This window comes from Macrotis lagotis, chromosome 1 (genome assembly GCF_037893015.1).
Source record: "Macrotis lagotis isolate mMagLag1 chromosome 1, bilby.v1.9.chrom.fasta, whole genome shotgun sequence".
Classification (NCBI taxonomy): domain Eukaryota; kingdom Metazoa; phylum Chordata; class Mammalia; order Peramelemorphia; family Peramelidae; genus Macrotis; species Macrotis lagotis.
In genome coordinates, this window is record NC_133658.1 from 820,673,726 (window position 1) to 820,741,258 (window position 67,533).

The following is a 67,533-nucleotide window of genomic DNA, read 5'->3' on the forward strand; positions in this document are numbered from 1 at the left end:
GAATCCAAAGGTTCTTGATCATTTAATTACCTTTCATTTAATATAAATTTTGACTTTCACAGGTACCATTCTCTTTATAAGGCTAATTGACCAAAGGGGACTGACTCTAGTGGATCTCACAGGCACAGAAACATTGCTGAGTCCTGGGAGTCTATTCCTATCTAACAACAATAAGACTTGTCAACTTTTGCTGGGTTCTTATTAGCAGTCAAACAACACCTCTCATAATCAAATCTTTAATGTATTGTCATATAAAATATTCAACTCAGAAAGCTAATTTAAAGTTGATTCAATAAGTTAGTATCCTTACTAAAATTCTAATCACTATTAGTCAACTGATTATTCAAATATTTTTATTGTAATCTATTCATTATGCTTCCATAAGGAATAGTGATAATAATCAAGTATACATACACTGGAGGCGACTAGGTGGAGCAGTGCATAAACCACTGGTCCTGGAGTCAGTAGTATCTGAGTTCAAATCTGGCCTCAAACACTTAATAATTATCTGGCTGTGTGGTCTTGGGCAAGCCACTTAACCCCATTTGCCTTGCAAAAATCTTGAAAAAAAACAAAATATATATATATATATTCTGAGTCCAAAATGTTTAACCAAACACCTAGTAATAGCATGAAAATAAACAATCTATATGTTAACCCATACTATCTATAAGTTAACTACATAAAATATATGGAATATAGAAATATATAAAGTTTAGGAATACCTGTAATGGGCCTTAAGCCTTCATTGCCACTTGCTTACTGCAAGAACTGATACAAGATATCTCCATCCTGTTTTGCTCAAATTCATATGTAAAATTTGTATAAGTGATAGCATGGTACAGAAAGTCCCCCTCCTCAGGATGACAGTATGGTATGGAAAGTGCCTTTCTGGCTCTGGTGCATAAGGGTCCTACTGCCCATTAATTCTTGGAACAGATCTATGACCATACCATCTTCCCTTGCTCAATCCTATGACTAGACAAGCTAGCTGAACCATCTTCAAGTAGGATTAGTATATTATGACTACCTAGGCAGCATAAATACTTTAACTTTGCCTAACTCATGACACTCCTGGCATTTGTTTCTGCTTCTTCTAGCATATTCTAGGGGATGCATCATATGACAACCAATAAAATTGCACCAAGTTGAAAAGGTCTATAAAAGTAGGGTCCTGGAATGCATCAGCATCTCAGATCACAAGAGGGTCTGTGCTACATTTCATTTGGAAGAACCTGGTCTCTTTAATAGTTTTTGATGTGGAGCTCTCACTTAGTTTCTCTTTTGATTGCTTGAGTGGAAATTTCCTCTCCTCCCCACCACCATGTCCACAAGCCTGTTACTATTGTTTTCCAATGGATGATAATCACGCCACAGGTAGAATGGATGGATGAAAGCAATTCCCTCCAATGGCTATCAAGGCAGCTGAAGCAGGAGTATAAAAGCACTTGGAGGTTGGCAAAGATGCCAAGGTTATCCACTGTATCTAGAGCCATCACCAATTGTCTTGACCCTATTTTGACACTGACTTCTGATACCTTTGGAAGAGAGGGAGAGGATCATGACTTGGTGTAACATTGACTCACTTGAATCCAATTTACACATGAATCAAAAGACATCATCCCTAGCATTTTACCATTTTTATCTCAGACCTGTAACAACAGGCAAGTAACAAAGCAGCAAGTGTGTGGATACCCTGGAAGCTGTAGTCACAACACAGAATATATATGGCCCACGTCATAGTCTTATCTCCTCAGTGCAAGCAGCAGTGGGATTCTGAAGTCCCCTGAGTGTCTGAGCAGCCTTTTTAGGTTTATACTACAGTTACAGATATAGATACAGATGAGAGTAAGGGGATAGAAAAGGTATTCTAAAAATTGTCTGCTTAATCAACCCTAGTCTGATTACCACAGCAGTCAAGAATCCATCCTGTGCTCAAAACACAAAGAAAGTACAAAAGCTTCCTCAAGTACATGATATGTTTGCACACTCATAGACTCAAGTCCAATAGAACTGAGAATTGAGTAGTTCTTGTTGCAAGAGATGTCAGCAGGTATTATATAAATAGCAACTCAAATGGACTACTATTTGCCCAGGCATCCACAGGACTTTTCAATCCTACTTGTGCTTCCAGTGCAGAGACAACTCTATTACTTGGGCCACATTTGTTCAGGACTATGACTACAGTTACCAGAGTATTCACACTTATTTCTTTCTTCACTTGACTGGCAAAGCTGGCAAATGAAAGATGGCTTACTGACTTTGAAGCCGAATATATATTTTTCTGAAGTAACTGACAGGGAGTAACACTGTGAAACTGGGGTAGGGTTTTTGATCAAAACTAACCTAATCAACACATTTATATACCTGCCAAAAGGAATGAATTATAGGTGTCTGACAATGGGATTGAAACTGGCATTTAAATGACACACTACCATCATCATCAGTGTCTAGACGCACACCAAGACAAATCCTAATGAGGTCAAAGAAAATTTTCTGAAAACCTGGAGATCCTTATCCTCAATGTAACAAAAGAAGACTAACATAATTCTGAGTGACTTTAACGCTAGAGTAGGCTCAGACTACCGGACTTCACAGGGATCCTTGACAAGACAGAAATTAGAAGCCACAATAATAATGGTTACTTATCACTGAAGACTTGTGCACCTGGTGACCTCATCACAAACACTGTCATTTCCTTATTAAATGTAATAAGTTTTCCTGGATGTACCCTCACAGCAAATATCGACATCTAATACTCTGTGTAATTGTAAGAAGAGTCAGGCACAATGTAAGAATAAAAAAGGTGGTGAATTTGTTGCAGAGTGAAATCCTGACAACAGAATCATTTCCAAGCTGAGTATTCACATAAAACTCAAATGGCCACCCCAAAGCAAAGTGACTAACAGAAGAACTCATGTCAAGAGATTGGATGTTTCTCTGAGCAGGACCAGTTTGTGGCTAACTTGAAAGAAATATTGATCTACTACACAGTTGGTACAAGTACAGAACAAAAGGAGTGGGCAGCTTTCAGAGATTTAGTATACAGCATTGAATCTGCTCATCTGGTTCAGAACCCTCACAAACATCAAGACTGGTTTGATGACAATGTGAGGGAAATGAATGCATAAGCTGCTAAATGAAAAATAAGAACTCCAATAGGGTTTACCAGAAGAATACTTTATTCATTTTTAAGAAGGCAGCATTCAATTGCATTGAAAGAAAAGAAAACTTGAAGTTTAGAGAAATTCAGGATTCTTGGCTCAATAAAGAGGCAGATAAAATTCACTTTTATGTGGATAGCAACAAACCAAAATGCTTTTAAGATGTGCTTAAGGCTATTTATGGACCAAAATCATAGGCTGCATCTCAACTATACTGATGGAGCAGCATTGATTAGTGATAGGGCATGAGCTTAGAAAGATAGGCTGCATGCTTACATAATGTGCTTAACAGGTCATCATTAGAGAAGAAACCATTCGTCATTTTCCTCAAATTGAAGTGAATTCATCCCTAGCTGAAGCTCCAATTAAAGAAGAGGCTTAGAATGCCATTAGGCTCCTTTCATGTAGCAAAGCACAAGGTGCCAATTCTATTCCAATTGAAATTTATAAGGTGGGGGGGTGGTGCGGGATTCATTGCTCACACAAAAGTTGACTAAAGTTTTCCCGGTTATATGGCATGAAGAGCTTGTCCCAAGGAATTCAAGAACAATTCTATTGTCCATCTCTACAAAAGTAAAACTAACAAATTGATACCCCTGTGTATTTTTCTCTTAGTCATTGCTGATAAGATTCTTGCCAGAGATTTCCTTAATAGTCTAATCTTTCACCTCGATGATGATCACCTATTTGAGAGTCTGTGTAGCTTCAGAATAGTTAAAAAGGTTCATGTAGTCCAACAAGTCCAGGAAAAATTATAGGAGCAGGACAGAGTTCTGTATACAACATTTGTAGGTAAGCTCAAGACCTTGATATTGTCAGTCCTCAGGGCTTCTGAAAAATATACAAATTTGGATGCCCAGAGAAGTTCATTGGTGTTGTACATCAATTTCATGACAGCATGTGTGCCTAGCTTCTAGATAATGGATGATGCTTTCATAATTTCCCAGTCACCAATGGAATATCCCTGCTCCCATGATTTTTAACATGATATTTTCAGCCATGTTATTAAATGCCTTTACTGGGGAAGAACATGGTATCAAGGTCAGTTACCACAATGTCTGCATATTCTTCAACTTGAAAAGGCCAAGTCCAAAGTAGAGGGAGTGAATGTGCACGATCTTGTTTGCAGTTGATTTTTGCATTCAATGCAACCTCAGACATTGAGATACAACAAAGAATGAATCTATTCTCTGGTCTAACAATATCAAGAAATCACAAGAAATCCATCAACCAGTTCCACACCAACCATGAGTGGAACCATCAGCTACAGTAAATATTCTGAAGAAGTTCATTCACCTTAGCAGCACTTAAAATGAGTTGGGAGATACACCTTGATAATGACTGTGATACATGCATTGCCAGATCTAGTTCACTATTTGGGTGACTCAGAAAGAAAAGTGCGAGAGAAGAGTTATTTGACTAGCAAATTGTAGTTCTACAGAGTCATTGTGCTGACCTCATACCTATATGCCTGTGAAACCTGGAAGTCTATCAGCCCCATGCCATGAAATCTAATTGCTTTCAATTAAATTGTCTTAGGAAGATTCTGAAAATCACCTGGCAGGGTAAGGTAGAAGATCCTGAGGTGCTTACTCCATTCACACATTACCATGAAGAGCACAAATATGATGGACTGGCCAAAGTGATTGAATGCTAGATGTATTCTTGCAAAATATGATATTTTGTGGAGAACTTACACAGGGAATTCCTCATAGGAAATGTCAGAAGAAGGGAAATAGGGACATCCTGAAAGTCTCTCTTATGATCTTTGGAATTGATTATTAGGTTTATGAGACATTGGCACAGGATCATCCAGCATGACTTGTCCTCATCAGAGATGGTGCTTCGCTCTGCAAGCAAGACAGAATCGAAGCAGCTCAAAGAAAACATGAGATGCAGAACTTTACAGTCACTATGTCAGTTGTTCACATGGATTATTTGTGTCTGATCTGTGGCAGAGCATTCCAAGCTCATATTAGTGTGATCAACCACACTTGAATATGCTGTAAATTGATGCTAATATTATAATATCATTTGAGTATACTTCAAAAACCAAGGAAAACAACCTAATATAAGTACCTCAAAGCTGGAACATTATAAGATTCTCACCTTTGCCAACCATCAAAATGTACAACATAGACAGAAAGAAAAAAATGATATTTAAGACATTCTTGAAATTAGAATTGAACATGAGACTACAATTTGTGCTGCAACTCAGTAAATGGAGAAGAGATAAATATTTTCCCATCTCTAGCCTAGGGTTGTAAGATTGGGGGAAGGGGGTTGCGGGTTAGGGTTTGACCCATCTAATTTCCTTTTTCAAACCTCTTAGGAGTAGAAAATTTGTGGCAAAACTTTCTTATCTCAAAAAGTTATTAAAATTGAATGTAAGTTTGATTGCTGTTGTATTGATTGGATATTTATTATTCCTAACCTAGACTATAGCATAGGGGAGGGGGAAGAGAAGCCTGGAACAACAAGAGACAGTGAACAAATATGTACAGAAATTATTTAATTATCATTCTACATAATTGACATTGAGTCAATAATTTGAACAAAAGTATAACTTTATTTTCTCATTTCTCGCTCAGGTACAAACATCTTCAAGGGGTTCTATATAGCTATTTTCTCACAATATTAGTGAAGTAAACAGCAGGGGAAGATCTCCATTTCCAAGTCACAAGGTATTGTTCCACCAAATGTGTTTCTTGATATGGGCCCAAAAGCGAAGGCAATGGAGATGAAGGTCTTTGCCTTCTTAGAAATATAAGAGCAGAATATCAAAGTCTGAAATTATGCCTAAATGATGCAATGTACACAATACTGATTTTACACATTAGATTCAGGCCTTTTAGCTCCAAGTTTAAGCCTTCATGTATTAACAAGAAATTGTCTCATTTTCTTAATGGGTAAGTTGCAGTCTTTGTGGAGGAGAAAGACGGACATGAGAGATCAGACAATTCTTGCTCTGAATTTTTCATTCCATGACTGCCCAAGTATGAATAAGATAAACATAAGTATTTGACAAAATGCAAAGATAGAGATAACATATTTGCCTGACCATTCAGAAATACTCCAATTGATATTCCCTGGAATCTGTCTATACAGCATTTCTAATTGAGACAAAAAGAATTAGAAGTTGATTCATTCCTTTAAAATAACAGTCCAGAGAGTGGTGTATATTCTTGAAGTTACTTTTTCTAATACAATTCTCTCCTAACATAAAGTCGTCAATAAGAAGGCTCTCATTTTAATTGTGTCAGCTGGAAGATTCCCAGTTATTAAAGCAGCATATGTCATTCCTGAAGAGTGAGGAACAAATGTGATGGCACTCTTGTTTTCTTCAGAAAGAGTGTAGGAATTACAGGTCTGTGACAATCCAGATGCTACAAAAAAGAGAAAAAAATAATATCAGTCCAAAAGAATAGAATTACAGTGTCTTGATTGTCAGGGAAAACTTACATAGTCTATCTACTGATTTCTCCCTGTTCTGCAGGAAATCTGGGAGAAATAGTGTATACCATGCTATAGTTATGACAAGAGACATACTTTTCTCCCTGAGAAACAGACTTTTCTTTTAGGCATTTCCTACTCTAATACTCAAATAGACCTCCAGATCCTCGATCTGCCTGCCAGATATCTCCAGTCTAGGCAAAGAATGAAAAGTCTCCTTCTTGTTAAATAAAAATCATCATAGGGTTAAATAATTCAGGGAACAGTAGAGTAAACAAAGGATGCAATGGTCAAGTGCTCTATTTGTTTCAAAATACTTGCACAGACAAGGTCCCCAGCATTTACTTCCCATTAGTTACTTCCCACAGAGTAGAAAGCTTGCTAAATGTTTTTTCCACATTTGTCTACTTGTTGACCAGAGTAATGTTTTTTAAGGTTCTAGTGAATATTTCCTAAATAGCTGAAAGTTTATTAACATACACCTTACTAAATGATATCATCAGTTCCTAGGGCTTCAGTATCTGTCCATCAAATAAGCCCTTATCTCTTACCTAGTCATACACAGCTTCATAGACAACTACACAGACAGTAACCCCGTTGTACAACTGTACAAATCTCAAGTTTCTTGATTCTGATTTCACTTCCAAAAGATATAATAAAATCAGAGATTTACAAAGAATCTTATCAAATCTTCTACTCGACATTTCTCTGCCAGGGAGAGATGAGGGAATTCACCAATAAATGGAGATGAATTTTTAAAAGGCACACAGAAGGTGCCAAAAATAACGTAATTGTTTATACTTTCAACCCAGGAGGGTTTTTCCTCTGACCCTACTCTTTCTTGATGCCTAGGCCTTCCTCTTGATCTTGCATAATTTTTGAAGGAGGACCATGATGATTCCTTTCTAAAAATCTTCATTTTCCTGGGTAGCTAAGAAATTCCTTCTCAATATTATTTCCAATTTTCTTTCAGATTTTATGAAAGAATAAAACGGTATATATATATATATATATATATATATATATATATATATATATATATATATATACACACATATTCTATGCCAAGCATCAGGTCTAGCTATCCTATGCCCCCCCCCAGTTCACCACAGAAACAGATCTCTGTTCCTACTGCTCTTACTTCTGCTTCTGAGCAAAAAATGAACCCCAATGAATCTCCATGACTGCCCAGTTAGTTATAAACAGAGAGCATCAATAGGACAGAACTCTCAGTGAATCTCCTCAGTTTACTTCTTTCCCTCAATGGTTTTTGCATCCAATTTGAGTGTCAGCTTCCATCATGCAACTTTGAAGAGGATAACTATTGTAGTTTCTGGAAATTTTTAATAAAATGTTTCTATCTGAAATTAAGAGACCTTTACAAGGTAAGGACACAAGGACTTCAGAGTCTTCAAAGCAGACAGTCAAGACCTTACATGCAGTAAGTAGCTAGTTGAAACTGACAGACAGTGTTGTGAAGGAGACTCAAATAGGAATTCATAGCTAAAACGTTGATACTTACTATGGAAGAATTGTAGAAATTCAGCTGCCACAGTGAGATAAGAAATATCCATATGAGGAATGAAAGGTTCTAAATTTGCTTCTATATAAATCCTACAAACAAAAAGGAAATCAGTTATGGTTCTGTTGTGATCAAACATAGAAACTCATTCTTTTCTGATTCTATAGCCCCATGCTCCAAATTTCTGCAGATTTCTACAATAATCAGATAGGTACATACCTTTCAAATGTATCACTTACATCCTAGGGGGAAAAAAATAAAGTCAGTGAAGTTCATAGTCCATTAAGAAGCTCAAGAAGTTCCTTTTTCCCAACCTTGCTCTAGGGACATTCATTGGTCTTTTATTCTTTTCTTTCTCCTCCCACTCTCCCCGCCCTTTCCCTGGCTCCCTCTCCTCTCTCTTTCTTACTAATTCTCAAATTGGGAAAGTTAGATTTTGGACACAGATTTCTGAAATTTGGGGAAATTTTTGGGCAGACTTAGTGTTGTGCTACAAAAAGGCAGTTAAGCAAGATGTCTTCAGGACTCTACATTATTATCTCATTATTCAGTGAATATCTATCACAAGGAGAACAAAAAGAATTTTTTGATAATCATTTAAATCCTCATAAGAAAAGGGTTCTGCTACTGCTAATTCCATAGGACTCTGGATACATCTGGCATTTCAGGACTTAGCACATATTAGGCATTCAATAAATGTTTATTAATTGAATGATTTTAGTGACTAATTCTAGCCATAGTTGCTTACATATGTGATTAATCCAAATTGAAGGGTCAGGATTCCTGCTTAAGAACTCATTCTGCCTAACATCATTACACAGAGCTGTGTCCATTTTTCAAGGTCAAACCCTGTGGGCAAGCATCTTCTCACTCAGGAAGAACTGTTCTTCCCCCAGGAAACACAAGTCACATACAGCAGAAAACAAAAGCAGATCTCAAAAAGAACCTGAGAGGATCAGCTAGGAAGTCAAATGTAGCCTCAGAAACTATGTGACCCTGGGCAACTCATTTATCTCCAATTCCCCAAAAAATCTAAAAGAAGGACAATGAAAAATGATGTCATCAAGTTCCCCCTACAACTTGTCCTGACAAGGATCCACTAATCTTACCTGTAGCAGTTCCACATTTGATTTCTGATTCTTTTCCTCCAACTCGATGATTTTGTCCATTAAAAATCTACTTTTGCTACACATCATGGTCTCCCACTCCTTCTTTTGCTCCATTATGTCATGTTTCTGTAGAGCTTCCATCTCCTTCAGCCTCTGATAGAGTTTAATAAACTTCTCATTACCCGTCGCCATTATGAGGTCTTCAACTTTTGCTGTCTCAGTCTTATTCTTCAGGTATCGCCATATTTCCAATATTTTTGTCTCAAATGTTGTTCTGGATAAATCTTCATGGGGCTGTAAAGAAAGATGTTATCCCGATGGTGTACATAGGATTGCTTCATGCTGTTACTCCATCTCTGCCTGCTCAGAATGGTGCAAATGCACAATGAACTAAGAGTTTAGGATTCCAAACTCAACTGACTGTGTGAATGATTTTGGAGAGCTTTTCTGGCTTTTGTTTTCTATTTTAAAATAAATAATGATATATAGATATAGATATGTAATGATAGATAGGTAGATATATATATATATATATATATATATATACACATGTATATCATCTTTCCTTAAAAATAATACTGGTTCTATTTTGCTCCAAAAGATGCATTAGAGCTTATTTTCAGGGGATATCTTATTTTTCCAAGTATAAAAATCTGCATTTATTCATATTTTCATTTAGGTATTAATGTCAATATTATTTATTTATATTTAATTATACATTAATAATATTTTATAATCCATTGTGTCCATCCTCTGTAGCAATAGACATGTGAAATGCATCTATCTAACTGATATCTTAACTGGAGTTTATTTAGGGGCAGTGGGTTAGGCATCTGGAAACAGTCATACCAGCACTTATTTTCAGAGAAATAAGATAGATGCCAAAGGTTTTTCCAGTTCTAATTTTTGGAAGTTCTTAAAAGACCAAATTATCTTTCTTTAGCCTCTGAGTTTCCTATACTAAAAGAGCTATCTTCCACCCAGTGGAATTGAAAGGTTCCATCCACTATTGCAGTCTAGATGAGAGTTTCACTTCGATTTTTGTCCAAAATTGGCTTCTCAATTTTTAAGCAATCCCTAAATAAACATGAAAGTTTTCTATCATTTATCCTATTCTCTTCTTTGATTTCTCTTCCCCAAGTAAGTCAGCTTTCTTAAAATTTTTGAAATCATATGAATTTAAACTTAAATTGACTTTGGGAAGCTTTGTGCTTAGACTTGTTCAGGTCTTCCATCTTAATTTTCCTGTCATGGTCTCTATTTCTAGTTAGGTCCGATTAAACACTTCTTTGACAAGAATTTGAACCCTAAACAACCTGGTGCCAGACTACATTTATAGAGGCTTCCCTAATATTCAGGCTATCTCAGTAATCATCCAGTTTCTCTATCTCTTGGTCACATTAATCCTTAATGCCTACATTGACAATACTCTTCATGAAACATCTCCCCAGTGGACATTTAGGTATTCCTGACCTGCACAAATTGCAATGACCTTTTATTTTCACTATACATCCTATTAGTCTCTGGTTATTTATATCACATCTTTGAATTAGAAGTCAAATTTCAAGATCAAACACTGTCTTCTAAAAATATATGCTTTTTTTCACTTTAAATTTGGCTCAAGGGTCATATCTCTATAGATTGTAGAAGAAAACATGAAATCAAATTCCTTTGTCTTACGAGACAACCAAGTTAAGTTCTAGAAACAATCAGAGCCTTCAATGATACTCCTTCTTTATTAAATGCATTCATTTTGTATGAGGATTGCTGTACTTACAGTAGTTCAGTGACTTGAAATCCTAAATACTGATCCCTAACCTCATGTAAGAAAAATTAATTTGGGCCTCCAGTCTATTACAATCAGTACTAATAGGTTTGATATTCTGTATAAAGCATTGAGCGATAGAAAGGTTTCATACTGGATCTCAAAGTTTAATGTCATATTCACTAATTGCTTATTAAAAAGTCACCTGAGGTCCACTTGCATAAATGCAAGAATGTTGACAATTATACCTCCATCCTGTTTTGCTCAAAGTCGATGTCTCAACACATCATGGGTGGGATGCCTTGATGACATGAAAAGGCCCCCAACTTATTTTTGTATCTCTGAACTTCTCTCTCTTGTCCCACATGAGCAAGTGTCTATCTTATGACTACTTAGTCAGCGGTGATGCTCCACACTTCACCCAACTGGAGACTGCTTACTGATGATATGTCATTTTTGACTCTCAAGAATAAGGACCAACAAACAGTAACCTTTTATATTTTGCCTGCCTCTTTTGCAAATTTAGGAAAAAAGGTCTTTGAAGAAGGGATCACCTCAGATCATGAAGAAGATCTGAGATCCACTTCATTAGAGGTGACCATATTGTAAATTAGCAGATAGGCTAATTATCTACATTATAATTGGACATAATAAGAATTAGAGGTTTGGTAGCTGCTCCAGGGCAAATATTTATGTAAGGGTCAGTCTTTAATAAAGCGCCTTTGGTTCTGACCTCTGCCTTAATGTTAGTCTTGTTTGTTTTTGTAGGAAGGGAAATTTTGATGCCTGTATAAGGAGATCTAAAATTTGCATCTTCCTCAAAAGAAAAGATGATAATAACACAGCAACCTGGCTTAGTTGGTAAGGTAAACAAGAATGCTTTAGAAATGTGCTGCTAACTTTCCAGTCTTCTTAAATTTTCTTCAACTTGTTCATCTTATTGCCCTCTATGGACCCTGGGACCTAGTAACACTCATATTCTTCCTGCTTTTCAAACAAGATACTCCATACTCCATATATCCATATCCTTTATATATTTTCATTGACATTTTCCTTTGCCTGGAACTCTTTCTCTCCTCATTTTTGCCTTCTGTCTTGCTACTCTCGATCAAATTGCAGGAAAAAGTCTGAAATTTCTAAATATCCCCTTCATGTTTTACAAATGCCTTACAAATGCCCAGAATTGTTTATTGCAAATTTTTCCTTTATGCATCTAGTTCGTCCACAGTTGTTTTTAGATTATCTCTCCGACTAACCATGGGCTCCATAGGAGGAGGAGGAATTTCTTTGTCTTTCCTTGGATCCCTGTCATTTTGTAAAGGGTCCTTAGAATTACATAGTTGCTTGATAAATGTTCCTTGACTGAGTTTTACTAAGTCTGATAATGGTAGAAAGATTATCCAGGTCTTAGTTCCAAGGTCATACTTCCAATCAGGTCATGCAACTTAATAGGAAAAGGTTGTCATTTCTCAAACCTTATTTGGTGACTAAATTTTCTATCTGGTTAATTACCTTCTTCTCTCTCACATCAAGTGCTTACTTCTCTGCTTTGGTGAATGGAAGGGTTTGACCCTGAGGATCACAAATCAGAAAACTGAAGCCATGTGGTAGAGATAGAAACCAACTTTAGCTGTTTACCAGTTTAAAATACATTATTTCATTTCAAATTAGAAGACATTGGTTTGATCAATTTTCTATAGTCAGTAGTACCAAGAAGAAGAAGAGACATAATGTTTATGAACACTAGTTTCCTCATTTCTTAGTTATGATTAAAACTGAAAAGTGTGTTGAAAAATCCATCAGAGATTGTGTGTTCCATGAAGAAAACACTGGACTTTTTCTGAACCATACCAAATGCCTGGAATGCTCTCTCTCCTTGGCTGCACCTTTTGCCCTCCCTGACTTTCTTTAAATCCAACAAATACCTCATCTTTTCCTGAAAAACCTTCTCAACATTCTCCTAGTTCTCATACTTTGCCTCTGTTAATTAGTAAATATTTATCCTCTTTATAACTTGCTTTATATATGTTTCCAGTGTTTTCCAGCCCATTAAACTGTAAAGTCCTTGAGGGTAGAGACTATCTTTTGCTTCTTTTTCCAAGCAAACACTTAGGAAAGTGCCAGAAAAAATAGTCAGTGCTTAATAGAGATATTTTTTGGGTGATTAAATATTTGCAAGATACTATTTTAAGAGACAGAATGATATACTTACAGTCCAGAACACAGCCCATCCCAGGGGCCTCCGCTTCTCATGAAATTGAAGTTCTTGAATTTTTTTCACATGACAACTTAAGATGTCCCTATCTATCTGGATCCTTTTCTGTAGGGGGAACATAAATAAGAATTATCAGGAAGACTAAGGTCTAAAAAAGTACAAAGAGCCAAGAAAATCATGAACTCTAAAAGACCAAAAATAATTAAATTATCTATAGTAGAGATTTAAAAAAGTATCTATCTCATCCCCAAAGGATAGTAGTGTTCTCAGGAGACCATTCCAAGGGAAAGAGTAAAATAGAGGCAACCAAAATGGCCATGGAGAGGTCACTCTAAATGAGCACCCTAAACTACCTGGATGATTTCCACTGACCCTTTCATAACTTACCCTATAACTCACAGCAGCCACTGCAATGGGCCAGTGTATGTGATCCTGATGATCCTCTGATTTGGAGCAGGTCAGGCAGAGTAGCTGCTGTTCAATCTCACAGAACAGTTTCTGATCTTCCCGGTGGAGTTCACAAATGCCCTCTCCTTCAGCATGCATAGCAATGTCAGACTGAAGAGTTCTCAACTTGGAGAATTCCCAGCATGTAGGGCAACAGAAAGGTTTTTCCTTGAGACAAGACAAGCAAGCAGGATGTCCACATTCAATGATGACTGTTTTAGAGTGGAAACCCCAGCAGATAGCACAAAGACTGTCTTCCTCTTCTTCAATTTCATCTGCATACATCCTGAGGAGAAACAATGAGACAATGAGGAAATTTCTTCTACTGTCATTTTGTTTTTTACTTCAAAACAAAGACATTTTAGAAAATGGCATAAGCAAAGTAACAATCAATTTCCCCTATAAATCTGGGACAAGCTTTATGTAGAGGATCTTTACTGATACACACAGAAACTCTTTTAGAGTAGGTACTGCTTATCTGTCTTGTAGCTGGAATGGGAAAAATCAGTTTGAGGTTTGAGTCACCTAAAATCAACATCCAGTCTCCTTCCTTTATCATCTAATTTTGGCCAAGACCTGAGGGCCTGACCTTCAATCTGCTCTGGATTGCATTCTCTTTTGGTCAGGGCCATAGATGCTGGAAACACTAAGACCACACATGGGACCCCTCCTCAAAAGGCAAAATCTCCAGTGTGGGACTTGGGTCAATCCCAGGTCACCATCCCTCCCCATCTTCAGAGAGAATTTAAGGAGATTTGGGAAGAAGTTGACTCTCTTAGCTTTCTAGCCACATGGCCTTTTCTTACATCTCTACTTAACTTTTCTATTACTATCTTTTGTGTTATAACTTCTTTAATAAATCCCTTTTCTCTTTTATACCTGCATTCCCAAGTCTCAAAGTGTGATTCTTCACAGGTGATAATAAACTCAAGCAACAACATATCAACCAAGGCCTCTATTTTACTCAACTCTAAGCTAAAGTCAAACAGGAGAATGGAACTCCAAACTTCCTATTCCCAGGATTTACACTTTGATTTTGACCAAATAGTGCACAAGAAGTAGATACTCTAATTATCTGGAAGGAGGATTAGAGGAAATTAGGATGAGAGGTTTGGTAGTTTCTCCAGAGGAAATATCTAGTTAAAGTTTGAAGTAGGAATCCAACTCAGGTCCCTCCTTAATCCAGGGTTTGCTCTCTATTCACCAAAGCATGCATTTGGACTCAAAACTTTCTCTCTGGCTGACATTGGACACAAGTTACTTAATTCTCTTTGGACTCAGTTCCCCATATGTAAAGTGAAATAGTAGAATTAAGTGATCCCAGAAGTTCTAAGTCCTTGGACTTCTCCAATAAAAGAACTTTCCTCAGAAGGAAACCTACCTTTGGTATTGCCTCAGGAATTCAGCTTGAAGGAGCATCTTGGCTCAGAGAAGACTGCACCAACAAACTAACCTGGGGCTCAGCTTTTATTGCTTTGACAGGGACTCCTCCTCCTCCAAAGACCGTTTTCAAGGTGTGAAACACTAGACTCAGTTCTAAAAAGACCAGGGAATTCAGACCTCTCTGTACCTCATTTCAATGAAGGTGTGAACTCTTCAATCAATCAACTACCATTTCATAAAAGATTGCTGAGTGTTCATCTTTGTGTTAAAACTTGTGAATAAAAATTAAATAAAAAAATGGAATACTTCCCCTTAAGGAGTTCACATTCCAAGGACAGGGACAATATGAAAAATATATACATGTACTTATAAAATGTCTGAGGAACTGCCTTAACTGGGAGGGTAGAGTGGGAGAAAAACTATCAATGACCTTTGACAAAAGTTTCAATTGGAACTAAAAGCTTAGGTTTTAGAAAACAAGAAGTTTGATTTATTTGACCTACTAATCAAAACATTTCTCCTCAATACCTAGGAAGAATGGCCTTAAGACAATTCTTCAAACTTTAGTGTTCAAAATTATGATTTTTTTATTTGCAAGGCAAATGGGGTTAAGTGGCTTGCCCAAGGCCACACAGCTAGGTAATTATTAAGTGTCTGAGACTAGATTTGAAAAAATAATGATTGTTTTAAAAAAATATATTATTTCCCTATTTACATGTGAAAACACATTTATTCAACTTTTAACATTCATTCATGTTTAAAAATTCTAGAGTTCCAAATTTTCTTTCTTCCTCCCTAACCTCATCAATTTACTACAGGTTATACTTGTTCAATTTAGCAAAGCATATTACTGTATTAGTCATGCTGAATCTGAGTGTCAGCTGCAAGAGGGTCAATATGTTTGTCCTCAGGACCAAGGCACTACTGCAGGGATTCAGAAGGTATCAACAGCTATATAAATTTTGTTTGTCTTGCTATGATAACAGACCCCAATCAACCTATGAAGAATATTTTACCATATATTTAGAGCTGGCAAGGGATTTAGAGGACAATGAATCCAATTCCATCTCTTTACAAATGAGGAAACTGAGACCCAGATAGGAGAAAATGACTTTCTGAAGTTTACACAGGTACCATGAACAAAGAATATGTCTGTGGGTCCAAAAACGATGAAGCAGAGTGACCCTCTCCCACCTCCACATTCTCACATGTCTTCAGATGGAATGGTAGATGGGGGTCCTCCTGTACCACACCTCCAGAACCAGATGAACAGCTAGATATATGTGTGTGCCAAATTACGTGCCTGTACACAATCAGCTCAATATAATAAGCAGTTCTATGGATATGCCTTCAAGTAATCATGGTTCCATGGAAAGTAACAACCATTCTGTGCCATCCTCACAAAGTAGGCCTATACAGAATCAGATCACAAGGAGTCAAGGAGAGCCTATGTAAAACTATGACCCTAGACCAAATATGAACATGCAACCAAACCAAGGTCAAATGATGCACCAGCAGCCTCCTTCACAATAGTAAAATGCCAAAGGGAGGTGTTAAGCATTTTCCAGGACAATAGTCCCCAAGGGAAATGACAAGTTATGTTAACCAAGAGAATTAATCATATAACCAAGAATCAAAGACAGATTCTTCCTTGTGGGCCACCTCAGCAAGGTACACCACAGCAATATTTGTGCCATGAAGACTATTATAGGGACTAATACAGTCATGATGGTCAAGGTCCTCCAGGAGGCATGAACCAGCAATATTACCCTGATGGGAATTCTCAGTATGGTTAACAGCAAGATGCATATCAAGGATCACCTTCACATCAGGGTTATCCATCACCACAGCAGCAGTATACAGGTCAGAAGCCCTACCCAAGAGGGGCCTCAATATCCCAACTATTCATAGGGGGTTTTTCCCCTTGTCTAAATTTCTTACCCTCTTTTCTTTACCCATATTTAACTTTCTTAAAGGGGAGTAATATCTTTAGAAGGGGAACTTTTTTTCTTTTGCATTTGTCCCATTATCATATTGGTTAATATGAGACCAAAAAATGTTTAGGAAAATGTTTAAAGGTGAAATGCACACACATCTAAATATGTATAGATATGTGTATGCATGTTTATGTATGAGTACATATATATTATTATGAAATGCATTAAAGACTACAAATGTTGCATGATAATAGTGGCACCTTGTTCAATAGCATGATATCTAATAGTTATTTGGGAACTCTCTATATTTAATAATTTCAGCTAAGGTCAAAGATAATATACTGAATTGTGTAAGAATCCATGAACTCATAAGTTTTCAACAATTGTGCAGCTATAATTTAAGAACATAATTAGTCTAAAATTAAAACACTGTTTCTATTCGTTGCCTATGCCTTGGAAGTGAATATTCTTTATTACTGAATTTTTTCTTTTCCACTCCTAATACCATAGCATTTGAATGAGACAAAACATACTCAAATGGAGGAATTGAAATTCATTTATTTAAAAAGGAATTTTTTTTCCTTTTAAGTTGATCAGTAGGAAATGTGCATCAAGGTTTAAAAAGATAAAGCATGAATAGCATTATTGTGATTGAAGTGCTTGTAGGTTCTATGCCAATTTTCAACTCTTCCTGATTATTAAAGATTTGGAGATTGAAGGCAGAAGATTTAAAGTCATTGAAAAAGTGAAGGAAATTGCAGGCTTCTGGGATAATAAAACTGCTTGAGATTTTATTACGGCAAAATTTGTTACAAGAAACATTAGGCAAAATCAGTAAGGAAAGCAGTAAAGTACCCTGAGTACAGGCCAGGTGAAGTTTGAGGGAGAGAGAGAGAGACAGACAGACAGACAGACAGACAGACACAGAGACAGAGAAAGAGAAGGGCAGGCAGTCATGAATCTTGGCTTAATCAGGCCACATGGTAAGGCCCACATGCTCACATGGATTAAGGAAGAGCCAGAGAAAGACCCAAACTTCTGTATGAAAGAGGGGAAGAACCAAGAGAGTTCGAAGGAGTGGCACTTCCTGTTATGTACCACTCTCCTATGTCCATCATCAATAAGATAATTATGGTAATTAAGATAAAGTCAAAAGACACTTATTATTTGACATTAAGAAATTTGTTAATAAGTTATGCTATGCTTTTTTATCTCTGGATACTCTTCTGGGAAGGAATACTAATGGCACCCACCTTCCAAGGTCACTGTAAGAGGCATATGATTGAAAATACTTAACATAGTGATTGACAAAGGACAAATTTGATATGAATATTGTGTATTTATTATATCCTTAACTAGATGTAATTGCTTCATTTTGGATAATTTTATATGGGGAATTTAGATGCTATCAGTTTACAATGTCATTGGTAATAAATGAATGATTTTCTGTATAAAGAAGGAATGTTCAATTTTTTAGCTCTCCTGAAGTACCTGGTCCAACAACAAAAAAAAAAACCCTCTCTCATTCCTTTCTTAGTGAAAATAGGGATCCTGTCTGAAGTAGGTACAGGGGTAAGAGGCCTCTCAATTTCTCTATTTTATCTCCAGCAGCTATCACAAGACCTCCAGGAAAGTATTGCTGATATAGCCCAAAATCAGCTACAGATTTAAGATCCACTGGTTTCCCTAGGTGCTTTAACCTTATAAAACAGACCTAGACTTACTGACACTGCAGAAGGCAGGTCTTTTTTGTTCCTGGATGAAGAATGATGCTTTTATGTTGATCAATCTGCATTGGTCTGGGATATTGCTACAAAAACTGGTTGACAGAGCCGCATATATTAGGACGAAAATCAACCGACACTTGGTCCAGTTGGTTCCAGGCTTCCCAAATACTCCTTTGGCTCTTCCCCATATTTTGTTTTTAGGTTTTGGCAAGTCAAATGGGGTTAAGTTGCTTGCCCAAGGCCATACAGCTGGGTAATTATTATTAAGTGTCTGAGGCCAGATTTGAACCCAGGTATTCCTCACTCCAAGACTGCTACTTTATCCACTGTGCTACCTAGCCTCCCCCTCTTCCCCATATTAATCCAACTAATCATGGTCTTTCAGCACTCCTCTTAGGTCTTCCTTTGTTCAGGATATTTTCATCCTTCATCCATAAGACAATAAATAAAGCAACTTCACAGATTACCAAATTCATAATGCTACTTTGGGCCCAACAATTCCACTTTCTAAACTTTGCTGTAGTTGATGATGTTATCATACTCTTTCAACTAGAAGCAACTTCTGAAGCACCAACCTCTAACAGCAATTCCCCTTTGTAAAATTAAAACAAAAAGGCTGGAATGTTGGATTCAGATTTGAGTCCCACTATTGCCCAGTTGAACCTTGTTGAGTATGCTTTCCTAAGAAAACAAATCATAACTTCCATAAATATTCCAAAAAGCTCCCAGTCTCACCTTGGTGACCCCAACAAAACAAATTCTCCTTGGAGACCCCAAACAACTCTTAGTCCCTATACAAACCATATCACCCTGCCTCCTTATAAACTACAGAAAGGCATGCTTCCCCAATACCCACTGCTGAATTCTGCTCAAACCAAGCCTATTGTTAGTTCCCTCAATAGACAGATTTGCATTCATTTCCATCTTTATTGCTGTCTTCCTTGCACCATGGGTTCACCTTGTGACCTTTCACCAAGGAGGAAAATTTTTCTGTACCCCAATTATACTCATACCTTCAAGACCCCAAATTTGATAAGGGAAGCTCATAAATTAAAAAATGAATGGGATTTGAACAATTATGTTATTCAAATGCATGGACAAACAGAATCATAAATTGTTGTATGCAGATATAATTGGAAAGCATGGATGTTGAAGTTGTCAGAAGATTTATAAGAATTCATCTGAACCATGGATAGTTGTCCCTGACAGTACGGAAGATATTATGCTCCAAGTATAAGGAAATCATTTCTCTTGCACTGGACCAATTGCTCCTTTTGCTTATGCTCACTGTGCCACTGGTTAAAAATCATGGGAAGCTACTAAATGGGACACTCTTGTGTCACCAAGAGTTGGGCCTCAAATATTTTAAGGTAAAATTTCTCATATTGGCCCACAACAGTGTGACCTGGGTTAATTATAAAGCTAGTCTTCTTCCATTAACAGTATCTTACTCCTTAACTGATTTTATTTTCTGTGTAAATAAAAAGTAAGAATATAAAAACTGGAATATTTTTGGAAAATTCAGTGAAGTGTAACTTTATATTCACTAATCCTGATGTTAAAGAAGTTTCTTCTTTTGTATGTTCACAGACCAAAAACTTGCAAATCATAGTGTTTCCTTTGCATCTGTTACTTATAATGGGCCCAACTACACAAGTGTTACTGCAAGAATCTCTTAAACTGCCATAGGAGCTGGATACCCCTGAACTTTTTATCTGTTCCTTTGTCTTTTCTTCTCTCCCACCTTGGTGGCATGGGACTTGTAGAATAACCTATTTGATTGCACATGTGACTGTAAGTAACTATTCAATAAGACTGAGGTGAGAATAACCAGGAATGGGGGCATGGTGGTATCTCCAAAAGCAAAGTATTTGAGGAATTTGACAATCTGTCTGGTGAAAGGAGGAACTGGTTACAGGAATTTTCTGTACTCTGATTCTTAGTTGAGGTTTGACTGAGAAATTTATTGACTTATTAGGAACCTGTTAACTACCCTGAAAAATCTTGACCAAGATACCTCAGTGTACTACTGTGGCTATTTCAGGGTGGTAGGTTGTACATGGAGATGGACTCAGTGTCTCACAAGTCAGTAGGAAAACAAATGGCTCTAAGAATCTTAGTGGCTATATCTAGCAATCTTGATGTTCTTATAGAACCCATAAAGGAAATATTACTAATATACATAAACTCCAGAGGATTTTGAATGACACATAACACAGAGTCCCAAAGATTTATGTACCTCCAAATGGTACAGAATAGTGGGAACCTTCCTCCTCAGAATTTTGGATTGCTTCTCTCTTTCAGGGAGGAGAAATTCTTCGATTCTCAAGTAGGTCTTAACTTTTCTTTGTATTGCTTTTCTTTTTTTGAATAAGTATTAATTGCTGCTTTGCATGTGAGTTCAAGATATCTACCAGATGTGCATTCAAAGTTTATTGTTGATTATTTTCTTTTCTTTTCCCTTATCACTAAAGTCATTAATGGAATTTTCCTCAGTTTCTACTGTGAAGTACCTTCCCCTCATCAAGATAGAAGATAAATTAGCATCCTTGGAACCAGAATATATCTCAACTTGTGATGCTTGTGGTCATCTTGCTTATACTTTCCATTGCAAAAGTTTCCATTTGTAAAAGCACAAAGAGAACAGAGAAGGGATGATGCCCTCCTATGATGTACTAATATTTGGAGATGCTCTCTTGAAGAAATATCTACAGGTGAATACGCCAATTAAGAGAAAGCAAACCAGAAGCTCTGGTCCCTGGATGCCTTCTCAACTTTTTCAAGGCTTAAGGAAATCACAGGAAATCAGTGAGGCAACTGGCAAATTAACACTCCATTATCAGGGATTGTTGAGCTATTTAATACTTCTTTAGAGGGTCATTTAGATACATTATCATGGTGAGCCATGCTTCTTACAACAGAGATGGGTCAAACTTTAAGCTGCTGGTAAGAATTTAAACTTTCATTTTTCACAGACACTAAAGTTGATTTTTCTTTATTAACTTAGGTTTTTACACTTTCTACTTACTTGACTGTTTATTCTTAATCCATTATGACTTTTCATGGAGGAATATTGTTCCACTGTCTGTCTTGACATAAAATAATAATGTCCAAGATTTCATTTCAGACTGATTCCCTTTGCTGTACCTCCAGAGACTCCTTGTTGTGGCCAATGGCCTACTTTACCCATTCCTCCTTTTTTGTCCCATTCTGTTATGACACAGATTGCCTTTTTCCAAAGACATCAATGACAATTGTTTTACTGTTTTCTAAGAGTGTCTGTCTGGCATGTGGGAGCATTTCTGATAGTGGCTATAATTACAAAATCCTTACTTTTGCACCATAAAAGAAGAAAATTTAAAAGTTATAGAAAAAAATCCAATTTTCCCTTATACTTCCTTCAAGATTTCCTGTGTTGACAGAAAAAAATGTCACAGAGAATGAAGTTACAACTTCAGGGACATAAGCTAATTTAGGGAAGGTCTCTTCTCTTTGGCTTTTTTCTGTAAGTTCATGGCTGAAGGTCCTGACTGTGCAGCTACATTCCCCTATTCTAAGACAAGATTCTCCTGGTATTGTTTTACCCACTGCTCCCTCTACTCAGCCAACCATTTACCTGCATCTCAGAATATTGATATTAATTTATAAAACATTCTTTGACTCAGGGAATCATATACTTGCTTCAGGACCAAAGCAAGAGCTTCTATATCAACTGTGTTTCTTTTGTATTTGTGTGTGTGTGTGGTGGTTTTGCTTAGGCTTTATTACGTTACTGTGTATTGTGAAAGCTATGAGGAAATTCTTTAGGAATACCATCTTGAGATCATATGGTTCTATATGCCACTATCATAACAACTGATCCAAAATTTTGATACTCATTACAGCTATGCTGCATGTCACTGGATAAAATGCCACCTTGTCAGCATGCACCTTGAAAAGCACAAATTTATAATTGCTCCAGATTTTCAGGAAATCTGCAGGTAATAATAAACTTTACTACCTTTACTAGTTTCCCCCCACCCCACCCCACACACATACACCTTTAGGGCCAGTAAGCACCCCTCTCTCAGATACAGTAAGCACCCCTCTCTCAGATCACACTCTTCTCAAGTTATTCCTGACCCTCCCATTCCTCAATCTGCAGTCACTGGTGTTTTGAATCTTTTTTTTTTCTCAGCCTTCTACTTCATCTTTAATTGTATCACCTCTTTCACCACCAATAAGATTATGTGGCAGAAAAATCTGGTTCTCAGTCCTCATGCCTAATTTTTCCCACATTATTTTACAGTTTTCCCAGCAGTTTTCAAATAATGAGTCTTTATCCCAGAAGATAAGAGTCTTGTAGGTTTTAGCGGCATATATACTAATATTGGAATAACTCAGACCAGCATCTCATACTCTTTAACAAGATTAAGGTCTAAATTGGTACAGGATTTAGATATAAAGAGTGATAAATGGTCAAATGACATGAAGACATTAAAGCTACCTATTGTCATATAAAAATGTTCTAAATCATTATTGATTAGAGGAATGCAAATTTAAACAATTCCGAGGCAAAACCTCATACCTATCAGATTGGCTAAAATGGCAAAAAAGGAAAATGATCTTTTGATTTTTACTATCTAATACATGCAGGGTAGCCCTCTACATAATATGTAAGAACAGTAGTCTTGCCCCTCTGAGGAACAAGAATGGCTGTTGTCGCATCCTGTGTGAAAGACTATCCTGCATGCATTTTAAATGTAACAATCCAAAGACATTTTTGTCTCAGCAAAGATTTGGAAATTGAAGAGATGAATTGAGGAATACTAAATAAGTTATAGTATAAGAATGTCATAGAATATTATTGTTCCCTAAGAAATGAGTTAAGCAATGAAAGACTAACCTTAACAAATGCTGAGTGAAGTGAGCAGAACCAGGAGAACACTGACAGCAACATTGTGAGATGATTTACTATGATCAAATCAACCCCTCTCAGAAGTTCAGTGATAAAGGGAAATTCAGAGAAATCTATTAAGAAAGATGCTATCGAATTCCAGGAAGGCTGGAGGGATTTATATGAACTAATGCTGAGTGAGATAAGCAGAACCAGAAAAACACTGTACACCCTAACAGCAACATGGGGGTGATGATCAACCTTGATGGACTTGCTTGTTCCATCAGTGCAACAATCAGGTACAACTTGGGACTGTCTACAGTGTAGAATACCATTTATATCCAGAGAAAGAACTGAGGAGTTTGAACAAAGACCAAGGACTATTTAGTTTAATTTTGGGGGGAAAAAACTGATATCTTATTGTCCGATCTTGCTATCTCTTGTACTTTATGTTTCTTCCTTAAGGATATGATTTCTCTCTCATCTCATTCTATTTGGATCAATGTATACCATAGAAACAATGTAAAGATTAGCAAATTGCCTTGGGGGGGTGGCAGGGAGGGAAGTAAGATTAGGGAAAAAAATTGTAAAACTCAAAATAAATAAAATCTTTAAGTGGAATTAAAAAAAAAAGAAAGATGGCATCCACATCCAATGGGGACAAAAAAAAAACTATGGATTTTGAATACAGAGCAAAATATATTCACTTTTTAAAACATTTTTATGCTTTTTCCTTTCTCATGTTTTCCCCCTTAGTTCTAGTTCTTTCACAATTTGACTGATGTAGAAATACATTAAACTCAATTTTGAATGAATAACCTATATCAGATAATTTGCTACAATGGAGAAGGAGGTAGGAATGAAGGGCAGTGAAAAAATGTGGAATTCAAAAGCTGACAAAAGGATGAATATTGAAAACTTCATGCAATCAGAAAATAACTAAGGAAGAAAATAAAAAGAAATTATTCAGGGAGATGATGTAGAGAATTATGAATGTAGCAGAAACAAAAATTGTAATCTTAAATGCTGTTAAATCTTGTTAAATGGGTGCAGTTCCCCCTCCCGAGATGTAAACTGAACCCTTGTTGATTGTATCCTGCCTCCCCTTGATACTGTGGCTTGTATCTTGTTCCTAATTTCCCTCTTCATTTAACCTTGGTCTAGATACTGGCTTGACAGGCATTAACATGTTGAACTTGGGGTTCAAGCACCTCAGGACAGGAAAGACTACTATGTAGCTTGCCACTGGAAGATACCCGGCCCAAGATGTAAGACCACTCCCCAAGAGTCACCCTCTGTCCAACCTACCATACCATAGAAGGGTATTTAACCTTCAAGTCAGGTTAAGCCAAACTTCATGGCTGCTCTCTCTCTCTCTCTCTCTCTCTCTCTCTCTCTCTCTCTATATATATATATATATATATATATATATATATATATATATATCTATCTCTATCTCTCTCTCAGACTTCAGACTTCACCTACCATGTCCTCAGGGTGCTTACTGCTTTTCTTACTAATTTTGGCCAATGTACTTTGTAATACTATTTTGTCATAATAAGATCCTGAGCAGTTTTAACATCCCAGAGAACTACAAATTCCTTTGCCTTTTCAGTGACCTTAAATCTTCTGTCTTCAATCTCTAAATCTTTAATAATCAGCAATAGACCAACTCGAAACCAGAAGAAATTTTAGGACAAACAGGTTCAAGTTAAGGGAAGTTAAGGGACAGGAAGCAATTGGAATCCAATTATCCCCTAAGGGTGTTTGCCAGCAGCCATATCAAGGATGTAAGCCACCAGGAGAGGAGGAGCAATAAGGAAAAATGTAGGAGATAGGAGAAAGAGAAATTAGGTTGGGGGGTCATGCTCCTCCAGAGCAAAAGAAGAAAATCAAATCAGCTGAGGAGTGAGTGAGTTTTTAAAGGGGCAGGAAAATGGAATAATTAGATATGTGGTAATGGGGGCGGTAATTCAGTGAGGAAAGAAGAGGTAATTAAGGATCTGTGGATGACGGGTGGTCAATCCTTTCAAACTAATTCAGGGATCCATTGTTTTGTTGTAGGGGATTTGTTTTGTGCCTGAGGTGGGGGGCCAAGATTTACCTGGAGTCCTTCCCTGGGAGGCAATTGGCTTCACCTCATACCTAGGAAATTGGGATGTGGGAGGAGTCAGTGTTAATGTAAGGTATGTGATTAGTGCAGAAGGAACGAAGATATGAAAGGAATCCCTCAATTCCCAATTGTTCTTAGAACAGATACATAGCCATAACTTCTCCTCTTGGTCAACCATAGGAGTGGTCCAGCTATTCCACCTCCAAATGGGAGCAGTTCATCTATCTTATGACCACCTAGTCAGCATAAATATTTAAACCTTGCCTTTGTGACTGCTAGAATTTTTTCTTATTCTAGGGAAGGCTATCATATGTCAGCCAATGAAACTGTACCATGTTTGAGTTATCAAGGCCTATAAAAACTGGGATCTAGAAAGCATTGAAACTTAGGTCCCTTTAATAAAGTGTTTGGCTTGCTCAGTTTCTCTGTTGTTACTTTGGCAAATTTTTCACCAAACATAGGAGCAGCAGGAGTGAAACCTATATTGCCTCATACTCTAGAGTTCAAATCTGCCTCAGATGAATGACCCTAGACAAGTCACTCAACCTTGTTTGTCTCAGTTTCTTCATTTTTAAAATGAGATGAAGAAGGAACTGTAAACCATTTTCATATCTTTGCCAAAAAAAAAACTCCACAAGGAGTCATGTAGAGTCAGACATGAATGAATAACAATACCCCAAAGTCCCTTCTTTTTTACAATAGACCAGATTTTCTCTTAATGTTCAAGATTTTTTTACAAGACAATTTATTTGAGAGAAAGTAACTAGGAAATTGGTGCCAAGATTCCAATTCCAGTTCCTGTCTGACTGTGGCTAAATCACTTAAATCTGTCTTGGTTTCAGTTTACTCAACTAAAATGAAGTGGTGAAGTAGGGGAAATATTGGACAGAAAAATGTTTTATAGTTATTAATCTGTACCCTTTGTGCTAACCATATATCCCCCTTCCCCCAACCCATGGTTCTAGCTAAGAGACCAAAGAACCTGGCCTCTCCCAGCAAAAGAAACTTCCTAAATCATTGCCTTAGGCTGAAGGGATTACATATTCCTCATTACCTCATCTCTGCTCTTTGAATTACTGCCCCCTTCAATATATCTACCCTACCTCTACCACCGCCACGTTGGTCTTCCTTAAAAGTTCAGCTCACTCCTTAGTTGAGTTGCTCCTCTGCCTTTGGAGGTTGCCCGATTTGGGGGAGTCCTCCTTTGGAGGACAGCCTACTCTATGGGGAGTAATATCCCCCAAACTCCCCTCCCCCCTTTGCCCTTCTTTACTAATCTTGTCTATTATTTATACTGTTTTTCTGGAGGGAGCATGATTCCCTAAACTTCTTCCTATTTACCAAAATAATCTAACCTGTGAGCTTTTTGTAATCTATAATAATAATGAGTTGTTTTAATAATATTATTATTAATAATAATATATAATATTATAATATAATAATATAATAATAATCTATAATTTTTGTAATATAGTTAGAAATTGTGCAACTTTGAATTAAAGTCTAAGCCTTGAGACAACTAAGGGGGGGCAATAGTTAAAGCACCAGCCCTGGAGTCAGGAGTACCTGAGTTCAAATCCAGCCTCAGACACTTAATACTTGTTTGGTTGTGTGATCTTGAGCAAGTTACTTAATCTCACTCCCTTGCAAAAAACCAAAAAAGAAAAAAAAGCTGTCATTTCTTACCCTCCTAGGCCAGAATTGGGGAGTTCTTCAACTCAAAATGAACCTGAACTTTAAGCCCCTTTCTCTGAAACTTTATTTTTTGCTGTTCAGATGGGACAAATCAGTGCTCTCAGACTCCAGAAGGAATGCCCTCTTTTTTCTCTATGTTTATCTCTTCCACTGCCCTTATAGTAATTTTCAATTATCCTTCTCCTGACCCTGGGGATTTGTGTGAATTTTGTGAGAGATAGACCAGTAAAAGGTGGGTGGGATGCTGCTCCAGGAAATCATTCCCCCCACCCCCACCCCCACCCCCTCTGAGAGCAAGTAGTTTTTTTGCATGGGATGTCATTCTGTGGGATCTGCCTCCTCATTAGAGATAAGAGAACCTGATTTAGGACTATGGATTGTTCTTTTCGTGAAGGCTTATTTTGGGGAGTGGGAACTAGAACAAAATGGTAAAGTTTTATTCTGTGCTCCTCTAGGCTGTATTTCACCTATTTCTTCTGTTACTGTGTCTATTTTGTTGTGTCTCTGTCATGATTGTCAGATGGGCTCCCTCTGTTTGTGTAGTCTCCCTTTCCCCCCTCTGACCCAGGGGAATTAACTAGTTTGGCTGCTGTTTTGATCTCATCCCTTATTTGATCCGTGTTGTATATTCTCCCTTTTCCTCCTTCTGGTGTAAGAAATTTTGGATTTCAGGGCCCTGAAAAGGTTCAGGTTGTAATCCGCCATTTGAGAGAAATTCCCTAAACCCTTCAGTCATGTTAGAGATGGAGGTCAGATGGAGGTCAAAAAAAAAATTAGCCCTCTGACTAATTTCCCTATTGTGGTCCTTTGAAAATTAATGTTTCCTGAATGGCATGTCACTGGATGATCGTCAGTTGTGATTCTTACCTGAAATCTAACAAATAATTGGATGTTTTATCCTGCTGTATATGCATTAACTCAAAGAGCATTTTGATATAATCATATCCTAACTTTTTCCTCTTAATGGTAAATTCCCACAGTCAGAACAGGTAGTCAGTCAATAAGAGACAAAGATGCAAACACATTGTGCTCTTCTAGTGTTCCCCCCACATACTGAAAAGACATGGGCTGGAAAACTACTTTAAGATCTTAAATAAACTGATCCCATTACCAACTGGCTTAATCTTCATGGGAATTTTTATCCCAGGTTCCCTCTTCCTAGGGCTCCTGACTTTTCTCCTTACTGGCCCCTATCTGAACCTGGAAGCCAGACTTTAATCTTTCCAGATTACAAGTGATACAACACAATCTAGTGGCCCAAGGAGAATAGCACCCTTCACCAGAATCTGGGAGTCAGAGATCCTTGGATCCTGCCTCAGTTGATTCTCAGATTCATCTAACTCCCACCTCCAATGGACCTGCTAATCAGGGACAGCTCTACTTCCCCTTTTCAGGTTAGAAGTAGCTTCAGAAGAAAAGGGCTTTGCCCCAACTCCCTAATAAATTTGGTCCTAAATTGTTCGAGTGGGCCATGAAGTTGGGGAAATATTAAAAATAGGGGACACTGAGAGGGCAGCTAGGTGGTGCAGTGGATAGAGCACTGGCCCAGGAGTCAGTAGTACCTGAGTTCAAATCTGACCTCAGACACTTAATAATTACCTAGTCGTGTGGCCTTGGGCAAGCCACTTAAACCCATTGCCTTGCAAAAAAAAAAAAAAAAAATTGGGGACAATGGAAAAACTGTTGGATCCAGGCCCGAGTTTCATTCTTGTCCAATAGAGCCCCATTGATCGTCCTTTCCAAAGATCACAAATCCTAATCTCCATAGAAATTCCAAACAATGCTCAATCACATCTTGGTGTATGCTTGAGAGGAGATGAGATCTTCCTCTGTAGAAACACTACATACCTATATCTTCATACCAATTGGACAGGTATTTGCTCTCTGGTCTACCTCTCACTACCACATTGAGGTAGCTCCTAAGAACCAGTCCCTTCCTGTCACTCTCAAGGCACATATAAAGTATCAAAGACCCCTCCCCTTTCCCTTATTGCTTTCTTAGTGGACATAGGCATCCTTTTTGGAGTGAGGGTGGGGGTAGCAGGCACAACTTCTCTCTATTACTTTCTGTAGCTATCACCAGACCTTCAGGAAAATCTTAATGACATAGCCAAAAACCTCCTACAAATTCAAGATCAACTGAATTTCCTAGCTGCTGTAACCTTGCAAAACAGACCTAGACCTACTGACCATCAAAAAGGGAGACCTCTGCTCCTGGTTGAAGAATGTTATTTCTATCTTAATCAGGTGGAATTGATCTGGGATGCTGCTAAAAAAACTGATTAGAGGAAAAGTCAGCTGACACTTGGTCCAGTTGGTTTCAGTCTTCCCACATTTTTTCCTTGCCTCCTTCTCATATTAACTCCATTAATTGTGGTCTTTTGGAAACTAGATTATATTTAAAGTTCCCAGCCAGTTCTACATTTTGGTGTTTGATACTGCTGAGATGTTGCTAAGAAACTTACCTTTCTCCATAGCCCTTGGGGTCTGTCTCTCAAGAGATGAACTAGGGGTAGCATCTTCACCCAGAGCAAGAATATTTAGTTCCACTGGGTCTATATGAACTTTTCTATTTTCCAGGGACTTACCCACCTTCCTCATTGACTTATCACCAAAGAGTAAATCTCAAAACTATGTTTACTATAAAACACAAGTCACCTTGTCCTCATTAGTAATCAAAACCTTTTGTGCACTACCTCCCATATCTCTCAGCCCTCAGATTACCATTTACCTTTCAGATAAAAGAGGAATCAGAGTTCTCACACAGTAATCAATCAACCAATCAACAAGCATTTATTAAATGCTTACAGAGTACAGGGCTTTGTGTAAAGGCCTGGGGACACTAAGCAAGAAAAAAACAGGATCCCATCCATCTAGGAGCTCACATTCCAATGGGACACACATCCAGAAAACAGCTATATATTTTTGAAGTATTTTAGGGAAAATACTAGAAATTAGTCAGATATCAAAAATGTATCCAATGTTTCCTGGGTCATCTTCAGTAGTCTTAACTTTTGTCTTGACATTGGATTTTTATGACTCAGAAAGAGAATGAGGCTGAAATCTTTGTGCTACTCTGCCTCACTTAAGTCCAAGTCATAGGCAAGGCAAGTCATCCTCCCCTCCCCCACTAGGATGTCTTTGGTCCTCTTCAAAAACTAAGAATGGACAGCCAGGAGTCAGAGGAAGAGCTGGAAAGGACCTTGGATAGAAGGTAGAAGTTCAACTGAAAGCTTAGTTTCTATGAATCAAACAAAGGTATTAACAAATTTGACCTATTAATCAAAATAGCACCTACTAAGTGTAAACTTAGGTAAAATTGTGGAATTATGGCTGGAATTATGTAAGAGGTCTAGTCATCTTCAAAGAATTTTTTTAATCAAAAGATCCCTCACACTGCAAGTCCAGGTATCAGGCCACCAGTGTTACTGTAACCTGAGTTCAAGCTTTGGTTTTGCTTTTTTGCAAATTAAAACAACTCTTAAGTACTATCTCAGATTAACTAAGATAAGAAAAAAAGAAAATGATCTATGTTGGAAAGAATGTGGGAAAACTGGGGTACTAATGCATTGTTGGTGAGGTTGTAAACTGATCCAACCATTTTGGAGAGCAATTTGGAACCATGTCCAAAGGGCAATAAAACTGTGAATAACCTATGATCCAGCAATACCATTACTAGGTCTATATCCCAAAGAGAGCACAAAAAAAGGAGAAAGGACCAAATGTACAAAATTTTTTATAGCACTATAAAGTGACAAAATCATTGGAAATGGAGGGAATACCCATCAATTGGGGAGTGACTGAACAAGTTGAATGTGATGTAGTACTACTGTTCCATAAGAAATCATGAGTGATTGGTCTTTAGAAAAGCATGGAAAGATTTGCATGAAGAGATGTTTAATTAAGTGAGTAAAACCAGAACATTGTACACATTAACAGCAACACTGTGAGATGGAACAACTATGATGGATTCAGCTCCTATCAATAGTTCAATAATAAAGACAACCTGAGTGACCTGTTATGGAAAATGATATCCCTATCCAGAAAAAAAAAATCAAAACAAAACATTAAGGAAGCTGAATGTAGAGCAAAGCATACTATGTTCACTTTTTAAAAATTTTGTTTTTTCTTTCTCCTGGTTTTTTCCTGCTTAATTCTAATTCCTATGAGCAAAGTAGAATTGTAGTAACTAAAAGAAACATGAGACGCACAAATTGAGAAAATTCACCCCAAATGTTCACATGACCTCTGTCACCAACCTGTGTAAAGTGTTCCAAGCTCATATATTGGTTTAGTCAGTCATGATTGGATAAGACTGTAATTGTAACTTGACTCTAACATCATGTCATTTAAGTCCTCTTCAAGAACCAAGGACACAACCAAAACTAAGCACCCTGAAATATTATGAGATTTTTTGACTTATTTAGCTAGTAATATGTTCAGTATGCACTAAAAGAAAAGCATGGGATTTGCAATTCTTGAAAGCAGAATTGGACAAGCGAGAGAACAATTTTTGTTGCTTCTGGATGAATGAGATGAGATGGATATTGTCTCATCTCTAGCCTAAGACTATGAGATTGAGGGTGCGGATGGGTGGGACTTGATCCATTTTATTTCCTTCTTCAGAACTCTTTAGGAGCAGAATATAAGTGGCAAAATTTTCCCATCTCCAAAAGCTATTAAAACTGAAGATAAGATTGATTGCTCTTGCATTAGTTGAGATATTTGTGTTTTTTACTTATCTAAGCTACAGCACAGGGAAGGGGAACAAGGATAACATAAAGCAAGACAAAGAGAACAAATATGTGCAGAAATCATTTAATTTTTATTCTACATTGAACTAGTTGACATTGAATTAGTAAAATAAAAGTAGAATATTTTCTCATTTCTCTCCCAGATACATGCATCTCCAATGTTTTAATACAGCCATTTCCTCACAACAGCATTCTGAAGTGGGCAGTATAGGGATATGATCTCCATTTTCAAATCACAGAAATTAAATGACTTGCCCAGAAGTGTCTGGGTAGATCTGAATTCAAGCCTTCCTGAATCCAATCCTAAGGCCCTATTCACAGGACCATCTAGTGGATTTAACCCCCAACATTATACTGAAACAAAATAAAGTCAAAGCCTTGAAAACTGGAAACATTTATATTCAAAATGATTTCTCCAGGAAGATGAATTCTTAAAAATGGCCAGTAATCAGGTCAATCCTATTTTGACAAGAAGTTTTACTGCTGATAGTAAGTTTTGGGGTGGTGAAAATCAGGAATGGTTCCCAGGCTGGACTGAGTCATCCTTTTATATCAATTATAATACTCCAAAATCTCATTTAGTGAAGCAAATACTATGGATAAACATAATACTGATATTGAATCAGTTCTCATACATACTAAAAAATTAAATTATTAATCTCTATACCTTTCAAAAAAAATTTCCATGCTTTAAGGATTTAGAGTAGTAATTAACCTTTTGTCTGACCTAAAATTCTTTGACCATCTGGTGATATGAAGACCCCTTCAGAGTTTTATTTAGAAATTTAAGTGCTATTTTTTCCAACTTCACAGACCTTTTGTGAACTTTTATAGAGGAGAGAGAGGAATCTCTATAAACAAGATTCAAGAAATCTTGCTCTAGATTTTTCATTCTTGAATGACAAAATATGAATAGCACAAATATGAATATTTGAAAAAATGTTAAGTTTATGGGACAAAATATTTTCAGAACCTTCCAGAAATATTTCAATCTATGTTCATTGGCATTTGAATAGACCATATTTCTAATTAATGCAAATAGGATTAGAAGACAATTTATCCCTTAAAAATGATAGTCCAGATAGAGGTGCTTATTCTTGTAAATACTTTTCCTAAAAGAATTTTATCCTGAGATGAAGTCCTCAATAAGAATGCTCTCATTCTAACAGAGTGAACTTGATGATTGCCAGTAGTAAAAATGCCATATGTCTTTCCTGAGGAGCCAGGTACAAATGTGATAGTGCTCTTGTTTTCTTCAGAAAAGTTGCAGGAATTATAGATCTGTGATAATCCAGATGCTAAAGAGAAGAAAAAATAATATCAGTCCAAAACTATAGAATTATATAATGTCATACATGTCAAAGAGGACTTACTTGAGCTGTCTACTGATTTCTCCCTGGTCTGCCAAGAAATTTGGAATGAATAAAGGAAAAAATAGTCTGGATTTATTATGCAATAGTTACGAAAGGAGATGGTGTACTTTTCGAACTGGGAATCAGATTTGTCATTCAGGCATTTCCAATTTTTAATACACAAATAAGACCTCTAAATTCTATATATGCTCAAAGGTAAATGATTCCTTGATTTGGTTAGTCAAAAATTACTTTCCTGGACTTTGAGATACCCTGCCAGAATTCTCTTGCTATTCTGGTCTGGGGGGAAAAAATGAAGTCTCCTTCTTGCTAAATAAAAACCATTTGTAGGGCCAAATAATTGATACTTACTATGAAAGAGTTTTAGAAACTTAGCTGTCATATTGAGATAAGAAATATCCATATGAGGAATGAAAGGTTCAAAATTTCCTTCCATTTGAGTCCTACAAAAAAATAAAAAGGAAATCATTTGTCAACGCTAAAAGTCATGACTCTGTTGTGATCAAACATATGAACTCATTCATTTCCAATTCCAAAGCCTCATGTCCCAAATTTCTGCTGTTATCTATTACTAGTTAGGTACATACCTTTCAAATGAATTTCTCACATCCTATGGGGGGGGAAAATAAGATCAGTGAATCAGTGAAGTTCATAGACCATTAACAAGCTCCCTATCCCTCCCTGTCCTCCCCCCTACCCTGAGCTAGGGACTTTCATAGCTCTTTCATTCTTTTCTTTTTTTTCCCTCCCTCTCACCCCTCCCTCTCCCTGGCACCCTCTCCTCTCTCTTTCTTACTAAACCTCAACTTGGGAAAGCTAGATTTTGAACACAACTTTCTGAAATTTAAGGAGATCCTTGAGTAGCCCCAGTATTGTGCTACCTCAAGAAAGAGGTCTTCCCATTTTTAACTCATAATGTGATAAGACCCATTCAGGTAATATCTATCACAAGAAAAAAAAAGAAAAAATTATTGATAATTATTAAAAATCTCATAAGAAAGTAGTTCTTCAAATGCTAACTCCATGTGACTCTGAATACTTCCAGCATTTCAGCTCTTGACACATAATAATGTCTGTCCTTCATTTCTGAAGAAGACCACAACATCAGGGAGGTGATACCATGACAAGCATATGGACTGGATCTGAGTGAGGTGCTGCTGTAATAAGTCACTAGCCTCACTTTCTCCTCTAGAGTCCAGTGGCCAGATAAGAATCTGGACAATGGAGATGGCCCTGGATGTGAGATAATCCCAATAAGTGATTTTCCCAAGGTCACACAGTAAGTATCAGAGGCTAGACTGGAACTCCTGTCCTGATTCCAAGGCCAGTGCTCTATCTAACTGTCCTTGGCAAATAATAGACATTTAAATAAATGTGTAACTAAACCAAGTTGAAGAGTCAGGGTTTCTGCATATGAATTCATTCTGCCCAGCATCATCACAAAGAGCTGTCACCTTTGCTCTAGTGGGCAAACATAGCATCTCTCAGGAGTGACTCCTGTCCTTTCCTCAGGAAATGCAAGTCATTTACAGTAGAAAACAAGAGCAGATCTCAAAAAAAAAATTCTGGGAGGAGCTAGGTGGCACAATGCATAGAGCATCTGCCCTGACATCAACAGGACTTGAGTTCAAATATGACCTCAGAAACTCTGTGACCTTGGGCTAGTCATTTAACTCTAATTGCCTCCCCCCCCAAAAAAGTCTAAAAGAGGGATAATAAAGATGATATTAACAGTTTCCCCATACTGCTGACCCTGACAAAAATCTACTAAAATTTAGTACCTCCAGCAGGTCCAAATTCGATTTCTGATTCTTTTCCTCTAATTCCCTTAATCTATTAGCCAGAAATTTGTATTTTCTGGACATCATGGCCTCCCACTCCTTCTTTTGCTTCATTATGTCAAGTTCCTGTGCAGCTTCCATCTGCTTCAACCTCTGATAAAGTTTAATGAATTTCTTGTTGCCCATCGCCATAATGAATTCTTCTGCTTTTGCTGTTACTTTTGTCTTATTTCTCAAGTAGTGCAATATTTCCAGCATTTTTTCCTCAAAATCTTGTCTGGACATATCTTCATGGTCCTGTAAAGAAAGATAATATTTTGATGATGTACGTATACATGATGATGAACATGTACATGTTCATGGTCTTACCCCATCTCTGGCTGTTCAGTGTGGTGTAAATGCAAAGGATATTGGAATAAGAGGGATTAATGAGCATAGTATTCTAGTATCAATCAGCTGTGTGACTGACCTTGGATAGTTTTTCTGCTTTCACTTTTCTATTTTAAAATCAGAAATGATATAATATAGATGTGAATGGGCTTTTCCAGCTCTAACATTTTGGAGTTCCTAAGACAAACAAGATATCTTTCTCTTGTCTCTGTTTTTCTTATGCTAAAAGATCTATATTCCACCAAGTGTAATTGTAGGTTTCTACTTATCATTGCAGTCCATATGAGTCTCCTCTTGATATTTATTGTTTCCAAACTTGGTTTCTCAATTTCTAAACATACCCCTAAAACCTTCCAAACCCAGAAAGTTTTATATCATTTATCTTATACTTTTCTTTGATTACTCTTCTGCTTTCCAAATAATTTAGCTAACTTAAAATCAATGAAATTATGTGAGTTTGAAACTTAAATTTTGTTTTATTTTTTACAAATATATATTGACTTTAGGGATTTTTTCTGCTTAGAACTTTTCCAGTCATTATTACTGTCAAATTAGAAAAAAAAAGCATTATATTACTATATAATTTTACTATCTTATATTTTATTTTTCTTCCTTAAGAATATGATTTCTCTGTCATCACATTCAACTGAGATCAATGTATAACACAGAACCAATGTAAACACTAACAGAATGCCTTCGGGGGGGGAAGGAAGCAAGAATGGGGGGAAAAATTATAAAACTCAAAATAAATAAAAATCTTTCTTTAAAAAAAGAGAGGAAGAAAACAAAAAAAAAAACTTTTCCAGTCACCCCAATCTTCAATATTCTGTCATTGTCCCTATTTTGGTTAACTGATTAACATATCTTTGACAAAAATTTGAAGCCCTCTACAACCTGGTGCTAGCCTACATTTATAGAAGTTCTTTAATATTTAGTCTCTTTCTGTAATCAAATTTCCCTACCTCTTGTTCATATTGATCCTTAATGGCTGCATTGATACCACTCTTCATAAAACTTTATATCAGTCTTCCCAATCTTCACAAACCTCAGTCTATTTGTTAGTCTCTGGTTATTTATGCTACATCATTGAACAAAAAGTCAAGTGCCAAGTACTATGCCTTCTGCAAATTTACATTTATTTCCTCTAAAAGTTGACTCACAATGCTCTCCATTACATAGGTTGTTTAGTTGACAGCATTCTTCAGGCCATTTAGAAACAGTTTCAAAATCCTTTACCAGACAAACCAACTAAGTTGTGGAAACATTCTGAGCCTTCATTGTTATTCCTGCATTCCTTATTAAACACATTCTCTTTTTTTGGTAAAAAATGGGGTTAAGTGACTTGCCCAATGTCATACAGTTAGGTAATTCATAAGTGTCTGATGCAAATGTGAACAGATCCTACTGACTCCAGTGGCAGTGCTTTTTCTCTACCAGGCCACTTAGCTGCCCCTTTTCATTTTTTATAAATACTAGTTGTAGTAATATCTGACCAGAAATCCTAAACACCCTTCCTAACTTGCTTAGGTGTGAGAAATAATTCATTTGAACTTCTATTCTAATACAATCACTACTAACTGGTTTGATATTCTCCATAAATCTTTGAGGGATAGATAGGCTCTTATGGTGAACCTCAAATTTAATAAAATATTCACTACTTATTTACTAAGTTATGAGATCTACTTATGCCAAACACAAGAATACTGACAAAAATATCTCCATTCTGTTTAGTTCAAATTCTATGTCTTAACCTAGCAAGGATGGGATGGGATGCCTTAATGACATGGAAAATCCCCCTGCCCCAGTTTATTTTTGTACCCCTGGACTTCTCTGTCTAGTTAAACATGAGCAAGTACCAATCTTATGACCACTTGGTCGATGAAGATGTCCTGTGCTTCCCCCAGCTGGGGACTCCCTGCTGCTCATATGTCATTTTTAGCTCTCAAGAGCAAGGTCAATCCATTTTATTATGCTTTGGCTCTTTGGCATATTTGGGTATCAAAACCCATTAAAAAAAAGTCCTGGAAGAAGGAAGCATGTCAGATCATGAGGAAGATCTGAGATCCTCTTCATTAGAGGGGATGTCATGGATCACTTAATAAAGTGCCACTGACTCAGAGGTCTCCATTAGTGTTTGTTCTTGTTGGTTTGTTTTTATGAGATGAACAATTTTAATTCCCAGGCAAGGAAACATAAAACTTGGGTCTTCTGCATAAAGTCTTCTACATCACTACATGACTGAGTTGACCTTGCAAATATGAAAAATGCCATGGAAATGTGCTCCTAGCTCTCTAGTCTCTTAAATTTTCTTAAACTTCTTGAACTTATTGTCCTCCATGGACCCTACTACCCAGTGACACTAGCCTTCTTGCTATTCCTCCAAAAAGATATTCCATACTCTATATGTCTTTTTACTCTATGCATTTTCATTGGCTTTCACCTTTACCTGGAACTCTCTCCCTCCTCATTTCTGCCTTCCTGACTGGTTCAAATATGAGCAAAAAGTCTGAAATCTTAAGGATTCTCCTTCATCCTAATCCCTTCCGATTGTGGATTGTCTCCAATTTTCCTTTTTTTTTATAGCTAGTTTATACGCAGTTTTCAGATTGTTTCACCCTTTAAAATGTGGGCTCCATCGGAGAAGGGACTTCTTTTGCCTTTCTTTGGATCTAAATAATTTCAAAAATGGTCCATGGAACAGAATAGATGTTCCTTTAATGAATATTATTAAGTATGATAATGATAGAAGGATAATCTAACACTAATTTCCTAGGTCATATTTTATACTTGATCATACAATTTAATTAGCAAAGGTCCTTATTTCCCAAAGTTCATTTGCTGACTGATTAATCATCCTCCTCCCCTTAAATTTACTTCTTTATTTTGTTGGATGGAAGGGTTTGAACTTGAGCACCACAAATCAGAAAACTGAAGCTCTATGGCAGAGATGGAAGCCAGCTTTAGCTTAAAAGCTTAACATACATTATTGCATTTCAGGAGAGGAGACATTGGATTGATTCAAAGTTGTTATACTCTTAAGAGTGCCAAGAAGGGGGAAGTTTTGTTTCTTCACCTGACAAATTATAACTAAAAATGAGATATTTGTTATGAAATCCATCAGAGATTGAGTTTTCCACAAGTTTTCCTTTTTCTGGACCATATCACATGCCTAGAATACTCTCTCTCTCTCCTCTGTTGACCTACTGATTTCCCTTACTCCCTTTGAGGTCAACTAATACCTCATCTTTTCCTGAAAACCATCTCAACTTTCTATTAATTCTCATGCTTTTCTTCTGTTAATTAGTCCCTATGTATCCTCCTCTTAGTTTGCTTTGTATATATGTTTGCAATGTGTTCCCCTCACTCAATTGTAAACACCTTGAGGGCAGAATCAATCATTTGCCTGAAAAATAATAGGTGCTCAATAAAAATATTTCTTGATTGATTAAATATCTCCATGGTAGTATTTAAAGAGACAGAATCACATACTTACAGTCCACACCACAGCCCACGCCAAGGGGCTCTTCTGTTCACAAACTTGAAGTTCCTGAATTTCTTTCATATGACAGCCTATCATGTTTATATCTATTTGGATCATAATCTGTAAGAGAAAGAAATAAACATTATCAGGAGACCTAAGGCCTATAAAATGTGAAGGATTAAGAATCTCATGAACTCTGAAAGGCCAATAATGATCAAATTATCCATAGAAGAGAGTAACACAAGCATCTATCTGATCTCAAAAAGATAGTTGAGTACTCAGGAGATAGTTCCAAGATAAAGATTAAAGTAGAGGCAACCAAAATGGCCATGGATGAGCCACTACAAATGAGCACCCTAAGCCACCTGGAGAATTTCCATTGATTTTTGCATAACTCACCCTATAACCCACAGCAGCTACTGCAGTAGGCCAATGTATGTGATCTTCGTGATCCTCAGATTTAGAGCAGGTCACACAGAGTAGCATCTGGTCAGTTGAACAGAACAGCTTTTGGTCTTCTCGGTGGAGTTCACACATGCCATTTCCTTCAGAGTGCATGACAATGTCCGACTGACCAGTCCTCAGCTGGGAGAATTCCCAGCATGTGGGGCAACAGAAAGGTTTTTTCCTGAGACAAGATAAGCAAGCAGGATGTCCACATTCAATGATGACTGTTTTGGGGGCCAGTTCCCAACAGACAGTACAAAGACTTTCTTCCGCTTCTTCAATTTCATCTGCAACCATCCTGAGGATAGAAAATGAGAAAGTAAGGGAGTTTTTTCAACTCTCATTTAGTTCAAACAAATGTATTTCAGGAAATGGCCTGGTAAGCAAAGTAACAATCTAATAAACCTGGTGCAAACTCTTCCACTAATGTAGACATCATTAAGAGGATCACTAATGCAGATACCATTAAGAGGTATAACTAAAGGGACACATTAAAAATAACAGAGAGAGACAGAGACAAAGACAGAGAGATAGAGACAGAGAGAGAGAAAGAGAGAATTTTGAGGTCCTCTGTGTAGAGTAACTTCTTTGATGTACCCTGAAACCCTTTTAAAGTAGACACTGTTTATCTGTCTTGGAGATAGGATGGGGAAAATCATTCTGAAGTTAAGGTGCTTGTCCATGGTCAGAGAGCAACTAATTAGCTATAGCCAACATGCAACCAACCACCTGTTCTTCTATCAAGCAAGGGCTCTATTTCACCCAGCACTGAGCTAAAGTCAAGCAGGGGCCTGGAATTTCAATCTTCCTATTCCCAGGACTTAAACTCAGGTCATACCAAATAGTGACCAAAGAACACATAAAACCCCTGTGTTGTAAGTACTCTTGTTATCTGCATTATAGTTGGATAAAACTAGGATGAGAGATCAGGTAATTGGACAAGAGCAGAAATTTAGTTAAAAATCTGAGGTAGGATTCCAAATCAGGTCTTCCTAAATCCAGGACTTGCTCTCTATTCACCAAAACAGGAAGGGACCACCTAGTACTTCTCACTTCTATTGGTACAGTGGTTTACCATTTACTTCTCCAGCCCATTTTACAAATGAGAAAATGAAGCCACCAGGGGTTTTCCCAGGAAAACAGATCTAATAAGTGTTTGAGGTCAGATCTGAACTCAGAAAGAAGAGTCTTCCTGATTTCAAGTCTTCTCTCTCCCCTGGGTCATCTATGTATCCCAGAAAACCGTAAAATTATAAATTTTAAGTCATTTTCCAATATACTTCGATATAGGTTAGAGAAATTGTTTCTTTACGTGGAACTCCCTTCTTAGATGAAATCATAAGTCCTGACACTAAACAACCTCTGAGTGCATTGAGACCTTTAAAATAAGTTGTTGACCACCAGGGCACCCACAGGCTCTCACCTTCCTGACAAAGAAAAATTGGGTGTGAAGCATCTAGAGCTTTTAAAAATGTAGATGGAGGGGGTGGCTAGGTGATGCAGTGGATAGAGCTGGCCTCAGACACTTAGTAATTGCCTAGCTGTGTGGCCTTGGGCAAGCCACTTAACCCCCATTTGCCTTGCAAAAACCTTAAATAAATAAATAAATAAATAAATTTTTAAAAATGTAGATGGAGAATTGAATTATACAAACTAAGATGATTTTTCTTTCCTCTTAGGGTTTATACCTCTATTTTTATCAACAGTTGCCATCCAAATGATTTAATCTTGATATACAATAGCTGATACAAAGTAAACACTTAGAAAGTATTCATGATATGATATATAAATAATATATAAAATATTATATATATAATATTATTTAATAGAAGACTCTCTCTGACACTTGGACACAAGTCACTTAAATATCTTTTGGTCTCAGTTTCCCCAAATGTAAAATGAAGTAATATAACTAGATGATCCCAAAAGTTCCCAGATAGCTCTAAATCCTTGGTTTTTTTCTAATAAAAGAACTTCCCTCAAAAGGCCACCTACCTTTGATATTGCCTTAGGAATTCTGCTTGAAGGAGCATTTTGGCTCAGAGAAACAACACTACACCAACACTAATCTGGAACTGGAACTGGGCTTTTATAGATTTTCCAGGTACTTCCCCCTCCCAAAACTACCAGAAAATCCAAGACCTCTCAGCACCTTATTCCAAAGGTGTTAATTCTTCAATCAATCAACACTTCACAAGTAACTGCTAAGTGCTCAACTTTGTGTTAAAGCTTGTGAATACAAATGAAATCAAAGATGAAATTCTTCCCCTCAAGGATCTTACATTCAATAAGCGACTATCTGAAAATAAATATGTACTTATAAAGTGGCTGAAGGATTTCAATAAACTGGGAAGGTGGAGTAGGAGATGAGGTGTCAAAGATCTTTCCCAGAAGTTGGAATTGGAGCTAAATGATTTGTATTTAGAAAACTAGGGCAGAATTAACTCATTTGACCAACTAATTAACACTTTTTCCTTTAGCACCTAGGAAGAGTTAGCACCTTAGACAATGCTTCAAGCTCAGGTCTGCAAAATAATGATTTTTTAAAAATTAATATTGTATTTCCCCCACTTACATTTAAAGACAAATTTATACAATTTTAACATTCATTTTTAAAATTTTAGTGTTCCAAATTTTCTCTCTCCCTTCATCACCTCCTCAATTTGATATGTTATACATTTTCAATCCTGCAAAATATATAACGGTTTTAGTCACGTAACAGAAGACATGGATTCAAAGCAAATAAAAGTGAAAAAATATAGAAAGTGAAAAATAGAATACTTCAATCTATATAAGACTCCAAAATTCTTTTTCTGAATGTAGATAGTATTTTTTTATCATAAGTCTTTTGGAATATTTCTGGATCATTGTTTATTGATTTTTGTCCTTTGTTATTGAAGAAGATTAAAATGACATATGTTTGAGACAAATTACAGTGTGTCCTATTGTGGCTGATCAGATCAATACAGAGCTCAAATGCTCTACCACAGGCTGGGCACAAGTAATCCATGTGAACACTTGGGTTGGGAACTCTAGACTTAGGTATGTCATATTTCCTTTGAGCTGCTTCAATTCTGCCTTCTTCATAGAGTGCAGTACCCTCACTGATGAGGCGCCACTTATGTTGGGCAGTCCTATAACAATGTCTCCCATGCTGTACAATCAGTTCTAAAGTTCTTCAATGAGACTTTCAGGGTACCTCAGTGTCGCTTCTTCTGACCCCCTTGTGAGTGTTTGTCCTGAGTGAGTTCTCCATAAAGTAGTTTTTTTGGCAAGGGTACAGCTGGAATTCTAACTATGTGTACAATCCATCATTGTTGCACTCTCTGTAGTAATGTTGGAGGGGCAGCTAAAGTGGTGCAATGGATAAAGCACTGGTCTTGGATTCAGGAGGACCAGAGTTTAAAAATGGTCTCAGACACTTGCCACTTATTAGCTGTGTGTTCTTGGGCAAGTCACTTAACCCTGATTGTCTCACATCCAGGGCCGTCTCCAGTTGTCCTGATTCACATCTGGCCACTGGACCCAGATGGCCCTGGAGGAGAAACTGAGACTGGTGACTTAGCACAGCACCCTCTCCCTCAAAACCAATTCACAGGCTTGTCATGGTATCATCTCCCTGATGTGGTGCTCTTCTTTGAAAATGAAGGACAAACATTATTATTGTTCAAAAACAAAGGATAATCATTTCAACATTATTAGTAGTAATATTGGAATGCTAGGCAGTTTAGCTTTAGAAAGGACCTCAGTGTCTGTCATCTTCTGCCAGGTGATCTTCAGAATCTTCTGAAGACAATTTAAATGGAAGCAATTCAGTTTCCTGTCATGGCACTGGTAGACTATCCAGGTTTCACAGGCATATGGCAATGAGGTCAGCATAATGGCTCTGTAGACCTTCAGTTTGGTAGTTAGTCTAATACCTCTTCTCTCCCACACTTTCTCTCAGTCTCCCAAATACTGAGCTAGCTCTGGCAATGCACTTGTCAGTCTCTTTGTCAATGTGAACTTCCTTCAAAAGGATTCTATGGAGGGAAATGAACTTGTCCACAGTGCTCAAAACTTCTACATTTGCTGTAATAAATGGTTCCATATATGGATGGTGTGCTGCTCCCTGAAGGAGCACCTGCATTTTCTTGGTGCTGTTAGACCAAAATTAGCACAAGCAGCAGAAAATAGATATATAATTTGTTTCATCTCAGCTTCAGGGGCTGCACTGAATGTACAATCATCTGCAAATACATGCACCAAAACTCCTTCCACTTTGGTCTTGGATTGTAACCTTTCAATATTGAAGAATTTGCTATCAGTGTGTTGATGCTGTGTTCATCTTTAGTGAAGGTATTTGGTAGCATGGCATCATGCTAAAAAGTATGGGAGCAAGGACATATCCTTGTTTCACTCCATTGGTGACCTGGAAAATGGGAGAGTATCATCCACTATCCAAAACCCAGGCATGCGTGTTGTCATAAAATTGACATGCAATCTGATGAACTTCTCCAGGCAACCAAAGTTTGACATAATTTTCCATAAACCCTCATGACTAAAAGTATCAAAAGCCTTGTTCAGATCTACAAATGTGGTATACAGACCTCCGTTCTGTTCCAGGCATTTTTTCTGGATTTGTTGGGCAACAAACACCACGTCAACTGTTCTTGTAGCCTTTCTGAAGCCACACTGGCTCTCAGGGAGGTGACCATCTTCCAGAAGAAGGATCAGCCTATTAAGAAGGACTCTGGCAAGAATCTTACCAGCAATTACTAAAAGAGAAATGTTAGGTGCCTGCTGGCTAAATTTTGTACATGGCCAAGTTCTCTCCTTTTTTCACAGAAAACAAGTGATTAAAAACCCCTCCTTGTCCCTGGTTTTCCCCCAGCTCTTTAAGTAACCAATCAAGCAGGTGTTTACTCTCTCAGGCTAGTACTGCCATATAATGTTGTAACAGTCTCTTGCAAATCCCCCTTTTTCATTTTTTGAAGTGAATTTTTCCCCTTCAAATTATTCAGGACCAGATTCTTCTAGGCCTTTCAGAGTCCATTTAGAGATGAATGTATTACAGTGAGGGTATCATTGAGGCAGGGTCCAGGAAATGATTGACTGGCCTAGCTGGTTGGCATCTTGCAGAAGTTGGTTGTGGAGCTATACAGCTCAGAGAAGCAAAACTCAAGGGAAAAACTGAGTAAGCAAAAACCAGAGACATTTTAACAGAGGCTATTTAACAAAGGTCCAATAATTAGAAAAAAACTAGGTCTATATAAGGGGCAAAAATTATACTTTATGATCCTGACTGAAAAAAAGCATGTTAAAACTGTCAAAAAGTAATTTACAACAAAATAAACAAAAATTGTAGTAGAAGAATGGATCTCTCCTTTAAAACCATCAAATACACCAATAGGTATTATTCTGATCCATTGGCTCACTAACTATGATGCACCTGGAATAAAAATGGCAATATACAGAGCTTCAGTAGGCCAGGTGAGGGAACTTTTATTTTTTTTTATTTTTTTTTTATTTTTTTGCAAGGCAAATGGGGTTAAGTGGCTTGCCCAAGGCCACACAGCTAGGTAATTATTAAGTGTCTGAGATCGGATTTGAACTCAGGTATTCCTGACTCCAAGGCCAGTGCTTTATCCACTATGCCACCTAGCCTCCCAATGAGCGAACTTTTAAAAGAATAAAAGAATCCAATCCTAGTTGAGACTAGGGTTGTTCTTTCAAAGGTCTGAACATCAAACCCCATAGGGTTAAATGGCTTCATTGGCATACTGTCTTTCTGTCATACCTGATGTCAGACAGATCAACAAGTTGTAATATAACAATGATATAACAAGAGCTTCAGGTGGCTTGAGCACTAAGGAGAACCAAGAGTGGGCCAGGCTGTAATTTGGTATTAAGAGATCCAGGGGGGAAAAGGTCATAATTCAATTTGGTGCTCACATAGCTAAGGAAAGAACCCATTTAATTATTAACTGTTTAAAATAACTAAACATCTTCTTCTGGCTAGGAGGTTGCCCATTATCTCTATTTCTCACATAACAATTGGCTATAAATATCTACACATAAACTTTTAACTACTAGTCATCTTTAAAAATACAAATGAATAATTGCTTTCAGAGTTTTTTTTTTAAACCATTAGAACATCTTAGGTAACCTTAAATTTCTAATGTGTTATTGATTCCAATTTAATAAAACAATAGTAAAAAACAAACCAGGCATTCAAATCAATGAACTTGAATTACTAAATTTTACAATAATATTTCCATTATATTATGTATGAATCCACAGATTCATCCAAGAAGGGGGTCACAATTTGTGATATTTCCCTTACCTCCCGCTTCAAAGCAATTACATGTTCATTTCTATGTTTTAACATTTACAGTATTCAAATAGTTTACATGTTCACAAGAGAACCAAACACTGTTAGTATTTCTTTGAAGTTACAACAGAACACATAACTGATAAATTCCCTTCCATAAACAGATGATGATAGATAATGAGATAAATATTATAAACTTTCTTCCTTTACCAACAAAACACCTTGTTGACAGTTATCAATATTAATGTAACATCACAACAGCTTACAAAATTTAATACAATATTTACTAAACCTTTACGAAACCAAACTCTCAATTAACCTCAACTGAACACAGTCCTTAATCAACACTAGGCCAACAAAATCCTAGCTCACAGCTGAAATCATTTCAAACTTTGCCACTTATAAACCTTCAAATGGTATTAAACTGATAGGCTCATATATCAACTTCATTAATTATTTAATTTTAAATTGGACCTTTTTAAGCAATTAAATTCAAAAGCCAAACCAAAAGGAGCAATATTAACTCAGGTAACTAACTACATCAGCTCTGAATTACACACACACACACACACACACACACACACACACACACACACAGGAGTTTAGACACAGACACAACTCTTTTGTATCAGATTTCAAATTTACCAAAGTGAGATTACTGGATACCCTGGCTAGTACCAGATCTCAGAATAAAGAAACATTTTCCCACCTCTCCAGACCAATAGAGAGAGAGATGTAAGATGTCCTATAGATTATGAAATACACATGTACACACATATATACATACATATATATTTATATTTTGACTGGTCAAGAAAAATAACTTTTGGAATCAATCAGAATGTCTTGAGGAACCTCTTAAGATTTTTGAAATAGCCAATCAAAAAAAATTGAATGTGTTCTTTAAACAACTTCCCCAAAATTCAAAATTAACTACTCTATTACAGAGATATTCTTCTTCCTCCTGATGTTGACTCTCTCCTTTAGTGATAATGTTGACATTCCTTTCAGGAACCCAGATTTTTCCATTTCCTGTGGAAATACAAACATATCCTGGCCCTTGGATTATTACCTGGTCAGGGGGTCCTTTCCACTTTCCTTCCCTATTTTTCCACATTACTTCTTCTTACATAGGTATTTATACTGGCCCTCTTGAAATACCCACTTATTTTGTTTGCATCATTCAGTTCCCCAACGTTTCATAGCCAAAGTAAGCCAATTGGAATCAAATTTCAAAAAATTTATAGTATAAACTGCATAATTCAATCTATTGCTGGTCTTATCATATATTCCCCCTTTCTATTTTTGAAGCACATTTTAATCATCTGGTTCATTCTTTCAACCATTCCTTGCCCCTGTGGATTGTAAGGAATTTCTGTAATATGTGTGGTAACAAATTATGCACAAAAGTTTTTAAACAACTGAACCAGATAGGCCAGACTATTATCGGCCTTCAAATTCTTGGGAAGTCCACCAAGAGAAAAGCAACTTAATAAATGAGTTCTCACATGTTTAAAAGCCTTCCCAGAGGCAGCTAGGTGGCGAAGTGAATAAAGCACCGGCCCTGTAGTCAGGAGTACGTGGGTTCAAATCCAGTCTCAAACACTTAATAATTACCTAGCTGTGTGGCCTTGGGCAAGCCACTTAACCCCATTTGCCTTGCAAAAATCTAAAAAAAAAAAGAAAAAAAGCCTTCCCAGTTTGTGGAGTTGCCCAGATGAAGCCTGAACAGGTATCAATGCAGACATGAATATACTTCAGTCTGCCAAACTCATATCCATGAGTGACATCCATCTGCCAAACAGAATTCAGATCCATCCCCTTTGTACTCATGGAATCCCTTGATGTTTTGGGGAGAAAAGGCACACAATGAGTACATTATAGCACAATTTTCCTAGCTTGTTCTTTGGTACAAACTTCGTAATGATCGCCCCAATGGATGTAATACATCATTGAGCCTTCACAGCTTCAAATATAGGAAAAATTAAGATAGCATCAGCAATAGCATTTTCTTTATCTATAGGACCTGGAGCATCAGCATGAGATCTAATATGTAAGCAGAATAGAGGACAGCTGCATCTTCTAAGCAAAAGTTGCAATTTCTGAAATAACTGAATAATACTCTGGTTATTGGTGTCCTTAATTCAGGAAGGTTCTAAATGCTGTAGAACACCCCAAACATATTTACTATCTGTAATAATATTGATGGGTTCATTAATTGTCACAGCTTGTATTACTGCATAAAGTTCATTTTGTTGGGTGAATTGAAATGAAGTAATAAATATATCCCTTCTATTTCTATCTGGAATATAATGGAATGCACATCTTTGAAGGTTCTTTTCCAAATAACCCTAGCACTCTATTTCTAGCTTTTTAATCAAAAGTGCAGGCATTTGCAAGTATGTAATGAACACATTATTTCCCTGCACACTTAAATATACCCATTTCACAATGCCTTATCCCAGAAGTATAATCCCAGTAGGGCACTCTACAGTGTCCAAAACAATTATGTCAGAGCCCTGCAAATGATGTACTCTTATACTGTGTTGGTCATGAATCAATTGCATGATGGTCTGAATGCTAGATTTTGCCTCTGCAGTCCATTCCCTCTTTGATAACAAATTCTTGTCTACTCTCAGCATTTCATACAGTGGTTTCATAACATCATTAGAAATCCCAACCTGAGGTCGTATCCACTGTATATCATCTATCAACTTCTGAACATCATTTCATGTCTGTACTTTGTCTATATTCAACACAGGAGGCTTGATTTTTATTGTGGTGGAATCTACCTGGAAACCTAAAAAATGAAAAGGAGAGTGTTTTTGTATTTTGTCTAACCCATATTCCTTAAGATCAGCTATGGTATCTCATAACATCCATTTCAATACTTCACTATATTCATGATATGCCAAGACGTCATCCATATAATGTAAAAGATATGCATCTTTATATTTACTCCTCTTCATGTACAAAATATTGACATATAGTTGGGCTATTTTTCATTCCTTGTGGCAATACCTTCCAATGATACTTATCATGAGGAGCTCCAAGGTTTGTGTTGGGAATAGAAAAGGCAAATTTCTCATAGTCTTGTGGGTGAATGGGAATAGAATAAAAAACAATTTTTTTATGTCAATCATCCACAATGGCTGCTTTTGGGGAATCATATTAGAAGATAATTCAGGTTGTAAATCACCCATGTCTTTCATAGCCTCATTGATTTTTCGTAAATTTGTTAACATCCTCCATTTCTCTTATTTCTTTTTTATAGCAAACATGGGGGGGGGGGGTCCAAGGGCTATAGCTCTTTTCCACATGCCCTTGGTCTAACTGTTCCTTAATTATATGTTTTAAGGCTAAAATCTTTTCTTCTATAAGGGGCTACTGTTCCACCCATATAGGCTGGGGATTCTCCCATTCTAATTTAACAATCCTCTCCAACTCAACAGCAGCCCCAATCAAAATATCAGTGCTAATTTTTGCCCCTAATTGACCCAATATATCTCTTCCCCATAATACTGTAGGAAGTCCTTCAACTATGAAAGGAGTGGCAGTCCCTGCTTTACTACTTTTCTCCACTTCAAGGGTTGACAAGAAATTTCTGTTTCTTGTTGACCTCCAATGCCTACTAGGTTGTATAGGCAACTTGTTTAGGCTAAGATTGTGGCCAGTTCTGTATGAGTAACACAGTCCGATCTTCCCCAGAGCCAATCAAACCTAGAAAAAGCAATTCCCTCTACTTGGATAACACAAAGAGGTTTTTCTGAAGAAATTGTAGAAGTGAACATGGTCTCATTATTGTTTCTCAGTTTTGGCCCCTTTATCAGCTCCTTTTTCTTATAATTTATACAAGATCCTGAGAAAACAAGTAATTGAGCTATACATTGGTTCTCATTTATGTAACTATCATCATCATCATTAGCATTAACTATTGCAATAGAGAAAATTTCCCCACTCATGTACCAAAATACAATATCAATATTTGTATAATACCTGTATAGAAGGGGTCCTTGACACCTTTCTGGGTCCCGAGAAATTCCTCAGAAATAGAAGTTTAGCTAGGCGACTTTGGGTCTGAAAATAACCTGACAGGACCCAAATGCTTAACTCTGGGGGTCATAGTTATACCATAAAATTGTCTGACATTCACAAAGCACCCTTGTTATCCTAATTATCTTGCTGTATCTTTAAAATTCCTGCTTCCTCCCAGGACTGCTTCCCCTTCCTCAGATGTGGCTGAAACCATAAAATAGTAAATTTTACCCCCTCAAATCTGTGGGAAACCCTGGAATATGTGGCTCCCTCATCTCAGGAAACAAGTTTAGACATAATACAGAGACCCTGACCCTTTCCCATGCTGACCAGCCCCCTATCGATACTGAACCATAGGTTTACATATGTTTGTAGTAGTATGACAAGAAAATATAGCTAACCGCTATCTTTGCTTCTGTATCCTGTTTTCTCTCAGTACCCCCCCCCAAAAAAATCACCATAAAAACCCTATCCCCTGAACACTCAGGGACTGTTTGATTTGGGTCCTCTTCATCCCCAGGCAGTCCCTGGGAAACTAAAGATCTCCAAACTTATCCAATTTTCGCCTCTGTCTCGCTCTTTCGGTTCATCATTTGGAGGCCCTAGCAAGATCGTGGTGTTTTGTGTCACCACAGAAGACCACATGATCCTCAAGTTTAGGTTCAAACAGACTGTCTCTCCCTTTCCTAGGGGAGTTGGCCCCTGATGATGTTCCAGGACCCCAGGACTAGGTAGACATAGTCTTAGTGTGAACCTCTCCTTGACTGCAATCCCCCATTCAGCCTAGGTGGAGATCTTGTTACACCTCTGGAGGTAAGCTTGTTCTGGTTCTGGGTCTAGACATTTGGTTGCAGGGGAATTCTGTATCAGACAAGATGTCCGAGTCCCCTCTTTTGGGTGCTCCTTGCAATAGCAAGGAACACATTTGGTTGGCCTTGGGAGGGAGAGTTTGACAGACACAATGCCGAAATCTCCCCTCATGGAATTCCTGAGAAGTCAGTAATTTGCCATTGGCTTGCTTGTTTGTTGATATGTGTTGAAATTGTCAGTTTGTAAAATTCTGTTGCATTTGTGTGATTTGTGCTTGTGCCTAATCTGTCTTTATGTGTTTAGATTGTCTATTTATTTGTATGTTTGGGTTCCTCTATTGATTTGTTAAATGAGAAGAAAAGTTCCCCTAAAAATTTCCATGGGTTGCCTCATTTTTAAATTGCTGCTCTTTGTTATGTCGGACACCTAGATTTTTAGGAAACTAATGACTACACTGGCTCTCCCTTTGAGCCTGCTTTCTGCCTGTGTTACAATGGGTAATATGATCCCTCCCTCCTCACACCTGCATTGTCTCTTGAGCACTACTTTGAGGGATTTTTAAATTTTTATTTAAAAAGGAATATATTATGGTGTTAAATTGACTGAGGCCAAACCACGCACCCTGTTATTTTACTATTATGACAAACCCCTCCCCATTCCTTGTTTATGGTCCCTTCTCTTCCCAGTTCTCCGTGATTCTGTGCTGCTAGAGTGTTTCCCCCTCCCTCCCCCTTTCAGGAGAGTTACTTCAGGAAGAACTAGTAAAGTAAGTATTAAAAAGGACCTTATTTTGAAGTTAAAGAAGCAGTAAAGAGACAATGATTATTACCAAATATGTTTAACAAAGAAAATCATAAAAAAATGCTATTTCAATTTGAAAACATGTAGGAAAATAAATTTCTGCAAGAGAAGAGAATCATATTGATTCTAAAGTATATAATGTGATTACCAAGATATACCAGTATAGGGGAAACTAAAGAGTTAATCTTTTTCCAGAATGATTTGGCACAATTAGAGCTTCAGGAGGTTATAAATATAGATTCTGATAATGTTAGTTATAACAGAAAATTATGGGACATGTAAAGATTTAAGAACAGAAGATCAACTCCCAAGAAAGGATCTAGGACTGTCTCTCTATAAGTTATTCAACTTACTCTATTTGAAGAAGGGAATATTCTAATTAGACTTAAGGGATTTTTGAATGACTGTTGAATGACAGGATTTTAGCAGTTATAATCAAGAAATGTTAAATATTAAAACCTTGGAATGGAAAATGTATTGTGAAAAGTGGGATCATATCTGTGGTTTATATAGATGTATGAGCTATGTGACTCTAGTTCAGAATAGTATGAATTAATGTCAAAAAGATCTAATGAAAAGGAATGGTGGAACAGTATATCGAGGGAAAATGTGAGTTATATAGTCTCAGTAAGAGGTTCTGAAAGTACTGGAAAGAAAATTCAGACAGAGACAATTGGGATTTTTGAACCATTTGTTAAGTATGGAAATTGGTAAAAGCATGTAGACAGAAGGTTTGAGCAGGTTTGAATTTGTTTACAAAAGATGGATTTTGGAAACTTTGGAAACTTGTGGTTTACAAAATCACTAAGTAAAGTAGAAAGTATAGAACTGTAAGTCTATAGGGAGATATGTGTTTATGTGAGGTTGGGGTGATTTAAAAATTGCATTAAACTGCTACTTTTTGCAACATTTGCCATTGAATTGATTGGAAAAGTAATAAACCCCATAAAGTGAAAAGTTTGATATGAAACCAATTGCTAGGTAAATGTTAATTTTATTATGTTATTATTGATCCTATAATGTGCTAATCTAAAGATACGTGTAAATTGAATTAAGAGGTTTGTAAAAAATGTTTGGATTTTGATTCTGATGTTTTATGGCCCCTCTGGAGTCATGGGAGTCAGCTGAGATTTGTAAGTAATAGGCTCTTAATCAAGTTTTAGAAGAACTAAACAAGGGGAAGGTAATATTTTACACTGATTGGGATGTAGTTCATGTCTTTGGGAAAAATCTGGAGTGAGTGAGTAATGATAAACAGTAAAGGTAAAGAATTAGTACATATTACTTTGATATCTCAAATTGTGGGGAATCTCCCAATTCCCCAGAACATAGAATGTTCTAATATTATGAAATGCTGGTCAGTGAGGATGGAAAATTCTTATGAGTTAGAGCATTGAGAAGTTAGAATTGCACTGATAAAGATAAGAAGAATTTGCAAACTTTTCAGGCTTTTGAAAAGAAAATGATTTAAGGCTAATTTGAATATGACTTAGAAGTATGAAGAAAATCTTGTAGCTATAAGAAGGGGTTTTTTTTTTAGCAAAAATTGGTCTTAAGAATTTTTGGTATTGTAAAATTCTGTGGAGTAAAGAAAACATACATGTAATTGAAATATTCTATGTACAATTAGCAAAATTTGAATAAGAACAATTTAAGCTATAATTTTTGAGATTTTAAAATTGTTTTGTAATAAATTATGAATGAATTGAAGTTTCATTTATCACATTTGTAAAGGTTTGTTATGAGGGAAAAAAACTAAAGAATACCTTGCCAATGGATTACAGTTCTCAAGTTCTTTTTGGCCCAGAAAATTTGCGAAAGGCTCTGTTTTTCATCTCATGTTTATGAAAGGGAATACTGATATGTGAAATCGATGTAGCTTATTTATTATCTGTTAGAGGAAACTATACGTATAACTCTAACAACATCACGGGTAATAAGTGTACATTGGGCTTTTGAAATTATTGTGTAAAACTAACATTGATAGAGGATCTTATTTTCTTTGAAAATAGAAGTGTATTTGGAAGAAGAGATAAAAATAAGCTTATAAAGCAAAAATTCAGAAGTTTGTGTGTGTAAAAGATACCTTAATTATAAGGTTAACTTTAAGAGAACCTGTTGTTTTATGTTGCTTTAAGAGAATGAGATGTCAGCATGAAAACCTCATGTTTCACGTAGGTTAAGAATTTAATGTTTACATTATATCTTAACTGCAAGATACCATTTCCAATGATATTGAATAAAAGTGATTGGAAAATTGGAAAATGATTAGCAAAATTATGTGACCCTAATTAGATGACATCAATAAGTAAGACTGAAGGGTGTTATCAAATATGTGATCAGTTTATGGAAATATAAACTATTTTACTGTAATGATGTCAAAGCTGGAATTAATGATTGTTAATGAGGGAAATTATCAAAGGTCATGACCTTCTGGGTTCCCTGAAATCTTAAATGATGTGTTGGACCTTGCTCCAGATCTGTAGGTCCAGGTATAAATGTAATAATGGAAAGATTATTTGTGAAATCTAGTTCTTAATGTGTTACACTTATTACTGTTTTGTTAAATTTAGAGATCTCAGCCCCTGAATTCCCAAATCCCATCCCCCCACCTCTGTCACTAGGTCCCATCTGTTCCCCTTGGAAGATTCCTTCCCTAAATCAAAAGGGGGGAATACAAGAGCAGGGAAAGTAATGAATATTCCTAGGGAAAAATCCTGTTCTGTCTCCCCTTCCCCCCTGAACCAGCCAACTTCCCCCTCAGAAGATTCCTTCAATGAATAAAAAGGGGAGAAGAAGGCAGCAGCAGGAGGATGGTGGGGAACAGGCAGAAAAATTCTTATCTCAAAAACAACATAAAGAGAGACACTAAAAAACACCTGCATGAAACCCCTGCAGCAGGTTTTGAATATCTCTTGGTTTTTGTTGACACATATTCAGAATGGGTAGAAGCTAATGAAACAGCCTTCCTTGGAAGCAGTTTTAAAAAAAATTCTGAATGAGCCCCTCCCTGACTTGACCTCCTGAAAGGATTCAGGTCAGACAGCGGCCCTGCCTTTACAGCTAAAATCTCTCAAGGAATACTCCAGATGCTGGAGACCTTCACTGCTTTTTTTAATGTAATCTGATGACAGGGACTCAGAGTAGATATGTGTGATATATGTGTAGGGCAGGGAGCTGATTGATTGTGACCCCCCCCCCATCTAGATTGTGAAGTGGATTCACTTGGAGATCTAATTAGGTAAAACAACTATTTTAGATCATGGGATTTTAATCAATTTTCTTTTTATATCAGATACTAGCAAAAGGAAATGCTACTGGGTTAAATGTCATGTTCTTGGAGCCAGGGAAGCCAAGATGTCAGGTGACAGGGATGTACAGTCAAAAGGGCAGCTTCTCAGTATGACCTGAGGTTGGACCCTTTGACTTGAGTTCCCCAGAATGACATTTGGATAATGTCTCACCTGGAAGAATAAATCTGGCCTAAGACATTTGACTACCTACATGACCTCTGTCTGGACACTGATATTCAATACTTATAACTATAAGGGAATTTACCTTTGATATCCTGAATCTTTATGGTTACTAAGCAAAACAGAAAAAGAACTTTTAGGTGAATTGGATCTAATAGCCAGAGAAAGGTTAGGTGTGTTAGGTGTCTGGCTCTGACACCTGCTAATAGCTACATGTTAAGATAGGAATTAAGTTTCTTTAATTTTTAGAAGTGATATTTGTGTAAGAAGAAGAATGGGAAATTCTTAGGATAATTTCATTTTTAAAGCCTAGTTTTAGGAAAGGAATGTGGGTCATATAAATATAACAGGAAAAGGAAAATCAATGGTATATTTGGAATATTTTGACAAATTTCATTTTGGTTAAGGATGTTTGAGCCATTATTGTAATAAGAGTAAAGGCTAAAATTGTTTTATTTTTAAACCATTATGTTGGGTACTCTGAACTAAGATGACTGTTGAATATGTAAATGTTACAAGCTTAAGTCAGAATGACAATTCTCATTGGGAGTTTGCTCATTTAGTAAAATACTAATGAAAGTTTATTGTGTTAAAAGTGAAGTATGTGTATCAATATGGCAATAAGGCAAAATGTAAATTGTAATCAGCTCCAAAATCTCATTTTCTTGTAAAGAAAACCTGTGTTTTGATTTGAGTAAAATGTTAAGCAGTTTCTTTACCAGAAGACAAAGTCTCAACTGGTCACCTGAGCTGGAGAGGACTTTTTGGGACAGATTCAGAAGATACAGAAGGACATCAGAGGTCTCCAGGAGAGAAGAGAAGAGAGGAGAGACACTGGACTAGTTCATCTTTACTATTTTTCACCTAAGTATTCACTGTATAGTCAGGGGATATGTTTTTGTAACCTCCCCTTGATTCTGTAAGTGTGATGCCCCTACTTTATTCCCTTCTCCTTATGAAAAGGAGGAGAGGCAGGGTACAGACATGCTCCATTGAAAGAAAAGGAGGGAGACTATTGGGTGGCATATTTATACCCTATCTAAGGAGAGTCTTATCTCTGATTTAGCTGAACTGTACAACTTAAAGAGATAGGTGGATGGAGATGTAATGATGATACCTGGATGCTTTGTAAAGGTGCTTGTAGTTCATGCTTACCCAGGTTATGAAAATGATAACTCAAGGGTTTAAGTTATTTTGAAAAATAAGTGGGGAATTTAGTACAATATCTATATTTGTATAATCCCTGTATAAAAGGGGTCCTTGATACCTTTCTGGGCCCTGAAAAACTCAGAAATATAAATTTTATCTAGGTGTCTTTGAGTTTGAAAATAATCTAACAAGGACCCAAATGCTTGACTCTGGGGGTTCACAGATATACCATAAATTTGTCTAAGATTCACAAAGCACCCTTGTTAGCCTCATTATCTTGCTGTATCTTTAAAATTCCTGCTTCCTCCCAGGGCTGCCTCCCCATCCCCAGATGCTGCTGGAACCACAAAATAGTAAATTGAACTCCCTCAACCTGTGGGAAGCCCATGAATATGTGACTCCCTCATCTGAGGAAACACGTTCAAACATAACATCAAACGTAACACTTAGACCCTGACCCTTTCTCATTCTGTCTAGTCCCCTATCTATACTGAGCCATTTCTTTATATATGTTTGTAATAGTATGACAAGAAAATATATCAAACTGCTGTCTTTGCTTCTGTATCCTGCTTGCTCTCAGTACCCCACCCCAAACACTATAAAAACCCTATCCCCTGAAAACTCAGGGACTGCCAGATTTGGGTCCCCTTCCTCCCCAGGCAGTCCCCAGGAAATTAAAGATCTCCTTTATCCAATTTTGATCTCTATCTCTCTCTCTCTCTCTTTGGGTTCAGCAGTGCCATTCTACAGGTATGATATGAGTATATTCCAGATTTGGTGGAGCCACAATTATTGTACACTCCTTATCCATTAATCGTAAAGGATGAATAGGCACAAGAGAAGCATGTGAGGGGCGGCTAGGTGGTGCAGTGGATAGAGCACTGGGCCTTGGAGTCAGGAGTACCTGAGTTCAAATGTGGCCTCAGACACTTAATAATTACCTAGCTGTGTGGCCTTGGGCAAGTCACTTAACTTTGCCTTGAAAAATTCTAAAAAAAAAGAGAGAGAAGCATGTGGAGGTACCCTAAATTTCCCAGCACTTTTAACCATCAATATTTTTGTATGGTCGGTTTGCTGCCAAAGCTACATACTGGTTTTTCCATTCCATCCCCTGCTGTTCATGAACTGCCATATCCCAGGATTGTTTTTGATGGGCCCCTGGGAGAGGGCCCCTTTCCCCATTTTAAATATCCTTGTCTACATTCTGATGTCCAGCATCCTGCCTTTTTACATTTTGGACCCCTACTTATTCCCCTTCTCCTTATGAAAAGGAGGAGAGGCAGGGTGCAGATGTTCTCCATTGAAAGAAAAGGAGGGAGAGTTTTAGGAGTTTTAGGATGATGTGCCCTGATCTTTCTGGGATTAGCTCTTACGGGCACTCTGACAATCTCTAAATGTCCAGGATTTCCACAAACAAAGCAAGTCCGTTTGTTTTTATTTCCCATGTGCATATTAGTAAATGCTTCTGTCATCAGTTCTGCATGATACACCTGAGACCCTACTCTTGTCACATCTTTGAATCATTTCCTCAATGGTGGCATCCCTTCTTAAGCCAATCATTGCTTTCTGACAATTAGCATTTGCATTAGCCCACGCTGATTGTTTTATTAATACATCTATTCCTGCTACATCTCCCAAAGTTCTTCCCACTGCCTCCTGCAATCGGGCAAAGAAATCTACAAAAGCCTCATCATTTCTTTGTCAGATAAGTGCAATAAGTTCTTTCTTTTCATTTTGTATTGGAATACGTTCCCAAGCATTCTTTCTTTCATATGTCTCTAAACCATAATTTATTTGTTGTGAAACTTAATTGTGCCATTTATTTGTTCATAGTTTGTGGTGGCATTGGGACCCGGCATATGCGTCAAAGCCATCTGTCTACACTGTTCTGCAAACTCCCATCATCCAAAAGACAGATTGTCCGGGTGATAAACATATCCTAACTATCTGCTTCCAATTATTAGGTGTTAATATGGAATATGCAAGAGTATTCAATTATAACTGGACAAAAGGTGATCCCCCACTGCCTTCTATAAATCTCTGGCTCCCTTTATATCTATTTGGCTCATGTTTTCATCCAGATTTTCCTGGATTAAAAGGATCTGGCTCCTCAATGACAGGATAAGACTGAAATTCAGCTCCCAAGCCTCCCCAAACTCTCACCCTCATTTCTGGCGCTCTCAATGGCTTTTTGTAATGTTGAAGTTTCTCTACTAGATGGTGCTGTAGGACTAATCCCAGGCCTTTCTGGATAATATTTATTTCTTTTTCCTCAGTACTTTGTTTCCTCCACACTTTCCTGCTCCCACTCCCTTTTAAATATCCTTAATAATCACCCTGTTACCTTGTCCGCAGCCTTCCTCGCTTGTATGACGGCGCAAAGTCTCGGTCCTTGGGTGCTTCTGCTGGATTCCGATCAGATGGCCCCAAACATGCTTACTTCATGCCCCACGCCTGAGCGCCGTGTGTTAGGCGCCTGCCGGCTAAATTGTACTCTATTCCTTCCCTCTATTTTACTCTGGGGAAGAGGAGAGAGGCAAAGCTGGCAAGTTTTCTCTTTATTTCACAAAAAAACAAGTACCTAACTGCCCCGCCCAGCCCCGGGCTTTCCCGCCCCCAAGGCTCTGATACAGTGTTGCAAGCTCTTAAAGACAAACACCCCCGTGATTGTCATGGGAAGCTCTCTTCCCTTTACCTTTATAGAGACATGCACAATGGAGGCTTCCTGGAGTTCTTGGGGGGGTACCCTCTTCATGCCATAGAACCTGGAAAATTGCAGATTTTAGATGAGTAATAGACCCCATACACACACCTTGTAGATCTCAGTTGGGATAAAATCAGCACCAGGTGCTTTGCTACTTGAAAGGAGCTTAATGGCATTCAAAATCAGTTCCAACTTCAGCTAGGGTCTGATTGACTTCAACTTGGAGTCAACGGTCAATGACTTCTGCATTGGTTGATAATAGTCTGTTAAGATTCAGCCCATCGTGTCCCTATGATTAATCAATGTGGATCCATCAGCACTGAGTAGTTGAAATGCACCATAGGTCTTTAGTCCATAATTAGCCTTCAGGGTAACATAAATGCATTTTGGTTTGTTACTGTTTGCATAAAATTAAATTCCATCTGCCTTCTTACTGAGTCAAGAGTCCTGCATTTCTCTAAGCTTCCTTTGTACTTTGCTTTTGTTGGAATTAAATGCTGCATTCTTAGAAATGGATGAACTGTCATGCTGGTAAACTGTGTTCTCATTTTTCATTTAGCAGCTTCTGTGTTTTCCCATCATTTTCCTCAAATTAGTCTTAGTGTTTGTGAGTGTTCTGGCCAAAATACAGTGCTGTACACCAGCTCTCTGAAACCTGTCTACTCTTTTTCTGCTCCACCGTTGCCAACTCTGTGTTGACTCAGTTTTCCCTCCAAGTTAACAACAAACTGTTCCTGCTCAGAGAGACCCTCCAATCTCTAGATTCTTCTAGTATTCCTTTTGCCTTGGGTCCACTGCTTTGGTTGACTGTGAATATTTAGCTTAGAGAAGATGAGTCTGTTATTAATCCAGCATTCTGCACCACACATTGCCTTTGTCACTCTCACATTCTGTCTGTCTCTTCTTACAATCACATAGTCTATTAGATGCCAATGTTTGCTATGAGGGTGCATCCAGGAAGTTTTATTGCATTTAGGTAAATGGAAGACGGTGTATGTAATGAGGTCATGAAAAGAACTCTTCAGTAGTAGGTGACCATTGCTGTTGCTGTTTCCAATTCTATTCCTCCCATTGACTCTCTGCCAAGTCTGATAATCTGAGCCTACTCTAGCATTAAAGTCACCCAGAAGTATAAACATTTTCTCTTTGGTAGATTGATGATAAGGGTCCCCAGGTCTTCATAAAATTTTTCTTTAACTTCATCAGTTTTTGTGGAAGTATAGGCACTCATGATGGTGGCATCCTGCTTTCCTGAAAGTGGCAATCTCATTGTCATGAACCTGTCATTAACTCCTTTTGATAGGCACTGGAGAATGTTAACAAGATTAGTTTTGATTGCAAAACCTATCCCAGCTTCACTACATTCCCCTTCCCTGTGTCCACTCCAGAAAAATGCGAATCCAGGTTCAACTTCAGTAAACTGATCTTTATTTGCCAGCCTTGTTCACTCATGCTGCTATTTGGATACCATCCCTGCTGCGTTCTCTTGCAACAAGAATTGTTCATCTTTCAGGTCTATCGGATCTTACATTATCTAAGAGGGTGCATATGTTCCACGCACCAATGATGAGTGAAAATTTCTTTGAAGAAGTTTTTGTAGATTTTTTCACATCTCATTTACACTGCAGGATACCCACCTGATGCAGTAATCAGTTGAAGGTTGAATAAGCAGACAAATTTTTCTAACCCCTTCTCACATCAGGAGATGAGCAGTGAAATCCTTAAATGGGCTGCTCGGTCATCCAGGGGGCTGCTGCTTTCAGCAGGGAAATGACCCTCTGGCTTAGGTTGCCTTGTGTGCTCCCAGTGTATCTGCACCTGTTGCTTTGTCACTTGCCTGTAGCCACAAGACTTTGAAAAATGGTTATGAGTGATGTCTTTTGTTTCATATATAAATTGGATTTAAATGAGGTAAAAGTGCATGATGTCATCCGCCTCACTCTCTCTTCCAAAGTCATCATGATCCAACATAACCAAAACAAACCAAGCTCTAAGTGTACCTGTTTCACAGCATTGGAATGAATTATTCTCCTCCACCCATTTCACCAGTGGAAGACTTTGCATCAATGAGTTTGAGACTCCCTTGGGATCATTGTATTGCTGAGAATAAAGAAGTCATTCACAGGTGTTCACCGTATAGTAATGCTGGAACTGTGCACACACATGTTCTCTTGGTTCTGCTCACTTCACTTTGCATCAATTCATATAGGCATAAAGCAAGATTTTTATCAAAAGGTCACTCAATATCAGCAGGTCAGTCACCAAAACCCCAGGCTTATGTAAATTTGTGTGACGCATTTATCTGTTGTTGGTGGTCTTAACAGAGTGTTATGGAAAGACTGCTGGACATAGAATCAGAATGCCTGAGTTCGTCTTGGTTCTGTCACTTTCCATTAGCTAAATGAAAACATCTCTGAAACCTAGTTTCTGCCTATATCATCAGGGTAATGTGGAATTCACTGTGATCTTGGCATCTAAGGATAATGAGTACATTGATGAGCTGCTGCTCCAGACTTGGTTGCCAAGGCAAGCTTTAAGATTTTGTTTAGGGGGGATGAGGTTGTGGCCCTAGGAGGGATGAATATGAAGAAATATGAAATTGTTACTTAAAATAAAACTGTAGCCATTCCAAATCTGAAAGTTATCCATGGTCAGTTTTTCTGCCTGGGTTCCCACAACCAACAAAAAGAATCTTATTATTATCAATATTAGATTGAGTAAATGGGGGGGGGGGGTTGTCAAATAATTTCTCGATTCAAACCAAAAAGAAAAAGATTAATTAGAGCACTAGATTGCTCCCTGATAGAAGCTTCATCTATTTAGTGCCTTGACTTGGTTTTAATGTTTTTCAGATGTCTTTATAATACAGAGTAAATCAGAAGCATTCTTGTGACAACTTGGAAAAGTGAAAGAAAACATTTTACAGGAGGAAAAGGGAAAGGAGGAGATAATCAGGGAAAGGAAAAAATGAGGGTTTCTGAGAGAATTTATATTAGTTTTGTTATCCAAACAAATAATCAATTCCCCAATTCAAGGAAAAAGAAAAGGTAACAAAATACTTTTATAATTTTCAAAAGATCCTTTAGATTGTGGAGAGCAGAGCTAAAATAAAACTTCAGGTATTTCATTTCCAAGGATTGTATATCATTGTAGATAATCTGCTATACCATTTCTTTTTGGGGGTTTTTTCCCCCTCCTTCACATTACAGTGGTCAGTCATTTGTCTTGATCTCCTCTATGAGATTTCAAATATTCCTAAGATTCCAGCTATTTATTATCTGTTTCTGTACTGTATCTAAGTACTTTTTTCCTATCCAGAGATTTCCTGGTGTTCTCACTTGTACTTTAAATAGAGACCTCCTCCTATAGAGACCACAATTTTAAGGTTGGAGAAATATATTTATTAGCTTCTACATTCTTTCCTGTCTTTAAGGTAGACTCCTTTCTCCTAAACTTTCACACACATCCTTGAGAAAAAATATGCCCAGGGGTTAGTATCCCAGAATACTGCAGCAGAACTATGAAAACTAAGAGCTAATTGTTTTGGATGGAGAGGAGACCATTCTTTGATCATTGTGTCTTCATATTACAGAAGTGAAAGTCTGCAAAATTAATTCAGATTGTGAAAAGCTGTCCTTATTAAAACTTTGAATTTGAAAGAATTGCCTTGTAGATTATACATGGATTTCTGATTCCTAAGAATCAAAAGATAGGAGATTATAAATCATACTGCAATTCTACTACAGTTAAAAGAGATCTGAGTTATAAATTAGGAGTGCTTTCAGTGTCAGCTCAGTTCTATCACACTTTGATCCTCAGGCTTCTCATCTCTAAAATGGATCATAGATCTATCTTTGGAAGGGACTGGAGAGGTCACTAGACCGATAGTGCTTTATGAAAATCTTTAAATCATACCTTTGGTCTTATATTGTTGAAGATTTGAAATCTTACAAACAGAAACCCATTTAACACAGAAATTCAGGGGTCATTTTTATAGCAGACTCATTCCCTTCTTGTCAAATTAGGTCAAAATGAGAGAAAGAAATGAACTGAATCACAACCAAAGGACTGGAAATTCACATACCAGGGAGACTTAGGTCAGGTGGAGTTTGCTATCTCAAAGCTCCAACTGCAACTGGGGAGGGGGGAGGCACTTTTTAGGAGGGAGGAGGAATATTACAGAAAGAGCAAAAGTATTAGTTTAACAAGAACATTAGGTGAGTCTCAGATAAAATTTATGGCATATCTCAGGACTGTGAGGGTCAACTGTTTTGAACCCTGTCAGTATGTTCCCAGACTTAGGGCCATTAGCCAAACTGAGAAATTTCTTGGAGCCCAGAAATGTCAAGGACCCCCTTTACACAGGGGTTACACAAGCATTAATATTGTACTTCATATGTAAAGACAATTTTTAATATTCTTTTTAAAAAAGATTTGAGTTATTAACTTCCTTTCTCTCTCTCACTTCTCTCCTTAAGATGGTAAGCAATTTGATATAGTTTGTATTTCTATAATCATTGAAACATTTTTTCATATTTGTCATGTTGGTCATATCAGAAGAAATAGGTAACAAAAAAACACAAAAAATTATAAAGTGAAAAATTGGATGATTCAATTTGCATTCAGACTCTGCATCCAGTTTTTTTCTCTGGATATGAATAGGATTTTTTCATCATGAGACCTTTGAAATTGTCTTGGATCATTGTATTGTTAAGAATAGCTAAGTCATTCAGTTTAGCAGCTTGCAGTTTTGTAGTTACTGTGTACAATGGTATGCTAGTTCTGCTCACTTTACTTTATCCTAGTTCATGTAAGTCTTTCCAGATCTTGTTATTTTTTTATAGCACAATAGTATATACCACAACTTGTTCAGTCATTCCCTGGCATTTCTTCAATTTCCTATTCTTTGTCACCACTGGGGGAAAAAAAAACTACTATACATTTTTTGTACAAATGCGTTATTTTTTCCTTTAAAAAAAACTCTTTGTTATATTGAACTAGTGTTAGAACAAAAAGTCTGCACAGTTGTGGTCGTTGATTCTAAGTTACCTAGGCAATCAAAACTACCAAATTATTCACAGAAGGACACCATAGTCTACTCTCAAAATAATGTCTTGAAATTTTCTGAGTGATTTGGTTTTGAGTTAATCAATATTTTTTTTTTACTAACTGAGAAGAATAACTATCTGCATGGCTTTTCTCAAGTATCAGATAAGCTTTTCAAATTTCAAATAACAAAACTTTTCCCACTTCTTTTTCTTTGCTTTAGGAATCACTAGAGAAATAATTCTTAGCTTCTCTCTTTCTTTCTTTCTTTCTTTCTTTTTTTCTTTCTCTTTTGTCTTTTATTCCTTCCTCCTTCCCTCCTTCCTTTCTTCCTCTGTCCTTTCTCTCCATTCTTTCCTACCTTTCTTCATTCCTCTTACCTTTCTTTCTTACCTTCCTCCTGTCTTTGTTTTTTCTTTTCCTTACTTCTTTCCTTCCTTTTTTCTTCTTTCTTTCTTTCTTTCTTTCTTTCTTTCTTTTTAAAATATAAATATTTAATTTGCTTTTCCAACTACATACAATGGTAGTTTTTACTATTTTTACAAGGTTTTGAGTTTTACAATTTTTCTGTCTCCCTCTCTTCCTTCCCCCCTCCCCTGACAGAAAACAATCTAATATAGGCTTTACATTTGTAGCCATGCTAAATAGAAATCAATACTGAACATGTTGGGAGAAAAGAATAAGATCCAAATGGAATAAAAAGATCATTACAGAGAACAAAATGACATAGTATATAAGACAACTTTTAAAAATTGGAGATAATAAACTTTGGTCTTCATTTAAATTCCACAGTTCCTTTTCTGGATACAGATAGTTTTTTCTATCACAAATTTCTTAAAATTGTGTTTGATTTTTGTATTGCTGACATGAACAAGTCCTTCATGGTTGATCATCACTCTATGTTGCTGTTAATGAATATAATGTTCTGGTTCTTCTCATTTCATTTGGCATCAATTCATGCAAGTCTTTCCAGGTTTTTCCTTCATTCTTTCTTCTTTTCATTTCTTTCTTTCTTTCTTTCCTTCTTTTTCTTTCTTTCTCAAATAACTTTGACTCTCCTTAATTGGCCAACAATGGGTTGCAGGCTAAATCCTCTTGGTCATTGCTTGGGCCCTGATGGATTTAGAGCAAGGACAGTGAACTATTTGTCCTGAGGGTTATAAGATCTGTGATCTTGCACTGGAACACCAACCACAGGCAGTACTCAAAATTCAATATATCTAGGAGTATTTTATGGGTGATTTAATTAAATGTCTGACTAAATATAGCAGATGAATGGTGTTATAAATATCCAAATGGTCCTTGGCAGAACAAAGGTTTCCCAACCCTGGTTTAGAGGGCATGTAAATAGCAATTGTTTCTGTTTGGACCAGAACCCTGAGATTCTTACTCTCTTACATAGATATTTGGGGGTGGTGGTCATTTTTAGTCTCTTTTCTTCATCTCTCTCTTAAATAACCTTAATGATTGGATGGGTATTATTTCTGGTAAATTGTGACCTGGGAAAGGTCTAGCTTTTAAAGGTCAAGGTCTCCCACTGCACCTATGGCCATCTCTAGTTTGTCTTGATTCATATCTAAACCCTGAACCCAGATGGTTCTAGAGGAGAAAATGAAACATTTAAATCCAACTCACTTGATTGTCATGGTATCAGCTTCCTTGGAGTAAGGACTTTCTTTTATCATTATATTCTTCAGTGATCTGCATAGTTACTGATAAATAGTAAGTACTCAATAAATGCATATTTAGTGAAACTTTCACCACAATAATATCTTTGATAGCCAACCCTCTGATTATTAATATCCAGTGAGGCATGGAAGAAGGGGATATGATTTTCCCAAAGAAGTTTGCCAAAATCATGAAATAGGTTTCAATTATTCAGGGGTTTACTTTAGATAAGGAATTATTTTAATAGATTCTCTTTGCATATGACATTTTGTCAATTATATCAAGACCTAAACTATTGTACAGTTTTCTAAATCAGATTCAAAATCACTCAAAAGAGTTTACCAAACCATCCACAAGGGGGAAATAGCAAGTAGATATTATTTAGATAACCTATTGAAGTAATGGATAAGTATCTATGTCTTGGATAGATTGGGGTGTATTGAAGTACAATATTAATATTTGTTTAATTCCTGTATAGAAGGGTTCCTTGACACCTTTCTGGGCCCCGAGAAACTCCTCAGAAATAGAACTTTGGCTAGCTGCCTTTGGGTCTGAAAATAATCTGACAGGAACCAAATGCTTGACTCTGGGGGTTACAGATATACCATAAATTTGTCTGACATTCACAAAGCACCCTTGTTAACCTCATTATTTTGCTGTATCTGTAAAATTCCTGCTTCCTCCCAGGGCTTCCTTCCCTTCCTCAGATGCGGCTGGCACCATGAGATAGTAAATATTACCCCCTCAAACCTGTGGGAAACCCGTCAATATGTGACTCCTTCCATCTCAGGAACCATGTTCAGACATAACACAGAGACCCTGACCCTTTCCCACTCTGTCTAGCCCTCTATCTACACTGAACCATACATTTACATATGTTTGTCTGTTATGACAAGACAATATATCTAACTGCTGTCTTTGCTTCTGTATCCTGCTTGCTCTCAGTACCCCCCCCCAAACACTATAAAAACCCTATTCCCTGAAAACTCAGGGACTGCCAGATTTGGGTCCCCTTCATCCCCAGGCAGTCCCTAGGAAATTAAAGATCTCCAAACTTATCTAATTTTTGTCTCTGTCTTGCTCTTTTGGTTCAGCATTTAGAGGCCCCAGAGAGATCTTAGTGTTTTCTGTCACCACAGGAGAACACAGAAGCCTCGACTTTATGTTCAAATGGAATGTCTCTCCCTTTCCTAGGGCCCTAGGACTAGCTAGACATAGCCTTAGTACGAATCTCTCCTTGACTGCAATCCCCCATTAGGCCTAAGTGGAGATCTTGTTATACCTCTGGAGGTAAGCTTGTTCCGGTTCTGGGTCTAGACATTTGGCTGCAGGAGAATTCCATATCAGACATGATGTCCAAGGAACACATTTGGTTGGCTTTGGGAGGGAAAGATTATTGGACGCAATGCTGAAATCTCCCATCACAGCATTCCTGAGACATCAGGAATTTGCGATTGGCCTGTGTTTCTTGATATGTGTTGAAATCGTCAGTTTGTGAAATTCTGTTTGTGTGATCTGTGCTTGTGCCTAATCTGTCTTTATGTGTTTAGATTGTCTATTTACTTGTGTGTTCGGTTCTCTATTGATTTGTTAAATGGGGAGAAAAGTTCCCCTAAAAATTTCCTTGGGTTGCCTCATTTATATTGTTCTTCTTTGTTATTTCGGGCACTAAATTTTTTAGGCATCTAATTCCCTCACTAGCTCTCCCCTTGAGCCTGCTTTCTGCTTGTGTTACAATGGGTAGTAAGATCCCTCTCTACTCACCCCTGAACTGTCTCTTGAGCACTTCCTAGAGGATTTTTTTATTTTTATTTAAAAAGGAATGGATTGTGGTGTTAAATTGACTGAGGCCAAACTACTCACCCTGCTATTTTACTATTATATTGTTCTTCTTTGTTATTT

General features: G+C 37.2%; 1 protein-coding gene and 1 pseudogene across 1 annotated transcript; one reads left to right on the forward strand and one right to left on the reverse strand.

The window, feature by feature from the left end:
* Positions 1–14,777: 14,777 nt before the first annotated feature.
* Positions 14,778–17,782, forward strand: LOC141507283 (protein SSXT-like; annotated as a pseudogene).
* A 15,099-nt stretch (positions 17,783–32,881) lies between these two features.
* Positions 32,882–58,716, reverse strand: LOC141488807 (E3 ubiquitin-protein ligase TRIM17-like). Its single transcript, XM_074189185.1, has 7 exons — positions 58,558–58,716; positions 39,585–39,930; positions 39,198–39,305; positions 35,315–35,611; positions 34,121–34,143; positions 33,885–33,976; positions 32,882–33,458 (listed from the first exon to the last, which is right to left on the reverse strand). The coding sequence occupies exons 2-7, from the start codon at positions 39,927–39,929 to the stop codon at positions 33,217–33,219; spliced, it is 1,107 nt and encodes a 368-aa protein (XP_074045286.1). The 5' UTR covers position 39,930; positions 58,558–58,716; the 3' UTR covers positions 32,882–33,216.
* Positions 58,717–67,533: the final 8,817 nt, after the last annotated feature.

Coding starts and splice junctions, on each gene's coding strand:
- LOC141488807 (XM_074189185.1), bottom strand. CDS start 39,929: ATGGTTGCAGATGAAATTGAAGAAGCGGAAGAAAGTCTTTGTACTGTC. Junction 34,144..35,314: donor CGAATTTGGACCTGCTGGAG/GTACTAAATTTT, acceptor CCCCCCCCATAG/GATGTGAGAAATTCATTTGA. Junction 33,459..33,884: donor GTTTCTAAAACTCTTTCATA/GTAAGTATCAAT, acceptor TCTTCTCTTTAG/CATCTGGATTATCACAGATC.